Raw genomic sequence first — 72089 nt, 5'->3', positions numbered from 1 at the left:
GGCGTCTTACTCGTATAGAGGGTATGCGCGTGACATCATCATCAAACCAGGAAGTTATGCAGGAATGCCTACTGTGTGGGAAATAACTACTTCCTGGCCTCGACAGCCCATACATCCAAACCGAAAAGTCATATCCGATTGTATTAAACAACGTTAAACAATGTTAAACTCACTTTGCATGTTGCTTTGCCACTCGATTTGCCACTCGATGTGCCATTCACTTTAAGCATTCGCATATCCTCTATTGAATTGTACTATTGTATTTACAAAAAGGAAACACAGAGTTTGAATATTGATATACATTCCATTCAAGCATCGTTGCATGTATCCCTTGTATTATGAACTCATGGGAGTCGCTGAGCAAAGTCTCTTGTTTGTAGACCACACATAATTACAGTGTTTGGAACATAAATTTCACCGACATGACATTAGAAGCACTTATTTTCCGAACAAGTAAGAGAACAGAAGAAAACATACTCTCCCCCCTGGCCTTCGGCCTGGTGGAGACAATTAAAGCTCGCCGGGTTGTGTGATGTAACTCAGTATTTATTGGACCGATCCTTGAGTACACCAAAAGCTTTTTATTTGCACTCAGCCGTGAACAGTTCTAAAACAGAACATATTTCTTTCTAGACATGTTAAATGAGGTGGAACCCCATGTTGTTTCAACTCCACAATACTTCCCAAAGGCTTCCAAACATTCATGAATATGGGGCCTCTATCCAAACACCTGATGACAGATGGCACTGCATTTGTGAAGAAATTATCAGGAATTCAGTGCAAAGCACTTCCAATACAAACGTCTTCCTTTCAGCACTGATTATTTCCTACTCTCAAACTAAGTGCTAGTTCATGCGTTGTTTACTTCTTTGATTGAGGGTGAGCCTTTTATGTCTTATCTCTGCCAACTATCTCTGCGAACAATGCGCTTGTTCCAATTTGCCAGTGTGACCCGGGTTTCATCATAATAAAAAGGTTTATTGTCTTGCAAAGTGTAGTCAAACGGAACCGTAGAAATAAGACGAAACTTGGATATCCAAATCCACGAACTGCACAATATTATGGTGCAAAAAGTAGTGATGATAGAAAAGGCACGAGGAGGCTAGAGTATAATTCGTTGCCGTCGGTGTGTGTGTGTATGTGTGTGAGAGATAATCAAACTTGTGTGTGTGTGTGTGTGTGTGTGTGTGTGTGTGTGTGTGTGTGTGTGTCCGTACGTACATGTGAGTGAGCGAGAGAGAGAGACAGACAGACAGACAGATAGTAAAAGAGGGTGTGTGTGTGTGTGTGTGTGTGTGTGTGTGTGTGTGTGTGTGTGTGTGTGTGTGAGAGCAGAGATATACTATACACACCATAAACCCACTTATTTTTCAAAGGGCATTATATAAACTCACTTCTAGTGTGCACAGCAACAAATACAAAAGTGCATTCCTGGACTCCACCAGGTCGGGTTGCCTACCCAGGGCCTGCAAACGTTGGAAGGAACTTATAGACAATTGGAATGCATAGGCAATTGGAATTGTTTTGAGTATTTTGAAGAAAAAGGAAAATGGCAGACACCGGGAGAACATGCAGAATATAATTTACAATTCAAAAGGTTTGTGCCGAATCTGGGGGAAATGGAATGGCGTCATGGAAAGAGTGAGAAAGTGAGAAATAAACATTATTCAACAATATTCAACCATGTAATATGCCTATGGCACTCTAGTCCAACGCATGGCTCATAAACATTGCCCACATTGCGTACAGTATTTGTGTGTGTGTGTGTGTGTGTGTGTGTGTCAACTCATGTACTGTAAGGAATGTAAACCAAGTGTTCATCTCTTATCAGTCATCTGGGCGCTGCTTTGTGATAAGCTTTGGACCGTGTCAAGTAAACCCTGTTTGACTCTGAAGTATGCATGTATGAGAGACTCTGTGCGTGCGTGTGTGCGCATGTGTGCGCGTGCGTGTGTAAATGGTAAATGCCGCATTTATATAGCGCCTTTATCCAGGGCACTTTACATAGATTGTGCATTACATTCACCCATTCACACACACACATTCACACACACACATTCACACACCGACGCCGGAGGAAACCATGCATGCAAAGGCACCAACCTGCACATCTGGAGCAATTAGGGGTTCAGAGTCTTGCTCAAGGACACTTTGACACGAACTCAGCGGGAGCCCGGCAACTCTACACATGAGCCACCGCCGCCCGTGTGTGTTTGCGCGTGCATGCATGTACACTATGTTTAATGTAATCATTAACCACTTTTTCCCCTACTGTCTGTGTGTGTGCATGCATGCATGCGTGCGTGCGTGCGTGCCATGCCGAAAATAGGTATGCCAGCTTTAATTTCTCAGTGTCGTCTGTGTTTTTTGTAATTGTATTCCATGCACTCTCCAACCTCCCAATATGTAATTCTGGTTTCACATTTTGGCTGGTCTCCTTGTTGCTTTGATACAAGAATCCATATTCCGTCTGACTGTATACCTCCACAGGTCGCTACTCGCCTTGCTTCGTGGCGTCTGTGTGTGTGTTATCAACCTCCATCATCTTTTCCACTGCACCTAAACAGGATGTCCATGACTGACAAAGGAAGAAAGAAGAAGAATGCAACCACCCAAATCATACAGACTCTGTCATGCTTTAGCATGCCTATATTCAACCCACGAGCATTACTATTACTATTCATATTAAATAGGCATTCAGCGAATAATATTGCAACGTGTTGTTGTGAGCTTGTAGATCTGCTATTTGCGAAGAAGAGAGATGTAGTGGGGGAAAAGGGAGAAGGCCAAGTGTAGCCCCCTGAGGTCTCCCAGTCCCCACATATTTTTGGAGGGAGGGTCCCGAGATGCTTTGCCTATAATGTGCAACATTGTTTTCTCACTCAACAGTAAACAAACTAACATACATGTAGTATATAAGTGTAAACAGGGTATCTGCACACTTCTAAAGTTACAATTTAAACATGTAAAGAAATGGTCAAACATTGTCCAAATTATCAAATAAATATTATAATACAGAGGCAAACATTGTGAAAATAGTGGATTTTCACAATAATTATCTGTGGAACAGAGTCGGACAAAATCCTAAAAACCTGGGCTAGACGAGGACAAAACTTTAGGCCGGGAGTATATGCCCACATATTACATAACACACATGAAGACGCCCGCACTCACGCACGTGCCTTGCGTGTGCACTGCACACACACATGACAGCCTGACAGTGCTTCAGCTCAGTCCATAAAAATAGTAAATTACTAAATTTTGTCTGAGATGTTTCCTGTATAAAAAAAAACCCAGAAACAAACATAACACACCGCGTACAGTCGTAGTCAGTGGTCACTACGGCACTCACTTCTATATGATGTACTGTACTGTACTGTACAGTAGTATTCCATATGAATTCAACAGTTACAGCATTATTCCATTCCACTATATGGGCTAAGTAATTGACAAAAATCATGATTCCATAAATACCAACAGTAAATGTGATGAGAGACAGGCTACCACAAAAACCACATCTAATGGAACAAAGCTTTGATACGTAAGTAGTAGTAGCCTAATTCCGAGGTTACTTTTTTACAGGTAAACATTCAGCCATATAGAACAGCCTACCAACTTGGGTCATGTTACAGTAAGAGTTAAATGTTTACTGCTTGTTAGGCCAGTGCTGAGAATACACTGCTTAGAAACATACTGGAATATGCTACAAATAACTTAATTATTTAACCAGCTATGTGGATAATTGTTTGTTGTGGCATCTAGGTCTGTCATATTCTCAACTTAAATGTTAAAGACTCACAGCTGCAGTGTATTGATTAGACCACGGACCTGAGAGCTAAATGATTAACTGTTAATCATAGCTGGTCTAAAAGCATTCCTGGGAACCCCATGTTGAGAAGAATCATTGTTGTGTAACGTTACTTAAGAGAGTCATAGCTGCCAACTCTCACGCAATGACGGTGAAACATGCAACTTTGTATACCAGAATGCTCACCTCAAAACACAGTCACCCTGTTGGCGCAATTCTGGCGAACTCTGAATGGTCTACACCTGGTGGTATTTCCTAAACGTAACCTCAGTAATCTTCTATATGTCTAAACCCAGTGGTGTGTTCTAGCCTTTTCAGAAGCAGAAGGCATAGGACAATATATATATTTTGGTATTCAGACAGCCAGCAATGAGTAAAGAAAAATGTTGTCTCTGTGTGTCATCTGATTCAAAGATGTTCCTAGAAGCTTTGTCATTTGTCATGAAAAAGAAACCTGGTCGAAATTATTAACCAATTAGGAAGTAGACAGGCAAATCGACCAATGACAAAGCTTCTAGGAAAATCTTTGAATCCAGATTGCGGCCTCTAGATGTGTCACAGAGACTACATTTTTTGGGAGCGTTTTACCGATTGCTGGCTGAAAATAAAGAAAAAATAAAGAAAGTAATTAAAAAATGTGAGATATTATTGCTTATAGCAGCTTTAACCAGTATTAACTTGATTAGACCTAAGAATTAATTAGGGAAATGTGTGTGTGTGTGTGTGTGTGTGTGTGTGTGTGTGTGATTGAGGGACTTAAAAAGGGGAGGGGGATGGAATCAAAATAAACAGGACAGGCCACCGGGGACTGTCCCACTCCCACGCTTCTGTCCAGGCCTGCTGCAATTAAGTGTTCCATGTTTGTTTGTTTTGTTTTGTTTTGTTGTATTTTCATACCTCCTTATAAGTTATTTTAATATTAGAAGGGCAAGCATTATAAGCTGAGGCTTCTGCCTGCACTTATAAAAAAAAAACCACGTCAAACAACTGAAGAAATTGTATAAGGTGTGTTTATTTGAATGACCAATAAACTTGAACTCAAGTGCTTGTCAGGGTGTGTGTGTGTGTGTGTGTGTGTGTGTGTGTGTGTGTGTGTATGTGTGTGTGTGTGTGTGTGTGTGTGTGTGTGATCTCTATAGTTAAAATTATCTAGGGGCGTCCCCATTTCAGATAATTGCGATTAGTTTTGCGGCGTCCCCAGTTCAGATAATTGTGCAGGGTCCCCAGTAAAAATGTGATTATTTTGGGGTGCCTCCCAGTTCAAATTATGATTATTTTTGGGGAGTCGCGCTCTGGAAAGTTTGAGAGCAGAGTATTGTAAATATAGACCCAACAATAGAGCAACAGGAAGTGTGTTCACTGTTCAGTCACAGCCTATACCTAACGAGTATGACAAAGACATTAGCCCCAAGAAAGAGGAAGGAAACGACGTTAACAAAACATTTCAACGGAGGACTTCTAAAAAGAAGCCACCGATTTAAAAGAAAGCATATTCCGCTAGCCTTCATGGCTAGAGGAAACAATAACCCTGACTTCTGCTAATGTCACCGTTGTGAAAGAGTTTGACAAATGTGACACGGAGAGAGGGGAAATCATTTGAATAGAGGGAAATGCCTAGTTATCTGCCAGTGACCCGTGTCAGGGACTGTGTCAAAAAGTGACGCTTCTGGACCACTGGGCCATGGCTCAGCGGTCCAGGCACCTTGGCTGGTAATCCAGTCTGGCAGTGTGCCGCGGGTTCGACTCCCGATCCCGATGACCTTTACTGCATGTCTTCCCCCCCCCATCTCTCTCCCCATTTCCTGTCAGCCTACTGTCTGTCCCTCCATAAAATATATAAAATAAGGTGAAAGCCACAAAAAAACATTAAAAAGAAAAAAAGTGACACTTCTCACTCAGGGACTGTGTCAATAAGTGGCCCAAACATTAAGCTAATGAGAATGGTCAAATGGGGAATAATGAGAATTCTACCCTTTGGCGATATATTATGTTGGAATTTGCAACAAAATCTGATAATACTCTGCACCGCAAGTTTGAGCATGTATTTTGGTGTCCTCAGGAAACTACTACAGGAAACGTAATGTCGGGCAGCGAAAACTCTTATCTCCATATATGTTTTCATAAATTAAAGTCCTTCTTGATCATATTCATAGGTTCCTAGTACTACTGCGTTGCACAGGAAACTCAGTGCAGTTGTTCACATCCATTGGGCCGCCTCAGCTCCACGTTTAGTAACTCTAAAGGTCCTTTCAAAACGGGCAGCGATGGAACGCAGACGTTGTCGCCTGGATCAACGACAGTTGTTGCCCCTCGACTTCTCCGCTCGTACAGAAAAAAAACACAGGTCTCATTGAAAATGAACTATAGGCCTGACGTCGAAATAAATAAAAAGTCTTCTGAAAGAATATATATTCAAAGATTTGTGCCACATTTTCACGATTTTTCAAAAATAGCAGACCTACAAGCTCGTAGCACGCCACTCGGTGGCGCGCTATGAGCTTGTAGATCTGCTATTTTTCAATAGCTAAATAATGCTTAGTTTAAACACCAAAACGGGTTCCCGTCACAAACTCATAATTTAATTCTAAGACCGCTCTAGTTAAACTGGAGGTTGCACTACTCATACCACCAGTTGTTTTGGATCTTCTGTTCATGTACGGGGGATTCGGAGTCCCGATAGGATCCAATTCATTGCCAAACCATAATAAAATAAACTCATTCAATAAAAATATTTATCCCTGTTGCCCTGACTGAACTAATATGCTATTACCGTAATCACCATTCCAGTGCTATGCTGGCCAGCAATGACTGCATATTTAAAGATCTCTCTATGGACCGCATGCAAGAGAAGTGAGATCTTTCGGATTTAATTTCAGATCAAATCAAACCAAACGTTACTGTCACATCACACAGTCACATGCAGAGGTCAAAGAATGGGTGACATGCTTCTTTGCGCGAGCTCTCATGTTGCAGTTAAAGGAAGTTCAAGTTCAGTTCAAATCGGAACGGGAGGATAATGGAAATGCTTAGAAATAGCAGCAGCTATATATAAAATCACACAGTTGCATGAGCATGGTCAAAATGTCATGGATGAATATAAATAAAAAAGCATTGTATGTATACAAATCAGTTTTCATGAGTAGCCTATGGTTAAATGGCCTTTATTATTACATCAGAATCAGACTCAGAATCAAAAAAAGCCTTTTTGTGCCTTTATTGATAGATCACAGTATAAAGTAGACAGGAAACGGGAATTGAGATGGGGGAAAGACACACAATAAAGTTTGTCGGGATCGGGACTTGAACATGACACTGTCATGCTGGAATACCAGTCAAGGTGGCCAAAGGGTCCCGGAAAAAAATCCCGGAAAAAATAATCAAATTTACTGGAAGTATAGCAATCTTTTGTTACGTGCGGCCACTTATCTAGACAAATAAAAGTTACCTTGGTTACAATTGTCTCAGTTGAAGGTAGAGTTTAAGGAATGAACAAGTCCGGAAAAAAGCCTGTTGACTCCCGCTTTCCCTCCAGAGATAAAACATTGTTGTTGTTGAAAATGATGGTCTTATCGCTCTGCTATGAATTGAGCTAAGCTCCTGCAATGACATGCCAACTGCAAAGTCTAATCGTTCTATGAATTGAGCTAAGCTCCTGCAATGACACGCCAACTGCAAAGACTGCTTGCCACAAGTTGCCAGAAGTGGTGGAAAAAGTACTCATTTTAAATAGAGCTGAAGTATAGCGTTGTTTTGTAATAATAATCAAAATAATCAAATCATCTAAATAGATGTCAGTCGTAAGGTCAGTTAATAGGTTTTCAAAAACTTGTAGTGGAGTAAAAGTACAATATCTGCCTCATGAGATACGTGTAGTGGAATAGAAGTAAACGACAATACTCGGAAATACTTACTAAAGTAAAAGGTGCCAGAAAATTGTACTCAAGTACAGTACTTGAGTAAATCTACTTACTTTACACCACTGCTGAATGGACACCCAGACTACAACAAAGTCATCCTTTCGTGTGTCTTGCCAGATACGACCCGTGTTTCACAACATTTTGAGGATTGCCCTGGCAACGCCTCTATTTCAGTAGCACTTTGAAGAACAAACATGTTCCATGACACTTTTACGGGGCAGAAAATGCCTCCGACGGACGGTCAGTGGGGTTTATGATGAGGCCTAGTCTATAACACTTAAAGAGCGGTTCACCACAACCCATGTGACTCACATTTCACTCGTCGTTGAGTTTTCCTCACAGGGGAGAAAATGACTGAGAAGACGGGGAGAACGCAACGCTGAATCAAAATGTGGGACGTACTGTACTGTGGAGCCGCGCTGAATGCAGGTGGTGTTCAACTACTCATCTGGAAATGGAGATTAAAGCTGGCCGGGCTTTCTCATAAACATAAATACAACGTTTCGCCACTCCGGGCTTTCTTAAGTGGTGCTCGTTTGAATCACGGCTAGAAGGCTGTTTCAACCAATCAGATTGCTTCCTCGAAACGACCTGTAACCCGTTGTATAATTGTTATTATTTAACAGGCCGTTTCTGCATGATGTGCATGGTCGAGTCGAGGAATGAAGTTGGCCCATGTTATGTATTGTACAAACAGTCTCAGACGGAGGTTTTTTCCACCCCAAAACAAGATAAACAGAACCTTTAAAGTTTAAATGTCCCCACGCGGAGTTCTGAGAACTGGCCTTAATTTGGCCTGAAGAGGACAAGGCATGTCGCCTTGTCCTCTTCATCATCCATCAACAGAGCTCAATCACAAATGCCCCAACAAACAAACGTCATGAGACTTTTGAAATGCTATTTGATACTATGCCACATTCCAACATTCTTCAATCAAAACAACAGAAGACGTGCATTAGTTTGAGTATTAACCGGCATCAACAGCAGCTCTCCTTTCAAGATTCTGGCTCAAAGGTTGGATAAACTCAGACAAAAAGAATTCCGCCACACATAATCCACTTAAACCGGAACTGTACAGCGCGTATGCTAATTCGGGGCTCACTAGTGGCTTTGATTCTGAAGGAGGACTCACTGCCGGGAAATGCTGAATGCAAATCCAGTAGCAAGACAAATACGTTGCTGTGGGTGCTGGCGGCGTGTTTCCTCCTCCGCGTCATCAGTGCCCATACCCTAAGGTGGGGTTGGCGAAAGGGCCTTTCTGTGTGGAGTTTGCATGTTCTCCCTGTGTCCCCTAGGGTAGGTACCCTCTCAAAAAACATGCAGTAATCCTGGTCACTAAACTGCCTCCCCCTGGCCAGCCAGGGCGCCTGATGGAGGGGAAAGGAACTGGTTGGAATAACGTGTTCCTTCCACGCGCTACGTCCAACCAGGGAAACTCCCCCCTGTCAGATGTAAAGGAGCAACTTGGACACTCAGGCATGAAGGAAGCATGAGTTCAAGTCCGTTGCTCTCCCCTTGTCCCCAGGATCACATTAGATGATTGACACAGGGGTGAAAAATGGGTTACAAAATTGTGGGATGAAAAAATATATATTAAGACAAATACGTTCCATTGAGCTAAAAAATAATAATAATAAAGAATGAAAACCCATCTGAATAATAAAGAATGAAAACCCACGGAAGTGCTCGGAGACAGATCTGAATCTGTCTCCGAGCACACGGTTTTCATTCTGTATTATTATTATTTTTTTAGCTCAATGGAACGTATTTGTCTTGCTACTGGATTTGCATTCAGCATTTCCCGGCAGTGAGCATGAGTCCTCCTTCAGAATCAAAGCCACTAGTGAGCCCCCGAATTAGCATACGCGCTGTACGGGCCGGGGTGAGCGAGATAGAGAGATAGAGAGAGAGAGAGGCCTGGCCTCGGAGTGCATGCATGACAGCCTGCTGACTGAGACAAAGACGCCGGTATGCCAGCATGCTGCCATATATATAGGAATTTAGGAAACATGAGAGTCACTGTCTCTATGGAGGGATAGAGGTGTCATCCCATTCCCCAGGGAGTTAGCTACAAACACGTTGCCATGGAAATCCATATACACTCCGGATAATAATGTACCAAATGTTGTGTGTGTGTGTGTGTGTGTGTGTGCGTGTGCGTGTGCGTGTGTGTTTAAAAAGGACATAATTGCCACTATCATCCTTCTTTGGCAAAGGCTGTACAGACACCTCCACATTGCACGGCTTAAAGGACCACTTCACCACTTTTCAACCTATCTTCATATAATAGGTCCTCACTAATAATCATGATAAAATGGCACGATGTTTTTCTACTCGGATAGGAGGGCTGTGGGCAGTTTAGAAACCGTCCTCCAGTGACATCATCATTAGGCAGATTTTGTTTTAAACAAGATTTTTTTTTACAAAAATGTTTAGATTTTCATTATCGTGAGAACGATGGCTTCCATTTTCGCATTGCAGCTTTTCAGGACTAGAAAGCCTGCAGTTTCTATTAGCTTGTATTCCCCATCAATGAGGTCACTGGAGGACATTTTCTGAACTGCCCACAGCCCTCCTATGAGACACAGACCGAGTAGAAAATCGTGCCAATTTTTTCATGATTATTAGTGAGGACCTATTATATGAAGATAGGTTGAAAAGTGGTGAAGTGGTCCTTTAACTTATACGTCACACACAGTATAGTCATTGTATTCATGTGTATATATATATGTGGACACGCTGCTCGGATATAGAATGGCAGCCTATTTATAGACAGTTAGCTCATTCAATGTGTAGAAGTATGCACTTCAATGGCACGTACTGACTGAGACGCACACCACACACATCGGGGGGACTGACTGTCGGACTCCTAAATGAAGTTAGCAGAATGTGTGAGTCAGCTTCTCCAGATGTGTCGTTGGGGGGGGACGGACTATTACTACGAGGTATTTGCGAGCGGCAGCATTACATCACTCAGTCAGTTAGAAAGGCCTAAATGTGGTGTGTGTGTGCTGCTGTGGTCAGCCAATGCACCACATGCCATGCCAATGGAGCACGCTCACTCACTCACTCTCTCTACTATGACACCGTCATCTCAGATGTAGTGGAGTAGAACTTAATTAGGAGTAATTATTTGAAGGCTTTAGTTTACTAGTGACTCTGTAATATTCACAGATTTTGACCCCCTATGATGATATCCATCTTTCGTTTTATTTATTTTTAATTTTTTTTGTGAAAAGTCATGACAAAATATTAAAGAAGAGTAGCTCAAGTTGCCGTAAGTTGTATTGCTGTAAAAGATACCCGAGTTTAGAGACGGTGTGTGACTAAAAAAAAACAATGTTTAGTGTTCTAGGGTTAAGTAAAGAAATGTAGTACCTTTCCCCCCCAATGATGGTTGACATGCCAATGTATACAGTGCGCTGCTCACCCACTCACCATGGTGGCTGCCAAGTGTCTGAGCCAACAGGGCCGGCACGCGTAAATACTGTATTCTCTAGGGGAGACAATGGCATGTTATATCAAAACATTTTTCTTGGGAGAGGATAAGAGAAGAGTGTTGCTTTTGGAAAAGCTAGCTGAGGTATAGGTCAAGCATTATAGTAAAGTTCACATTTTCACTAACATTTTGAATCCTGCTATAGTAGATCTGCTATTTTTGAATAGCAATGCATATACTTAGCCACATTGGATAAAGAGGTTAAAAGTATTGTTATGTTACATTCACTGCTTTTGCCAGGGACCCCCTGGGAAGTGTTGGGGCAACTTAAGCATAATGTCAGCACAGCTATAGGTCTTTGTATAAAACTGAAACTTTAAACAATTCCGTTTTCAATTGACAATAATCTGGTGCAGAGAATTTGACTGTCCAAAGTTTATTTTTTTTGTCTCTCCAAGTCTTTAAAGTTATCTCCCCTGGATGAATAACAAAAGGAAGGGAAATAAATGAATCAATCAGTTCTATTAGAACAGAATCTAAAAGAAAAAGAAAATAATGAATAGACCATAATGGCATGTAAATTAATCACCATTAATAATCATAATTCAGTGATGTAAATACAATTTATGAGTCCTATTTCAATGACTTTAGAGTACAGTACCGAGTACAGTATTGCATCCCCCGCGGAGCGTGACATGATTGCGTCCTTTCTCAATGTAGTCTAAGGATGCAGGCTATTTGCATCACTAATTCAATGGAAGCCAAGGGGGTTATTTATTTTTACTACCGTATTAGTCATTTTACTGTAGTTGTGTAATGTTGGATAATTTGGCCCCTCTGTCTGTCTATCTGTCTATCTGTCTGTCTGCTACTGTACTGACCCTATTGTTTCCACTATCTGTCAACATACTGTCTCGTCATCTTCCGCCATGTCTCCCTTTCACAAGTATGCATGCAATCATGATACAAAAATAAGTAGGCAGTGGTGGAAATCGATGTGTTCTCACGGAACACAGCGATGCAGGCTGGAACCCAGGCTTGGGGAAAGTAACTAATAACTATATATATACTCAAGTACTGTACTTAAGTACATTTTTTTCCCCCGTTGCTGTCGGGAGGAAAACCACCTAACTCCATTTTTTTTTGTGTGTGGGGGTCCCTCTACTGTACTGTACTGTACTGGCACACCTGAAATCACCATATATACAGTTAATATGTGGGTGTGTTAGGTTGTGCACAGGTGGTGAAAAACAACCATGCTGTTTTCGTGATCATACCTATACCTACCCAGGCAGGCAGGCAGGCAGGCAGGCAGGCAGGCAGGCAGGCAGGCAGGCAGGCAGGCAGGCAGGCAGGCAGGCAGGCAGGCAGGCAGGCAGGCAGGCAGGCAGGCAGGCAGGCAGGCAGGCAGGCAGGCAGGCAGGCAGGCAGGCAGGCAGGCAGGCAGGCAGGCAGGCAGGCGCACACACACACACACACACACACACACACACACACACACACACACACACACACACACACACACACACACACTCACTTAAGGAAGTGGTTTGCACCACTTAAAAATATTGAACCAATGGAAAGTATTCAAAAGCGCTTTGGACAAAACCTCTTAACTCCATTTGACCCTCAAACTGTCTGCTAAAATTAACAGCTAACTCCGTCACCTCTCCCCCCTCTCATGGAAGTAATTGACAATATATCCAGTTTTCAGTAGCCTATTTCTACCCCACTACAGTAGTACATCTAAGGCAAATATTGTACTTTTTACTCCACTACAATAATATTACCATTTTGTAGAGTTGGATTTGAATTACTCACTTCAGCCCTATACTTAACTGTATACAATTAAGCCATTTAAAATTAGCAGGGCAAATTTCTGAAGATTTTTTTATCCATTCTAGACATTCTGCATAATGAGTAGGCTACTTTCTATAGGCTACCGTTTGTACATTTTATGCCAATAATATGTTAGTACTTTTACTCAAGTAGGCCTAGTCTACATTTAGAATAATTTCTAAAAGATCATTTCTAAATTGCAGTAGGCCTGTTGATACTTTTACTTGATGAAAAACCATTAGACTAGACTTTTTCCACCACTGGTTTTAGTAAGCTATAGTTATTGCAAAAAAAAAAAAAAAAAAGTCACCACGAATGATATTCAGGTGACGTATGTGAGACATGTAAATACAGTGGAACAGAATACTAGGCTACACATACCATAGTAGTAACAGTAGCTCTTTTTATGAGCTCATCACTTTTCTGTCTGGCCCGTCCCACTTTTAGAGGGCGGCCCCACCCCCAGACAGTCCTTATATGGATGCACACATCCTGTTATATGGCTGCAGTCGGTTCGCTTTTCACTCGCACTCACACGCTCAGAGCTCAGAGCATCAGAAAGGCTCAGTTCAGGCAACAGAAACAACTCAAATCACAGCCGAGCGTTCAATCTAGTCGAGGATCCGCTACAACGTGTATAGACTAGAATCCGCGGGGCATTAATTATTTTCTCCTGAACATCAGGAGCCATATAACGCGCTGTATTAATTTCACTGGTCATTTATATTCTGTCCAGTGCAACAGGAGCTGCTGCTGCGCGCTTGGGATATCGTGTCCAAACTATATACTACCTGCATCATTCCAGACGCGCCCAACACCTTGCAGGATTTCTTCCATTTCATAGAGAGAAAAAAAGGGAGATACCAAAGAAAAAGAAAATGCCGAAAAGTGGAGTATTAACGGTGGCCTTTCTGGCACTCTTTGTCGATGCATTTTTCTTCACAACTTTAGTTTCAGGTGAGTTGTTGATTTAAGGGACCCTTATGTAAAGTTTGTAAACAATGAAGTATTATAGGCCTATTTACCTGTAATAGTGCCTTTTCTGATTTTTCCCTCGTAGCATGTTTTTGTACCCATTCCGCAAACTGTTAATATTTTCTATCAATAATTGAGAAATAAGGTAGCCTATTATTTGTCTGCCTTTTAAAGGAAGGTCGTGTGCATTTTCCAGATAATGTTGGTACTACTGTAGGCCTACATAATCCTTGATTCAACGCGCCTGTGGCAAATATGCTTAATTAGATTTAGATCTGCAGTAGACCTATAGCTATTTCTTGATCTAATAGCTTCCCTCTCGTTGCATTTTTTTGTCTGACGTTTAATTCCATGTTTTTGCAGGTTCGTTTCCCAAGGCACAGAATGTCACTTGGCAATCGACCAACTTCAAAACGCGGCTAACGTGGGAACCCAAACCTTCCTCTGAATATTCCTACACGGTGGAATTCTCTGTGTGAGTTATTAAATCACCATTATCGATGTCATTTTAGATTGAATCAGCCGATTCAACTCATCCTAGGATGAGTAATTGTGAACAATCTACTTTTTTTTTAAGTCACCACCATATCGAATCAGCATGAGTAATTGTGAACAATCTACAATTTAATTTTGTTTGCCGTCTTAGATGAAATATTATGTGCACACATCAGCCAGACCATAGCTCAGCCCACCCAGGCAGTAGGCCTACTGTAGTGACCTTGTGAGGGACGATTCATCCTCAAGATGAGAGCAGAGGGAGACGAGATGAGATGAGAGACTCCCTTTATATTGATCATCCACTAAAACTAAAAGCTTTTACTGGCATGTCCAGTTTAGGTCATGGATTGTAGGTTACCATCAACTCCAATTATAGCCCTTAAACTTGAGACCAGATTCTACAAATAATCTTCTTTCTAAATCCTGAAAAATGTGCTATATAATCAGCGCTGCTCTGGGTGCAAAGATCTGGGTAATCTTTTTTACCCAAAAATAGCATATCTACAAGCTCATTTGCACGCAGTGACATGACATGAGCTTGTATACTGTAGGTATCTGCTATTTTTGAATAGGCAAAGTAATAAAATAATGGTTATAACTATAGTGGTGGTTAAAATCTAAAATGACACAAATATACATTCTGGGTTTTACTGGGTTTAAGCATGTCCATTATTACCATCCTGGCTAAATATTAACAGGAACCAAATCAACAGAGGAGGAATTATGGGCTTCACCTAACTTGAACAAAATTAAACATTAATAAGTTATACTGACTGGGAGCCAGTTACCGTACAGTACAGACTCCATTTATTTGTTCTCCGCCGTCATCAGTTTGTCTTAATTGCACTGTTTCATAGCTCTTTGTCCATTAACTTAAAGCGGCACTACCTAACCTTTTTTAATTAATAAAATGTAATTTTGTCCAATGTGTGTGTATGATCTCATGATCATTAGATCATACAATTATTGTGTATGTTAATGCACAATAATTCATACAATTGGCATGGTGATTATTATTATTATTATTTTCTCCCTGCTCTTCCATCGAGACATTTAGATTAGTGTCAAAGGTCACGTCTCACCTAGACACAGGCACTGACACACATTTTGACCCGACGGTCAAGATTAAATTTATCCCTTCGAAGGAAGCAGGGCAGGCTCTATTAGCTCAATGGTAAAAAAAAATTCTGGACCGGGTTCAAATCCGGGATAGAAGAGAAAAGTTAACATAGTGCAGATTTAATCTAACCCTAAGCATATTTTCATGAGTTTATGTGTTTTCGTTTTTTTGGATGTATAAGTAAGTAGCCTTGCCGAGCCATGAGGCCCATAGGGCAGGAGCCTATCTCCTGTTTCTGTAGCGTGAGGCAGCTTGATGTGCAAGTACACACCCTGGACATGACGCTAGTATGTCGCAGGGATTTACCCCCAATCCAACCCTTGATGCTGAGTGTCAAGCAGGGAGGCACTGGGTCCCATTTTTAGAGTCTTTGGTATGACCCGGCCGGGGATTGAACCCCGACCTCCCAGTCTCAGGGCGGACACTCTAACCACAAGGCCACTGAGCTGGTTTTTGCATGTATAGGCACGTAATAGCTTTTTACATTGTCCTCTTTGATCTTCGTTCCTTTCCAGGGCCGGCCAGAACCGCGAGAAGAACAAGTTCTGCATCCGCACGACGGAGACGGAGTGCGACCTGACCGGCGACCTGACCGACGTGAAGGCCTCTTATTCGGCCGACGTGCTGTCGGAGCCCCCGCTGGGCGTCACCTCCGACATCGTCGAGTTCCCGCACACCCGCTCGCCGCGCTTCTGCCCGTACAAAGACAGTGAGTGTCACTCTCTCTCTCACCCCCACAAAAATGTAGCCTCGGAAACCCAGACGTTTTTATTTCCAGGGAGAAGAAAAAAAAGGTCTGAGTCCACTTCAATTCGGCATAGAGTAGCGCAAACATTGCTCACTCTCTGCTGATTTTTGATTGTCTGCACCTTTGTAAAATTGACATACACAGGCACTAAGTAATTAGTCTCATGCTGCGCATAGTTTCTCCCCGGATCATGCCATAAAAAGCATAGGTGAGTTCCAGGCTAGCAAAAACATTGATACTGCACACTCGCACAGCCACATCTTGGGACCACGAAACGTGCCCGTACGACGTACGGCACAGCGCCATGCATTCTTCATTCTCTCTCTCACGCCTAAAAATACCCAGGCCAGGACACATTGACATTCCAGGGACATTGTTTCACAACCGCTCATTCGCTGCTGCGTGGAATTACAAGAGATTCAAAGCCAGATTGTGGATGAGCGCACAAACACAAAGCAAGCAGAAACAAACGCATGACAAGACAAGGCAACAAGATGTCCCCGTTGGAAGTGGAACAGCATAAGAGTGTAAAGTGGAAGTGTAAAGTTCATTCCATAGTCCTATATGACATGAACTTCCCATTGCAGTCAGAACTGCAGACTCGCTCCCAATCTTCCGCCATAGTCTGAAAACTCACCTCTTCAGACTCAACATTGGCCCACAGCACTTGCCCTAGCCTCGACAACCTCACAGGCGTATATGCAAAGGCTAAGCTTATGTAATTTAGATAGTATGCAATGTAGACATAGCATTCTATCGTGTATACTACTATATCATAGTTTCATTGTACAGATATTCTACTGTTAAGACTGATGTTAGGTTCTTCGCTTGCTTAGTTATTATGATCCTTGATGACTATTTCTATGTATTTGATGTATTACCATGTGTTGTTCTCGCTTACTGTAAATCGCTCTGGATTAAGAGCCTGCTAAATGCCTAGATTGTAAATGTAAAATTGTAGCGCAATATCAACCGAAGCATTCAAAAACACAAAAACAATTGATTCATTGAAAAATGAAATTAAAACTAAGCATTTTAGGCAGCATCACAGCAGCTTGTGCAACACCAGTATAGCAGCATCTTATACTCACAACCTCTTCCGTTAATTCCCCCTTTGTTTATACCCAGCTGACATCGGCGACGTGGGCGACTTCAAGATCGTGCAGGGTGACCGGCGGAACGTCACGCTGTACGTCAGCGACCCGCAGACGGCACTGTTCAGAGACGGCCGGCCGCTGACCATACGGGACGTCTTCGCAGACGACCTCCAGTACAAGGTCACCTACAGGAGAGCGCACAGCAGCGGCCAGGTGAGATTGGCGGGGTGACAGAGATCGTATAGCCCCCTCCGGTAGATAGATAGATACGTCACAAGGCGTTCTTTGTTGTACAGACATTTATGTAGCGTATGCCAAATGCCGTGAGAACTGAATAAACATAAAAGACAATATATACATTCAGTACAATATTCTCATAGAGAACAATAATCATGAACAACACAGGTTACAATAAACAAACACAAATGTAACAAATATACCTCATTGGCCGCATCCACTTTGGGGGGAATAAACGGGGGAAATCTTCTCAGTATCAGTACAATTGACTCTCATATCATGAACTCAAAACAGCAGATCTACATGTGGCAGCAGCAATGCACTTTAGCTGTTGCACGCTGAAGCTCTCTTCTCAGAATGAACTGGCTCTGCCCTGCTCTGCTAATTACCAGTGATCGAAACCACCCTTGCTCATCAGCAGCTCAGGCTTCAGCTGCTCAGAGGTTAAAGTGACCTTAGTCAATCAATCAAACATAAATCACCTCAATACACATTGAAACAAAGTAGAGAAACACATAGAAACATGAAATTGACATGAAACAAAAAATATTATGAACTTATTAACTTTATGTACTTTGCTTATTTATACAAATTAACTTTTAATTCTGTAGGCAGCTTTTAATCTTGATGACAGCTACAGAGATAATGAAAAAGAAAATCTTTACCACTTGGGCCGTCCTTGAATTTGAAAAGGTTGAGAATCATGACGGTTATGCGGTATGGATTAGAACATCGTTATATAACGAGACTTTGAGTACTTAGACATTTATTTATTTTATACTTACTTTATACTTACGTATCCCCCATTACGCTGACTGGCGCATAGGGCAGCAACAAAGAGTACTTACTTAGTTTATGTCTAAGTTAGTAGGATTATTATTATTGTTATTCAGAGAAAGGAGAGAGATGCTTCCTCTCGAGCAGGCAGAGATTCCTTTCTAGACACAGAGAAGGAAGGACATTTTGTAAACATTTAGACAGAGCTGTGCGGGGCGCAGCCACGTTTCTTTTCCTGTTCCTGGAGGGAAGGCTTTTGTTTTTCCCAACATGGAAGATGGAAATAGAACGCCGACATCTTGGGGCATCTTTTGATGTAGGACACTTTATACCCAAGTGAGGGGCGCTAATATATTAAAGTCTAACTCATGTCGCTATGATTAGGTGATGTAATGGTGATGTAAAACAAACGGTGACAACGCAAACATTAAATTCCCTTTATTGTTAATTTTCCATCGATAATGACATGAAATTCAATGACAAATTATGGACGCCATTGCAGGTTGAAGCCAAGTTGTTTTTTTAGTGTGTAACCGTTGTGTGTGGAAATGGACCTGAACAGCGGTTTTGCCAATGTGAGACTGGTATACAAATCGAACAGCACATACTGGTGTGTCCCCTCACACAAGATATCAGAGTGAAATATGGACATGAGGGTATTATTGATTTGAGCTCACTCTTTGTGGGCACTAACAGTGAGACTTTGCATATGCTACATGCCTGCCTGTCACTTGTGGAGCAATAGAAAGCTCCTGTTGTAAAGGGATTCTGTATTGTGTATTGTATATTTTAATGTATTGTACCCTTTAAAGTTTTTGATTCATGGGTTTTTTATTATCGTTTGGACCCAATGTTTTATACATTTGTGTCAATAAAGTAACTAACTAAATAAACTAACTAACTAACTAACTGTGTGTCCTCCTTTGGCAGAAAGTGAAGATCTCCAAGTCCAGCGAGATCGAGCTGACGGGTCTGGACCGGGGGGAGAGCTACTGCTTCCAGGTGCAGGCCTACATCCCCAGCCGCCGGGCCGACAAGCAGCTGGGAGCCGAGAGCCGGCCCCAGTGCACCCACAAGGACAACCCGTCCTTCCTGGAAAGTAAGACCATTTTCATTGTTTTTAGGGAAGCTTTTGGGAATTGTTCACCCGACATGACCACAAACACAGTAGCCTGGGGGGTCCACCTATGCTTTCTATGTCATAGGCAGCTCCCGGAAGGATCCGCCGGGAGAATCTAGACGCAGCTGCGCGACATGAGACTAATTCATTAGAGAGACAGAGAGAGAGAGAGGAGTGAGTGTGTACTCGTGTGCGTCAATTTAACAAAGGTGCAGACGATCAGGAATCAGCAGAGAGTGATCGACGTTTGCGCTATACTCTATGCCGAATTGAAGTGGACTCTGACCCGGACTTTTTTTAGTTCTCCCTGGAAATAAAAACGCCTGGGTTTCCGAGGCTACAAACACAGGGATTTCAGGTTTAAAGTAGTTTAGAACAGAACAATAATACAAATACAATAGTACAATAAATGAATAAACGATAACGAAAATAAAATACACTTACAGTACACAGTAATTCCCTCATGGATCACGCAGAGCTCATGGGTTTCCATTAAAGGGGAAGTGGACGCCGCGTTGCTCGTTTCGTCAGAGTCCATGTTGTGCTATTTAGAGGAAATGTATTTAGAGGGAAGAACAGAGGGATTCCCCCAGCATGGACGTTGCAACCGGTCAGCAAATATCTATTCACTGCATCAGCCCCCGAATGTATATAAGACGTCTTGTTTCTGTAAGAGGATACAGTCGTCTATATACGACATTCGACGTCCGACTGTCACAATCACCCATTTAGGCCTGACGTAAAAAGAAAGGAGAAAAAAAGTCATCTGAAAGAATATAATTCAAAGATTTGTGCCGCATTTTCACGATTTTTCAAAAAATAGCAGATCTACACGTTTGTAGCTTGTAGATCTGCTATTTTTCAATAGCTAAAGTATAACATCATTCTTAGTTAAAACAGGGTTCCCGCACAGAATGGGTTATGCAGGTTAATAAAAGGTGTTTTCTGAAAGTTCCACACAGTGTGTGTAGGACCTCTTCCGTTGACATTTGATATCAAAGATCCCTTTCTGAACATTACCGTACAATAGACCGCTCAAGATTACCATTATTACACTCTCCGAGGCGAGCAAAACGTGGTAGGATCTCTGCTTTAAATCAGAGCATCAGATGAAACATGAATTTTGAACGCCGTCCCTGCCTTTATATTTCATACAGCCTGTTCAGGACTTCAACCCATTCTGGACGAAATCCCCTTTTGGTGTTTTTAAACATCGTTATAATTTAGCCATTGAAAAATATCAGATCTACAAGCTCATAGCGCGCCACTCTGTGGCACGCTACGAGCTTGTAGGAAAAATCGTTAAAATGTGGTGCAAATCATTGAATATATATTTCAGAGCGAACATTTTTAACTAAAATATTTGCTCCTGGGGGGTCAATACATATTTTGAGATGGGGGTCCGTGGCTCAATAGAGATAATTCTGGGGGTCCTTGACATGAAAAAGGTTGAGCACCACTGACATAGAAACATAGGTTTTTCAGAAAGATGTTAGAATTTAGAAGCCTTTTTTTAATCAAACTCAGTCCAAAATGTGTTAAAATAAAATAAATAGTCTTTTACAAAAATAAAGTGGGGGCGGAGGGAGGGAAACCTGGAGCCTACTGTGTGTGTGTGTGTGTGTGCTGACGATAACCAGTGCTGGGTTTATGTGCGAGGAGGGAGAGAGAGGATGGAGAAATGAGGTTATAGGTTGCGACAGAGATACTTTCAGCACTTTTGTGATAAGCTCTGCATGGTGAAAAACGTTGCCTCGCCCCAAATATTTCGTCCCAGGACGGTGATAAGACATTGCCTCTCTGTCGAGTGCGGGAATACCTCATATAAAGTCCCAAACGGTTACTTTTCAGGATTTCAAAATTTAAAAAAGCAACAAAAAGGAGCAGATCTACAAGCTCGAAACGCAACGTGAAGTGATGAATTCCAAGCTTGCAAGGATCTGCTGTACTGTTGATGCTTTTGTGCGATACGTTGATAAGTATGGCATTCGTTTCCGAAAGAACACAAAAAGTTTAAATATGGAGATAAGAGGTTTCGGCCCCGACAGCAACGATATGATACTGTAGTTTTAATTGGGGCGGTTCTTTCACAGGCACGCACGTACAGTACAGTACAGTACAGTACAGTACAGTACCACACACACACACACACACACACACACACACACACACTCCCTCTCTCTCTCTCTCTCTCTCTCTCTCTCTCTCTCACACACACACACACACACACACAGGATCACAGTGAGGTCAGCAGTTCTTTCAATGGTCGACAGGAAGTTTAGCGGGGGCGTAGATGAGTGGCTCAACAGTTGTGTTTGGAATAAATGAATATAATTGCTACTCAGCAATAGTTCCTGAGCTTGTGCGCGGGCGGTTGGTGGATTGTGAACTCGTGTGTGTGTGAAGTTTATACTCGTCAGCAGCATGTGTGCAACCACATTCTTCAGTCTAATCCATACTTTCACACACACACACACACACACACACACACACACACACACACACACACACACACACACACACACACACACACACACACACACACACACACACACACACACACACACACGGCTTTCAATTTCCCACGAGTCTTAAAAACATCTACAAATGTAATACCTACAGTCAGATTTGGTCATAATTAAAGACAAATTAAGACCATATTTAAGACTTTAAGGATCCACACAAACCCTATTTTAGTTGAGCATTTAAAATCCTTAAGTTATTCATGTCCTCACTGTATCACATTACTGCTATTATTTTAATGTTGCTTTCCCCCCCTCTATTGCTCTGTAAAGCACTCTGAGCTGCATGTCATGTCATGAAAGGTGCTAAACAAATAAAAGTTTGATTATTATTATTATCTATCTTGCCTAGATAATAATAATAAAACTTTATTTACTGGGAAGTAATTAAAAACGATTTGAAAAAGCAGTTAAAAGACATCCGGTTTAAAAAACACGTTCTCCGCTGTCCGTCTCGTCTTGCAGAGTACTAGAACGTAATTTAAAAAAAGGACTAGACCTGTACGCGCCCCTCAGCCACCGGCCTACTTGAGAACGACGCAACTTGGGAACCTAATAATACCCTTGTCAACTTGTCATAGCACCCTTTTAACTATCTATCTGTGCCCATACTGTATATGGATATCTCTGTATCTGCCTGTGCTCCGAAGAGTGGAAACTTGACTGTGAAAAGTGGACTCGTTAAGTAATCAATCATTGGCAAGGTGTGGGGTTGCCATGGGCAATCAATTGGCTGAGGTAGCTAGAGGCTGGAAATGTCACAGGTGAGGGGATGTGGCCTTGTTATAGGTCCACTGACAGCCCTAGAGCCTGACCAGAAGAGCCTTTTTGTGGTGTGTCTGGACAACGGTATTAGGCCTTTCTGGTATTATGCCGTTAACGGTATTATGCCGAACGCGTGTGTCGAGGTTGAAGTCGGTGGGGCGAACGGTTCAAGTTACGTGCAACACACACACACAGAAGTGGCGCATTTATTTAGTAGGATTTGAAAATAACCCGCTCTCCGCTGTCTTCCAGAGTACTCTGTGGGCGCGATAGCCGGCGGCATCCTTCTCCTCCTGGCGCTGGTGGGCGTGGTGGTGGGCGTGGCCGTGTGCTGCATCAGGCGCCGGCGGAACGGAGAAAACCAGCGGGAGAAGGCTGAGGGGGCGGAGCCTCTGCGAGGAGGAGCCAACGTGTGATCCCATAATAAGAGCAGCGCTGCACGCATGTGTGTGTGTGTGTGTGTGTGTGTGTGTACGCCACGGCACGCAACATGCAACGGGGATATACGAGGTATATACAGCTGGACTGGAACCAAGCGTTGGGGAGAGGACGGGTCGACATTCCACTTTGTCAATCACACTGGAAGTGGAGTTTTGTTTTAAGGCCTATTCCCGGTTTTCCGTGTTTTACTGAGCGGCTGGTGAAGCGTTCTTCCCCCAACCCAGCCCTTCTCTCTCTCTCTCTGTTTTTACTCACCACCGGAACTCACAGCCAGAGACTCGCTCCGGGGGGCAGCCCAGACAGAGAGGGCCCTTAACCCATTCTGACCCGAGATCAGATTCATACGAGGTTTCCACTGGACACACACTGGTCTGATTAACCCATTCTGACCCGAGATCAGATTTGAAAAAAAAGTCAGTCGATTTTTCAAAAATAGCAAACCAACAAGCTCGTAGCGCGCCACTCGGTGGCGCGCTATGAGCTTGTAGATCTGCTAAAGCAAAAGATCTGCTAAAGCACGACATGATGCTAACACCAAAATGGGTTAAGATGAAACTGGAGTATGAATGGGCCAGTTTTTCTTTTGTTTCTGGGAAACAACCTTAATGAATTAGCCTATGTTAGACATTATGTAATGCTCATTTAATGCTTCAGATATATATTGTTGCTGTCGCGGCGAGAAACCTCTTATCTACATATTCAGACTTTTCCGTAAATGAACGCGCCTCCTACGGAAGCATCAAACGTAGCAGATCTACAATCTTGAAATGCTGCACGATGCGACGCAGTTTGAGCTTGTAGATCTGCTACTTTTGCCATTGAAAAAAAAAGAATCCTGAAAACAGACATATGAGGTTTCCATCCGACAGATGATTATATATATATGATTCAAACACTCCACAACTATTTATGAGATTCAAATATTGCACAGAACGCTGCTCGGGATGGGAACTATACTCTTTATTTTGTTTTTGGTGACCGGTACTACTTCTGCTGATTTTGACTTTTTGATAAACTATATCAACGGTATTTATTTATTACTTCCATTTGCCTAGTGGTTTGTATAACTTGAAATGAATGTTGGGAAAAAATTGTATGAAATAAGAGTATATGATTTATGGGAGACTGGTTCATGATTACACTTCAGTGCGAAATCAAAAGCTAGTATATTTTATTTTTTTATTGAGATTGCTAATTTATTGCCTTTTAACGGCCGTTTGTAAATTTTGCCTTTTTTTTATAGATATTTTTTATCCTTCAAAAGGAGCTTTTTTGGGGGGATCAGTTTGTTACTATGCTTAAAAAAAACACACGTTCAAAATATATCCACGAGTGTATTATTTAATTTTCCACTGAAATTAATCTGTTATGTACGTTATGTGAACACTGTAAAAAGGATTGTGTTTGATGTTTTATATCACTTTAAGTAGATGACAAAACTAGAGCATAATAAATCACTCAAAATGAAGAATCCTCTACTTTGCCTTTTTGTGTTCCAATTTAATCGGACATTCTTTCATCGCTGTGGAGTTTTCTTGGCTTCATCAAAAAGCCTACGCTCGTTACATAATGCAGGAGGAGTGTTTATCTCCAAGCTAAAACGTCCTTCCCAAACCGATTACAATCCGCATTCCCACCATTAAGAAAAACAAACAAAACAAATAGCTCAGTGTTGCCCTCTGCTGGTGAACCAGTGAGATGATTCACATAGTGGTGGAAAGTACATTTATTACATGGCTTGGCTGAATGCTTGGATAATGACCGCTCCGCTCTATAACAAACCAATGCCTATTAATCAAACCCTCGGAGCACCTGCTGTGCCCAGCTTTATTTACCACCGTTTCCAACATGACAGCCATGTAAACACAGTCATTTACAGCTAAACATTGCTCTCTTGTTTTTGAAAACATTTGAGCGAGGAATAGACGACAGCGCAGTACACGGAAATTGATTCTATTTGATCAATTCACTTCCCTGTTTTCCGACAGTGCTGCAACTGGGCAGACGCCCAATATACTTTAATTACCGCAAGCAAGGAAATATCTATATCCATTATTAATTGATGTATTAAGTAGCCATGTAATAAGCGGGATAATGTCTGCCTATAGGTGGTCATTGTCAGGGTATAATTCACCTTCAGGGGGGTTAAAACCCCGTCGGTGAATTATCTGCATAGTGAGCACTTTCTACTTTTGGTCATTCGAGTGCATTCCGATGCCAATTATTTTGTACTCTTAATGAAGTTCATTTTGCATTCCGGGACTTTTACTTGCAATGGAGTATATAATAGTTCTACATTGCAGTATTGCTATACTTTTACTTAAGTAAAACATTCGAGTACTTTTCCCACTACTGGTGACCAGTGAGATGATTCACATAATACGGTGTTCCCTGAGGAAAAAAAGTCTTTGATGTTTGGCGAGAATCCTCAGGGCTGCCAACGTTGGACTGTGAGAATCCAATTTCCCTTTTTCTTCCTCCTTTTTTTCAGGGGGACTTCCCAAGCGGTGTAGGTACTGTACTGTACTGTACTGTACTTGCACGGTGATATTGTAGACCTGAGAATACTTGTACTGCATGTGTGTGTTAGACTGAGAGACATACAGTACACACATGGCACCACTAAAGAAAATCAACATATCTTTGCTTCTACTTCTGAGGGGCCACTGGCACAAAATCCATTGCGTTCAGTGTTGTCCAACAATATCTCAGAGTCACTGGTGGACACTGGGGGGGTGCGTTATCTCTTCCCCCGTCATCAGTGCCCATATACCCGTGGCGGGGTTGTCGAAAGGGCCTTTCTGTGTGGAGTTTGCATGTTCTCCCCGTGTCCCCTACGGTAGGCATATACCCTCACAAAAAACATGCAGTAATCCTGGTCTCTAAACTGCCTCCCCCCCTGGCCAGTCGGGAGGCGCCTAATGGAGGGGAAAGGAACTGGTTGGAATAACGTGTTCCTTCCACAAGGCTACATCCAAACCGGGTGAAACTCCCCTCCGTCAGGTGAAAAAAGAAGTGGCTTGGACTCCTCATGCATTGAGTGAAGCATGAGGTCAGTCCGTTGCCGCCACCCAGGTTGGCATAGGGAGTGTAAGAGCCCAGAATTATTAGATAATTGACACGATTACGAAATTGTGGGATAAAAAAAAAGATTAACAAAATAACAATATCTCAGAAGAGGCTCCGCTTGGCCAGCTGTGCCTGGTAGACACACTTGCCGTCGGTCTGCAGGAAGCTGACGGTCATCTGCCGCTCCGTGACCTCGAAGTAGGCCAGTCCTCCGGACGCCGTGCGGTTGGCCGGGCTGGAGTAGCGCTGCCAGGAGCGCGGGACGGCGTCCGCGTGGCGGCTGGACGGGTCGCTGACCACGCCGCACCCGCTCACCACGTACGAGCTCCCATCGTCCTCCTGGATGAACTGTGGGGAGGGGGAGCGGTTATATTATACGGCAGGGGGTTTTAAACCAGTTTGGGCAGGCAGGAACCCCTTTTGGTGTTTTATTATAGCATTATATGTTATGCATTGAAAATGTGGCCCAAATGTTTGAGTATATTCTTTCAGAACTAACGTTTTTAACTCAAATATTTGCTTCTTTTATGTGAAGGAACCCCAAACTTAGATTTGGCCGCGACCCCAATCTGAAAAAAAAAAGATTTGAGTTAAAAAACATTCGCTCTGAAAGAATATATATTCAAAGATTTGCATTTTCAAGCTTTTTCAAATAATAGTGGATCTACAAGCTCGTGGCACGGTAGGCCACGGTGTGCAAGGCGCAAGTTTCTAGTTTCACTCTGTCGCTGTCAAAACAGAAGCCGAGTTCAACGCACGGAATGCAGCTACACTGAGATGATGAGATCTCAAGAGTTAAGGGGGTCCGTGCAAATATAACATTTGAGAACCACTAGTACTAGTCGGACTCCTAATAATTATGTCAGTGTCGTAATAAATAATTGCCGTACATATCTCCAAAACTGGTGGGTCAAACTGAACTACCAATACGTCAATTTGAAGCTATGAGTCCCTGCTTTCATATGACATGAAAAAAAGTCCAATGGCAGTCTCAGTCAACACACACACACACACACACACACACACACACCTGCAGGTCGTGGTCGTGGCCACTCAGGTAGACGGTGACGGCGTACTTCTTCAGCATTGGCCTGAGGCGCTCCACCAGGCAGCGGGTCGGACCGTGGTGACCGATGGACCACACGGGGTAGTGTCCGGCCACCACCACGTACTGGGACCTGTTGTTGAGCACATTGTTGTTGTCACCTTTTAGCCCATTCTGACCTGAGATAAGATTCTAAAAAAAATGTCTATTACATCCTGACAGTTTCATTATTAACCCATTCTGACCCGAGATCAGATTCTAAAAAATGTCTATTACATCCTGACAGTTTCATTATTAACCCATTCTGACCTGAGATCAGATTCTAAAAAATGTCTATTACATCCTGACAGTTTCATTATTAACCCATTCTGACCCGAGATCAGATTCTAAAAGTGTCTTCGATTTTTTCAAAAATAGCAGACCTACAAGCTCGTAGCGCGCTACGAGCTTGTAGATCTGCTATTTTTCAATAGCTAAATTAGAACATAAGGCCAACACAAAAAGGGGTTCCCGCCCAAAATGGGTTAATCCTGGTCTCTAAATTTCCTCCCCCTGGCCAGCCGGGGCGCCTGATGGAGGGGAAAGGAACTGGTCGGAATAACGTGTTCCTTCCACGCACTACGTCCGGCCAGGGAACCCCCCCCCCCCGCCAGGTGAAAATAAGTGGCTTGGACTCCTCATGCATACAAGGAAGCATGAGGCCAGTCATGCCCAGGATTACATTAGATGATTAGATAATTGACACTGGGTGATAAAATGGGTTGCAAAATCGTCGGATCAATTTATTTTAGGGGAAAAAAAAGAAAACCCAGCTCGATCACACCCAGCCCAAATTACAAGCTCACAACGTGTCGATGTAGATCGGCTAGTTGAACTTATTTAAAAGATTTTTAAAAGTTGTAAAAAATGGCAAATAAGTTTAGGAATACGGGGTAATTAGGGGCAAGATATAGCCCTCAGTCTTTTGAACAACACAGCATTTAGCTTTAGTCCCATTTAGTCATCTGAAGTCGTTTCTTGTTTCTTAAGTCAAGAAAATCAGCAACATAGTTGAAATACTTGATTATACCCGATTACCAATGTCATGATTACTGATAACAATTAGCCAACATATTATATGATTACAATTACAAAGGGTGTCAAGGGCACCCGCTGGCCTAGAGGTCCAGGCGCATGCCACATATAGGCTCTAGCCCAGCGGTGGGCAACTGGCAGCCCTGGGGCCACATGCGGCCCCCACCTTCACTTAATATCCCGCAGGTTAATATCAGAATACTGATATAGTATTGATCTCAGCTGTTGCAATTCCAAACATGCAAACATGACCTGCTTTAATTATACTTAACGACTAGTATTAGTAGTATTGTCTTTTTGTGTACAATTTGTATTTAGTTCATAAAGTTATCATAACTAAAACTATAAATCCATTTTAAAATCAATGAAAAGGTTACTTTTCAGGATTCTAATTTTGATCTACAAGCTCAAAGCGCATCGCGCTGCGACGCGTTTTGAGCTTGTAGATCGGCTATCTTTGCTACGACAGTAATATGCAATGCGGCCCTCTGGAGTGAGTGTGGAACTATAGTGGCCCTCTGGAGTGAGTGTGGAACTATAGTGGCCCTCTGGAGTGAGTGTGGAACTATAGTGGCTCTCTCCCATCGTCACAGTTGCCCACCCCTGCTCTAGCCTGACAGCGCGTCGCATGTTCGAGTCTCGCTCATGATGACCTTTGCAGACAGACATGCATGTATCTCCCCTTCTCTCTCTCCCTTGTCCATCTTCAATTGTAACTATCAAAAAGGCAAAGAGCCCAAAATAAATCTTAAAAAAAAACCCAAAGGGTGTCAAAGCCAGCCTTCAACCGGTTCTCAGGCTTATAATATGTCAGCAGTACAGATTTTGTTTTAGGCCATAAAACCGGTTCCATAATCCAGATAGATAACATTGTTACACACTCAGGTCCAACACAACACACCGCACTGGAGACGTGTTGTGTTACTGTTGGCACACACACACACACACACACACACACACACACACACACACACACACACACACACACACACACACACACACACACACACACACACACACACTCTCTCTCTGTGCCTCGTCCGTTTCACACAGCAGGCGGAAGAACACCGTGCGTTCTGCGTAAACGTTGTGCCTGTGTGGGTCCGTTTGTCCGTGACTCCAGTTTGGTGAAACCACAAACACAAGGATTACCGCTGTGCTAAATGACTAAGTACTGACCCCCGGATTACATTCTTTCACGCTCGAGAGGGAAAGAAAGCAAAGAACTGCTGGTTAGAATCTGCAACCAAGAACGCGATAGATTCTAGGTTATTTTTGAGTGGTGCAACCACTCAAAAAGCAATGTCCCTATATGTCCTAACCCAGGGCCCTATAATGTGGCCCTCAGGTTAATGTCAGAATACTGATATAATATTGGTTTCAGCTGTTTACAATTCCACAACATGCAAACATGACCCGCTTTAATTACTTCAGTCTAAATGAGTAGCTCAATGCTCAACACAAGTACAATTAAGGAGTTAACAGGCATTTGAAATTACATTAAAATGTTAGTTTTCAGGATTCCAATAAAAAAATTGCAAGATTTCAATTCGAATATAGCAAAGAATTGCTGATCTACAAGCTCAAAACGCATCGTTTTGAGCTTGTAGATCGGCTATTTTTGCTACGACAGTAATACAGTATATGGCCCTAGGCCTAGGGAGTGAGTGTGGAAATATAGTGGCCCTCTCCATCGTTAAAGTTGCCCACCTATGTCCTAACCTATGTGTCTATGTCCCGGTGTTTAGAGTATACCAATAGGGGGTGCTGTTGCTGTCGATTCAGGAAGTTTCTGAAACACTTGCATGTGACATTCCAATGATTCCTGTGAGCTGTGACGCTCTCATGATGAAGTATTGGGTGTGTAAAGAAGACCCTTGGCTTTACTGTGCAAACCACGAATCATGATCAGGTGTGACATTTAGCTAAAAGGTGTCGTATTAGATGGTGGAGGTGAACTACAGTATGTGAGCCAACACTTTTAACTACAATTTCAATGCATTGTTGATTGGGCATATTTCTTTAAAACATTTTTTTTTTATTACATTGTATTTGCTAAAATAGCAGCTCTACAAGCTCACACAATGTATCACAATGCATTGTGAGCTTGTCTATGCTCTGCCCGCATTCAGCTATGGCCGCTTGTGTGGGGGGGACAGGTTGAAATTAGGACAGGAATGAGAGCCAAGTGTGGCGCTGGGACAGCAAGCATTGTTCCTGCATGCTCCCTGTCTAACAGGGTGTGTTCTCCAATATCAGATTTCAGAAAAAAGAAGAATAAACATGCACACTCATCTGCTCCAATACCAGGAATACGTCATATTATACGTCATAAACATCCAATATCTCCAACTGATTTTGTTTTGTCCACATAAAACCCTTTATTTCCTTCTTCTGCATGGATGTGATGGCCATTAAGAGTCAATAACCCCAACTACAGTATCAGTTTGAGTGAATGTAGAATTATGTGCTGGATGTTATTTGTATGTGAGGGGGCTTCATTTAACGTACTTTTATATAAATATTTAATTTGAAAAGACACACTTATGCCAGTGTGCCAGTGACCACCCTCCCCTGTGCCAATGTTGGCACCGGTGCCTACGGTTGCCTAACCCCTGTCTTATAGACCACATTAGAGCTGGTGTGCTGACATGTCAGTGTTGTCAAGGTACCAACCACCACACGGAAAACAAAGCTCACATTGTTACCGACTCCTCCTCATTAAGTTTGGCTCCGATTCTAATCCCCCAAACGATGCGGCTTCTCATCGACAGATGACAGGTGAACATTCCAGATACTGGAATGCATGCATTGTTTATTCCACCAGCATCGCTCCCTGGTGAAGCACAACGTTACAGTTGACTCTAACTTCAGCAGAGGTGTAGATGACTGAAGAGTTATGAAATGCAATGTCCAATAATTGAACTACTTTGGCTTTTAACGACTTGAGCCCCATGTGTTTTGTGGTATATGATGAATAGCGGAAATAGCTCCCTGTGTGTAGATCTGCTATTCTTTCACATTTGAGTTTGTAAAATATATACAGTATAATATTTTCGATTATTGCACTATAAGGCAGGAAATGGGTCAGGTGTTGAGAGGAGGATGTGGATGAGTGGGTGTGAACTGTGAAGTTAATAACGGTGAAGTTGAGAAAGCGTGCTTGAGAGACACTCTCTCTACATACAACCACACGTTTAAACGAAGCGTAAGCTATAAATCATCACATATTGGCATGATGAAACCGTGTGCTGTAGATCAAAAACTTCAAAGAACACCAAAAAGGCTTGCTGGGAAGGAGGCCATATATTTAGGAGGGGGGGGGGGGGGGGGGGTATTTAGCATAGTTCTCATAGCTGTGTCTTGCATGGTAGTTCTCATAGCCTTTTTTTTAAAGGGTCACGCAATCATCCATAACTCTAACTAACTATAGCCCATTGCGTTAGGCCTAACCCTTATTTTTTTTCTTTTACGGCAGTAAACTTAATACAGGGACAATTACCATTAAGTATGAGTAAAGTAAATGGAACTTTAACAAGCACGACTTTAGTGCATTAGGCTATCTCCCTGGCTGGCACACTGCTGGCCTCAATTAACTCATCATCATTCTGTCCTGTAAAGGCTGCCATCTTCTGCTGACTCTGGGAACTGCAGCAAGTATGGGGTTCACACACTTTTCAGGTCGAGACCCAAAAAGAGAGAGGTTTGCCCGGGACTCAAACGAGTGAAAATAGCAGATCTACAAGCGCACAACGCATCGTGTCGCACCGCACTGTGCGCTTGTAGATCTGCTATTTCTTCTTAATTTGTTTTTTGTAAAATCATTAAAAGATATATATATATAAATATAAAAAAATATAGCCCGATATGGATAAAATAGATTTTTACTCGAGTCGTAAACCATAAAAACTGACCCACATTGACCCCCAGTCCCCCACAGACACTGTTATTGGTCCGTCAGTCATTAGACAACCTACCTCAAACCCTAAGCATAACCGCAAGCACAGGAGCAGCGCATGTTCGACCGCATGTCTGAGGCTTCGTACACACATGTCAGACGAACATGCTCTGTGCTGTCCGTGTTTCATGGCCGACCTCAATGCTTTTCCAATGGAAGTCACGTGGTTTGACCAAACAGTTATGTGTGATGGGGGGAAGGGGGGCAATCAAACACAAGTGTTCGGTCAATCCACGTTGACTTCCATTGGAAAAGCATTGGGGCGGCCATGAAACACAGGCAGAGCACAGCACAGTTGTTCTTTGTGTGTGTACGAAGCCGGACCGTTGTCGGACTATAATGCCCTGTCGGAATCACCACCGGATCCCCACTGTACGTGCGGTATAATTAAGCAGATGTGACTTCTATGCCTTGGAATGTAGTCACATCTGCTTTTGGCAAACAGTGGACTAAAACCATCCATCCAAGCCTGTCTCCATACATTACACAGCTACAGATAATGCCAGATAATGTCATTCCAAGATTAGATGTATATGCCTCTCTCCAAAAAGCATCGGTGTGTGTGTGTGTGTGTGTGTGTGTGTGTGCAGATAATGCGGGAGTTCAGCAGTCATTTCAAGATTAGATTTATATGCCTCTCTCCAAAAGGCATCTGTCAAATGAAAAGAAAACGTTGGCACACCTATATCTAACATAACATGTTTCCCTCCAAATTCAATTCAAATTCAAACTATTCAAACTAAATATTATATCAGTGCTTATGTGTTGGGCCTGGATAGTGTGTAGTGCTGCTAATTTAACGTCATAATGCACGCCTGCAGTGTATCAATGTTCTGATATTAACCTGAGGGCCACATTAAGTGAAGGTGGGGGCCGCCAGTTGCCCATGTGTGATCTAACCTGCTGTTTTCCAGTGTCTCTCCGATCCATCTCCACTGCCTCTCGGCTGCGTCAGCGTCCTGCGGTCCTTCAGGTTGAAGCTCATCGTAGGTGTTGCCGCACAGCGTCACGGTGTCAATCATCAGGACGGCCAGCGTCACGTTGGTGTGCGGAACGCTGAACAGCAGGTCGTAGTAGAGGGCTGGGTAGTTCCTATACCAAGCAGAACACATGTAGGTTTATCTACAGTAGAGGGCTGGGTAGTTCCTATACCAAGCAGAACACATGTAGGTTTATCTACAGTAGAGGGCTGGGTAGTTCCTATACCAAGCAGAACACATGTAGGTTTATCTACAGTAGAGGGCTGGGTAGTTCCTATACCAAGCAGAACACATGTAGGTTTATCTACAGTAGAGGGCTGGGTAGTTCCTATACCAAGCAGAACACATGTAGGTTTATCTACAGTAGAGGGCTGGGTAGTTCCTACCAAGCAGAACACATGTAGGTTTATTTACAGTAGAGGGCTGGGTAGTTCCTATACCAAGCAGAACACATGTAGGTTTATCTACAGTAGAGGGCTGGGTAGTTCCTATACCAAGCAGAACACATGTAGGTTTATCTACAGTAGAGGGCTGGGTAGTTCCTACCAAGCAGAACACATGTAGGTTTATTTACAGTAGAGGGCTGGGTAGTTCCTAAACCAAGCAGAACACATGTAGGTTTATCTACAGTAGAGGGCTGGGTAGTTCCTATACCAAGCAGAACACATGTAGGTTTATCTACAGTAGAGGGCTGGGTAGTTCCTACCAAGCAGAACACATGTAGGTTTATTTACAGTAGAGGGCTGGGTAGTTCCTATACCAAGCAGAACACATGTAGGTTTATCTACAGTAGAGGGCTGGGTAGTTCCTACCAAGCAGAACACATGTAGGTTTATTTACAGTAGAGGGCTGGGTAGTTCCTATACCAAGCAGAACACATGTAGGTTTATTTACAGTAGAGGGCTGGGTAGTTCCTATACCAAGCAGAACACATGTAGGTTTATCTACAGTAGAGGGCTGGGTAGTTCCTATACCAAGCAGAACACATGTAGGTTTATCTACAGTAGAGGGCTGGGTAGTTCCTATACCAAGCAGAACACATGTAGGTTTATCTACAGTAGAGGGCTGTGTAGTTCCTATACCAAGCAGAACACATGTAGGTTTATTTACAGTAGAGGGCTGGGTAGTTCCTACCAAGCAGAACACATGTAGGTTTATCTACAGTAGAGGGCTGTGTAGTTCCTAAACCAAGCAGAACACATGTAGGTTTATCTACAGTAGAGGGCTGGGTAGTTCCTACCAAGCAGAACACATGTAGGTTTATCTACAGTAGAGGGCTGTGTAGTTCCTAAACCAAGCAGAACACATGTAGGTTTATCTACAGTAGAGGGCTGGGTAGTTCCTAAACCAAGCAGAACACATGTAGGTTTATCTACAGTAGAGGGCTGGGTAGTTCCTACCAAGCAGAACACATGTAGGTTTATCTACAGTAGAGGGCTGGGTAGTTCCTATACCAAGCAGAACACATGTAGGTTTAGTTATAATAGTAAGAGGGCTGGGTAGTTCCTATACCAAGCAGAACACATGTAGGTTTATTTACAGTAGAGGGCTGGGTAGTTCCTACCAAGCAGAACACATGTAGGTTTATTTACAGTAGAGGGCTGGGTAGTTCCTACCAAGCAGAACACATGTAGGTTTATCTACAGTAGAGGGCTGGGTAGTTCCTATACCAAGCAGAACACATGTAGGTTTATCTACAGTAGAGGGCTGGGTAGTTCCTATACCAAGCAGAACACATGTAGGTTTATTTACAGTAGAGGGCTGGGTAGTTCCTATACCAAGCAGAACACATGTAGGTTTATTTACAGTAGAGGGCTGGGTAGTTCCTATACCAAGCAGAACACATGTAGGTTTATCTACAGTAGAGGGCTGGGTAGTTCCTATACCAAGCAGAACACATGTAGGTTTATCTACAGTAGAGGGCTGGGTAGTTCCTAAACCAAGCAGAACACATGTAGGTTTATCTACAGTAGAGGGCTGGGTAGTTCCTACCAAGCAGAACACATGTAGGTTTATCTACAGTAGAGGGCTGGGTAGTTCCTATACCAAGCAGAACACATGTAGGTTTATCTACAGTAGAGGGCTGGGTAGTTCCTATACCAAGCAGAACACATGTAGGTTTATCTACAGTAGAGGGCTGTGTAGTTCCTAAACCAAGCAGAACACATGTAGGTTTATCTACAGTAGAGGGCTGGGTAGTTCCTATACCAAGCAGAACACATGTAGGTTTATCTACAGTAGGGCTGGGTAGTTCCTACCAAGCAGAACACATGTAGGTTTATTTACAGTAGAGGGCTGGGTAGTTCCTACCGAGCAAAGCACATGTAGGTTTATTTACAGTAGAGGGCTGGGTAGTTCCTACCGAGCAAAGCACGTGTAGGTTTATTTACAGTAGAGGGCTAGGTAGTTCCTACAGTACCAAGCAAAACACATATAGGTTTATTTACAGCGCTGCGTTGTGAGCTTGTAGATCTGCTATTTTCACTGCTACTTAAACAATATTGTTTTCTAATTTACGGAATAATTTTTTCAAGAAATAACTTAACTTGGCATTAATTCATGAAAAAGTTCCTACCAAGCAAAACTTGTAGGTTTAGTTATAGTAGTAGAGCGCTGGGTAGTTCCTAGTAAGAAATCACATTAGTTACAAGGGTTCCCCAAACCAACTAATCATATTTTTTGAACTGGGGACCCTGACAAGCATTAGGCAGCATCGCATACACATTAGTTTGACTCCAGTTCCACGGATCACTATTGTGAAAATAGCCAAACCACAAGCTCAAAATGGTGTGAGCTTGTACATCTGCTATTTTTATTCATGCTTTTTTTAATATCATAAACTTTGGAACTTCGGAAAGTTTTGAATAATTTAGATTATTTTTTTACATAGCTTGACATAGCTTTTGGAACTTCGGAAAGTTTTGAATAATCTAGATTTTTTTTTTTTTTTACATAGCTTACACATACATCTTCTCTTCTGGGGGTCCCTGGCACAAAACCTTTTTCAGATGGGTGTGTCCTTGTCGGCACGGAAAAGTGTAAGAACTACTGGGTTTAAAGCACATACAGTTCAAATAGTGCCTAAGAGTTCAAATAGTGACAAATAAACAAAATAAACAAAATATGTACCATCTGTGCGATCTGTCGGAGTAGGCGATCTGTGCAGAGATGTTGCCTCGGTGGTCGTGGTTCCCTCCGACCAGGTGCCAGGGGACGTCGACCAGCGACGGGTGATAGAAAACGTCCTCAAATGTTTGCTGTTTTGGAGGAAACATGAGTTAACCCATTTAGGCCCGACGTCAAAATAAGAACAATCGTTCGTTCTGAAAGAATATATGTTGAAAAAGATTTGTGCTGCATTTTTGCGATTTTTCGAAAATAGCAGACCGACAAGCTCGTAGCACGCCACTCGGTGGCGCGCTACGAGCTTGTAGATCTGCAATTTTTACATAACATAATGCTTGTTTGATTGAGGCAAATACCTCATTATATTTGCACACAGACAAACCAGTAGCTTGACATGAACGCAGAATACACACATTTATCGATAGATAGAAGTGTAGCGATATTGAATGGGAAAAGTAATTAAACCCCTCTGTTGATTTTTTTTTCTTCTTGAAATTGCTAAATACAACGCAGAAGTACTTAGTACTATTGATACAATCAATGTTGCATTGCAAAACGATGCAAAATCGATACAAAATCGATACAGATTAGTTGCATTCGAAAACGATAAGATACGATACAAAGTCACTGTTGCCGTTTACATTGCGATGTACTTCTATTCTTGAAATAAAAAATCGATGCAGTTACTATAGAGTTACACCCCGGCCTATAATACACTAAAGGAGACTTATTTCTTGCAAATACTATAAACTACATTGTAATAGTAGAAAAAAAGGAGCAACTAAAACAAAAAGAGACATGCAACGACATAAGTAAAAGCAATGCAAAAAAGGTGTGTCTTAAGGTTTAGTTTAAAAAATGTCCACAGATTCTATATCACCAAAATGTGGAATGCCCTACCAACAGCAATCAAAAAGTGTGTGACCCTAACCTGTCTGCAATTTGCAAATGGAACTACAGTCTTCGAAATCAATCAATCAATCAATCAATCAATCAATCAATGAGACAGTGGTGGAAAGTAGCCAAGCACATTCACCTGATTGCCTTTCACAATTGTATTTTTTATATTGTGGTACTGCTATTTTTACTCAAACTAGCCTACTTTTAAGCTTCCATCATGGCTCAGAGGTCAGAACATGGACTCATGTCGACATAAAAGTGATTCTAGTTTCACAGTCACTTTTCCTGCCACCAGGGGGCGGTGGTTCCACTGGATTGGAAGGCTCTCTCTCTTCTCTCTGGCCTCAGGGTGAAATCAGTAGAATGACCAAACATGCCCCGATTGCCCTCTGTGAACTTGTTATCGACCTCTGTCTCAGCAACACAACTTGTCCAACTGCCACAAATGTTGCATCACGCACTATCCCAACAGACCACATTCTCTAGATAACATTATGCCAGGTATTTCATTTCTGCTTTGTACTATATAGTGCCGAGGGCTTTGGGAGTTCCAAATTGCTAATTCTCTTTTCACAACAGCTGCCAAGCGCTGACCACTGACGAGATACAAAGAGATAAGGTTGACGGCTTGATGACTCTCCAACTTGCAACCTCCTATACCTCCATTATTCTAGATACTGTTTGCACCACGTCTGTCAGTTACTGTTCCTTCTGTCTTGCTTAATTCTGCACCAGTCAGACCTCAACTCGCAGTTTCACTGTACAAGCTGTCTTTTAGACAAGCATACATTATACAATGTGACTTATTGCGCAAAAAGTGTCGGCATAATAGGCTACGCTACAGTAGTAGTGTCACACAACATGATCGGTCATATCTAGTTATCTGATGACTGGGGGGGGGGGGGGGGGGGGGGCGGTATGAATGAAATGGGTCTGAATGACTTTGATTGAAAAGCTTTTAATACAAATAGTTCCAAAAATAATCTAAATGTAAGGTTGCAAGTAGGCCTTTGTGTTTATCGGTGTTGCGATGATGAGGGGGTACTTGGAAATATTTATCCCCTCCAAGGGTATAGGTTACCTGGGACAAAACAGGTCTGAGAACCGCCAGTGCACAATACGCAGTGGTGGACAAGGTACTTCAAGTCAAAGTATAAATAGCCTACCCCTGGTCAAATAGGCTACTAGTCAAGTCAAAGTATAAATAGCCTACCCCTGGTCAAATAGGCTACTAGTCCACTAGTCAATAGTCAGCCCAGCTCCATATCCAGTCATCAGTGATATCAAAACGTTACTATTGTAACTCTCTCCTTACTAGCCTGCCCGCATGTGCACTTAAGCCTCTCCAATTGATCCAGAATGCCTCAAGCACGCTTGGTCTTCAACCAGCCAAAATTCTCACATGTCTACAAAACTCTGACGCTGGCCTTCAAAGTAACCAAAAAGGTATGGCACCCCCATATCTTCAAAGTCTGGTCAAACTCTTATCGCGGCACTATGAGCTTGTAGATCTGCTATTTTTCAATAGCTAAAGTATGACATGATGCTTAAAAACACCAAAGGGGCAGACCTTCTGGTGCGCTCATATGCTTTGCTCTGTCTCCAGTCATGTCTGTTTCTCAGTATTGTTCACTTCCCATTGTTGTCGACGCTCTGTTGTTTTTGTCTGTCTCTACTTGTATTTTATTTCCTTGTTTTATGGTGAATGATTGTAAATGCATGTGAAGTTGTTTGTGTGTATGAGTGTATAATAATATATATTCTGTGAAAGTATGAAACAGCTGAGGTTGAGGTAAAAAAGTAGTTGTAAGACATATGTATGCTTATAATTCTGTGAAGTTGCCTAAACTGAAATAAAAACGAAATTTAAAATAAAATAAAAACACCAAAAGGGGTTCCCGTCCTGAACGGGTCAGGGGTGTGTGTGTGTGTGTGTGAACTAGCCTTGAAGCGCGGGTCGTCCACGTCCTTCACCCCGTTGTAGTAGAAGTGGTCTCCCAGGCTCAGCACCAGGTCCAGGCCCGGGTTCTGGGCCAGCCACGCGGCCTCCGCCGCCACCGCCTTCTCTTGGGGCGTGTAGAAGGGAGGGAACGGAAAGCCGCCCCAGTCCCCCAGACCAATGAAACGCAGCGGTACTGGGAAAACAAAAAGAAATACACGTTTTTGTCGTTGTGGGGACATTAACCGGAAGTTTACAGAATGCATTGGGCTCGTGCGAGTACATGAACCATGTGACCCAGGCTGTTTTTTCTGCCCCCTCAATGTCGTAACTCTGTCTTACTCTATGGCTCTGGTGGTCTGGCAGACACCTCTTATCTCCATATTCAAACTTTTCTTTTTGAGTGGTTGCAACCGCTCCAAGGAACAGCAATGTCCGTGTTCACCTATGTGTTGGTTCACCTAAATACTTATCGTAGGTCAACTCTCATCATACATATAGGTATCCATTATGCAGAATGTCCCTTTTCAAGTTTTCAGACGTTATAAAAATCTTTTGAAAATAGCAGATGCACATTGTGAGCTTGTATGCAGATCGGCTATTCAGCTATAGGGCTGAAGTGGTTGGTTAATGTATGTTTTTTGTAATAATCTAAAGTAACTAGTAGGTCAAGTTTTCAAATAAATGCAGTGGAGTAAGTAGTGCAACATTTGCCTCTGAGATGTAGAGGAGTAGAAGTCTTTGTTGAGGTCCTTCAAACAACATATTTTCAAATGAGGGTAAAAGTACTAAACGCATTACATATATTTTCGGGGTCCTTGACATTAATTAGTCTCAGAACCACTGACATAGAAACGTATGTTTTTAAAGAAAACTGTCATGATTTAGATTAGAAGACATTTGTAGAATCTGCTCTATCAGTCCTATATGGGTTAAGTAAATGCAATTTAGTTACATTCCACCAAGTGTGTTCACAGCTCTTACCTTGTTCCAGGAAGTGGCCAAGATGCAGTGCGGCCTGGAAGCAGCACACAAACAGCACGGCGTTCATCCTGTCTCTCAATCTGTAATTTTCTTCACACCACAGTTCATGGCGCGTGCCATTAGGAGAGCAGAGAGAGAACACCAGACAGACACGCTCAACTTGGCCTATTTTCTATAGTTCCGTTATCATAAAGCCGTTGTTACTTTTTGTGGTTTGTAATTATATAGGCAGCTTCCCCATTTTGTTGCCTCATGTGTGAGGGCGACGACAGCTTCCCCATTTTGTTGCCTCATGTGTGAGGGCGACGACTGACGACGTCAGCTGATCAGCCGACGCTTGTTAACAGTATCTACGCTCAATAAACAAAGAGCGACGCTCAGACATGTTTTTAAGTCATGATAACAATAGGAGGTCCTTTGGCATGTTGTTCAGTGACATGACGGGTTACATTCCATTAGGTCTGCCTTTTCTCTTTTGACACACATTTTTTAAAGATACCCATGTTGACGAAAAACTGCCTGGTATCGCATAGTGTTTAAGTGAAATAATATATATGACATGCCATTTCCAAAGCACGATAGAGTTTTGGCATCGTGCCATTTTTTAACACAACAATCTACAATTTCAAGAGTATAAAGCCGACCGTTAACTTTACAGATTTGTAATTGCTGGAACCTCTCGTCTTTTACAGCAAACTTTCCGCCACCTCCTGAACACACGTCTCTCTCAACGTTTCTTTTAGCCACAGCATACAGACAGTAAAAACTCATTGGAGTTATTAGGGGTGGAAAGTTGTGAGCACATGAGGACCATATACAGTACATGTACTGTATGACCTTTGACCTGGCTGCGCTCGTGTGCTAATAACCAGGGCCGGGCCAGTCACCTGCTGGGGCAAAGGTAAACACTAAGTTACTCATCTAATTCTTAAGCCTGGTTTGTACTTATACGATGAACACTGTCAGTAAAGCTCAAGGAATCATTAAAGGACCACTTCACTTTTCAACCAATCTTCATAGAATTTGTCCTCAAGTAATGATCATGATAAAATGGCAAATTAAAAAAAGAATTAGACCCGTCTGAAGTGAGTGATGCTGTACTGCACTTGTGCTGTACTGTACAAGCCTGTGTGTGTTAGGCTGTGCAACAGTGACAATTGGTGGTGCACAAACGCCATGTTCATGCTCGGACACAGCCAGGGACAAGGGACACAAACACACAATCACACACATAGCTGTCTGTTCAGTATTTAAGTCAGACGTCATTTTGTAGTGCCAAGTTACGTCCGGGTCCAAGTGGCACCGGCTCCCGTCCGCATCTCATTGTAAATAGAATATCTAAACGCGTGAATCCTTTTAATAGTATTCCGTGTGGGGCAGACGGCCTGTCACAGCCAGATTTGGGAGAGCAGCAGCTTTGTTGTTGCATAGAAAGCGCTAAAATTTGACTTTCGTGGTTGTTTTCGTCTCAGATTTAGTCCGACGGAGCGTCACAGTATAACTCTATGGGGACACAAAGGTAGGACACGGAAGTATCTCAGGAGGGGGCGCTCACGTCACGGCTAAAATACTGAATAGGAGTGGTTGCACCACTCAAAAACCTATTTAAAAAAAAAAATTGCCTAACGCTGATGTCACTGGTGGACAGGTTTCTGAACTGCCAGGATCAATTATATGAACATAGGTTGAAAAGTGGTCCTTTACGGATTCAAGCCATCCCGACCGGGGACAGTTTGAGATGATGCCGCATTGGAAAACGGTTTTGCAGTCAAAGCCACTGGAAATAGACTGCAAAAAAAGCTTCTTTCCCCGAAACAAATCAGATAAATGAACTGATAAGAACCGGAGCGAAACAGGACAAAGGAAAATACCTTTTTCGGCACGCCACACTTGGCATACGATATAATAAATTAAACAAGGCTTAACAATCGGCCTGCTTCGTGGGCTCAGCGAGTCACAGATAGGCCAGACATATGGATGGACAATCCAGATGTCATCATCACTGCTCACACACAAGCTTGGAATTACAGGGTTTAACCCATTTTGGTGTTTTAAACATTGTTATAATTTAGCTATTGAAAAATAGCAGATCTACAAGCTTGTAGGTCTGCTATTTTTGAAAAATCAATTTGTTTGAAAAAACAAAATGTGACACAAATCATTGAATATATATTTCAGAGCGAACATTTTTTGAGTGAGTTTCCAAAATGGGTTAAAAGAGAGAATGAAAGGGAAGGTGTACAAGACTAGCCTGGCTAATAAGCCAGACTCAAATCACACTGTCGTGTGGTATTTGACTCTGGAGATGCTGTGTATGGATCTTGTTTCCCGGGGGGCGGGTTCAAACATTTTCTCTTTGAAGCAATTGGTCAGAGCTACCGTCAGTCAAAGGTCTCAAGTGTTGAACGTCACTGTACCAAAGCCCGCCCATATTGCATACCGTGTCCCGATTGGCCACACACAGTTCTCTGGTGTAGGAAATGGGCATACCATAATCCGCCGGCAGGCAATTTCTTTTTGCCAACGGCTGATTCGGTCTGGCTTATTAACCAGGCTATAGTACAAGACGGTGGTGAGACCAGCCATGTTGTATGGCTTTAGAGACAGTCGCACCGAGGAAAAGACAGAACGCAGAGCTGGAGGTAGCAGAGACTGAAATGTTGAGGTTCTCTCTGGGAGTAAACAAGGATGGATAGGATCAGGAAGTACAGTACATCAACGCATGTCAGATGTTTTGGAGATAAAGCCGGAGGCACCAGACTGAGATGGTTTGGACAAGTACAGAGGGATAATAGGGAGTATAATCGGTAGAGGGATGTCGAGAACGGAACTGCCAGGCAGGAGGAGGCCTTAAGAGGAAGACCCAAGAGAAGATGTTATGGATGTAGTGAAAGAAGACATGAAGTTAGTTGGTGTGAGAGATGAGGAGGCAGAGGAGACAGGGTGAGATGGAGGCAGATGATTCGCTGCGGTGGCCCCTGAAGGGAAAAGCCGAAAGGACAAAAAAAAAAGGAGAGAAATTAAGGTCAATGAATAAACTGAAAGTCAAACAACAAAGTGGCTTCAGGAGAAATAAAAACCCGTCTTTAACTCAATGAAAATGCACTGTCGAGTTTATTTGCAGGTCCATGCGCGAGTGCACGATCACATCATTAATAATAATTATACAAAAGAAGACAAAGAAAAAAAACAGGAGTTCTCTACAGAGCTTTGCTTTACATTTCAATAAAATAATAGTGTTATTTTACAGTGGCGTGGGGGGGGGGGGGGGGGGGGGGGTTTCGGCCACTAATGTGCCTCCGAGCAAGAACAGAACCATCCCACTTAAATTTCATCCAGTGACAACTTGGCATTCTCCTTCCCCACTCCCCCCCCCCCCCCCCCCCAAAAAAAATCCCAGAATAACCCGATGCCAATTATCCAGGGAAGCACACGCACGCACGCACACACACACACACGTACACACACCTCGTCCAAAACCGTGTTCTGCGCATATTATACAATGTAGTCATAGCAGACCTACAAGCTTCTGTGTGTGTATAAATAGTGTACGTGTGTGTGTGTGTGTGTGAGAGAGAATATACATATAGTGTGCATGTGTGATTCTAACCTGAGACAAAATCTCGTCACACACCGATCACCATCTTTCATGCAGATCAGAAGACTGCTCCGGTATAGAGTTGTTTTGAGTTGGCTGTGGACAGAGGGCCATTTTGGTACTGCCGCTATAGATGTAGCTATTTCCCCCGATTCGTGTTTTATTTATTCATTCGTGTTGTAAGATTTTTATGGAAGATGCTTCATCATATTGCTAGTTCGACCACAAAAAAAATGTATAACCGAAAATAGACTACAAGCTCTCGTTGTGCGACGACGCATTGAGAGCATGCTTTCGCCGTGCGACATGCCTCCAAAGACGACTTTCTATGGAATCAAAAAGACTGAGAACTTTAATCCACGGGATTACAACACAAATAAAGACAGCACGAACCAAGGAACAGCACCACCAGTGACGGTGTCGGGACTCACGGTGGCCTATGGGGCAGCGGTCACTCACACAGAACACACAGGGCAACGCTGGCTACGAGACGGCACTTTAAAAAAACGACCATTTCATCCCCCCTCGTGGAGGTATAGCCGGGGCAGAATAACTTGTGCAACTGGAGCAGCAAAAAACAAAAACAATAAAGCATTTCGTTTGAGTTTCTTTGCATAATATGCCTCTGTGCCGGTTTCTTTATCTCCCAAAAAACCGACAACTAAAACAAAACGCAACCATTCTGTTGGTGACCCGTTTGGCTTTGTGGAACGACGCCTATAGAGAGCATTGGTTCTCAACGTTCCGGGGACCCCCAGAGGATAGTTAACACGGCATCGCAAATCATTTCAACCACTTTGTTTGGCTATTCAAAAATACGTCAGACGCACAAGCTCAGAGCACGCATCACTTCGTGCCATGCTGCGCGCTTGTGCATCGGCTATTTCTTTTAAGTTTTTTGAAAGATCTTGTCAAAAACGTTTTAAAAGTGTTTTGAATCATTCAGGTTTTTAACAAATCTTCACTTCATGGCACAATATATTTGTGTGTGTGTGTGTTTGTGTGTGTGTGTGTGGGGGGGGGGGGCTGGGCTGGGGGGGTCCGCCGACAAAAGATACATTAATCAATTTGTGTTGACACGAAAATGTTTGAGAACCACTTGCCTAGCGTTACATCGAGTCCTCGGGTGTGGGATGCAATAAAACAAAACAAAAAATCTAGATTTAGCCCCCTTGTGTCTAGTAGTACAATCTCTACAAGTCTGGTCCTACTGCTGACTGACCACTAAATCAGGGCCATAACATTTACAAGTTAACATACTGTACAATCAACTTACATAGATTATCAATAATCTATTAATCACGGACTAAAGGACTCTTTTCTTTTAAATAACATCTCGTAAAACAGAGTTACAGTTGATTAAAAACGGCACCGTCTAAGGATTTTCTTTTTTTTATATTTCTTTAGTTTCCACCATTTCTTGTTTTTTGAGTGCAGGGAATTAGTGGACTCTGACTGGCTGTGTGAGAGCTGGGTGGTGGAGCGGAGCGCGGTGGGAGGCCGGCGGGAGGCGGTCCGTGGCACTTAGGATCCAAACTCCACCGTGTCCTCGGTGATGGGCTGGAACTCGTAGCTCCCTCGGCCGTCCATGTGCAGGTAGTACTGGGGAGGACGGAGAAAACGCACGCAACGCACAGTCAGTAACCAAGACAGTAGCCTAGTTCGATACCCAGGCTTTCATTTCGTCTGCGCGAAAAATGAAAGCCTGGATTTACGCATGGGCTGCACTGGTCTAAAAAGTCTGATCGCTCCAAATGATGTGACGTCAGGGCTCTGAGCGGTGGGCACACCTCAAAATAACACCGTGAGGAAATTATTACCAGTGGAATTCAAACGAGGCTATGTGAGGAAAATGAGGAGAATGGCTGAGGAACCCACCACACCGTCTAAGAAAAAACCCAACGTGTGCCGACTCTGTGGAAATAACTTTGACAGTCTGTTAGAATGGTATGGGAGGAGAGACCGGGGCTGACGGACAGATCAGTGAACCAATCAGGGTGCGCGTTTTTCTGAGCCGCGGCCCTCCCATCTAGGCCAGAAATGTCTAGCGTTAGCTCAGGCTACCAAGACAGTAACGAAAGTTCCATATATATACTGTATATGGAGACAACAGAGACGTCAGCAGACGGCAGTGTCGTAGAAATTAAACATTTAATAATAGGCCTTTATAAAGAGTATCTCCTCTAAGTTATACAGTCTGAGATGATCTCATCTGTCACACCCCGCTGTGGTGCTGTTTGTTTTACAATGTTACTGTCCCGTTTGTTGAACTGGCTCAAGTCTTGAGGCTAAGTATATGTTGGGGGTTGGCTGTTGTGGGAGTGAAAGCTATAAAGGCTGTGAGTGTGACCCTGTGTTACTCTGGGAGTCAGACTGGGGTTTCCATGCATAAACAGGTCATGTAAGTCTTGTCTCCTTACTCGAGTAAAATCCTCATACTTCCAAACTCTGAATTCTTGTGTTGCCTCATTATCATTATTATTAATCGTCCTTTTGAGCATGTGTCCTACAGACTGCCTTAAACTCTTTCAGCGCCACCTGGTGGTAACCAGAAAAGAAAGAAATAATTTGTAATTCTATTATGCATGTAATGTGCATGTCATCACCTGTACACCAGATTAGAGGAATTTTCAAAATATGGATGGAAAAAAAAGAATCCCATGGGTATCTGGTACTTAATTGGCAATTAGACGTCTTGAGGTTTATGGCTCTTAAACTGCTGGCATCATCATTGTGACAAGCATTCAGCCGATCCTATATAAAGAGTGGTTGGTGGTTGTTGTTGCCCTTGAGGGTAGAGATGCAAGAAGGATTTGCTACGCTCCTCGTAAGAGACTCCATCGCCTTTCCGTACGAGACAGCCATATTGGGGCTTTTACAACCAAGGTCTCGGTGTGTCAAGCGATTCAGACGTCCCCGGTTAAGTTCTCACCTGGCGGACACCCGAGGCATTCTGTGGCCACGTTTACACAGCAACGGTTCTGAACAGAAAACGACAAAGTGCCGCTGCGTATTCTACTCCTCACTATCGTGTACTCACCATCGTGTAACTCACTATTTTCAGCGGGATGATATTTTCAGCATGCAGCACAGTAATCGGGCATTACAACTCAAATCTATGCCCGCCGAAATATTTTTTCGACATTTAGTCGACTAAAATCTAAAACCATATAAAATAAAAAATGCTTACCTTGTGGTGTTTCCACAGAGACTTTCTGTGAGACACGGTGAACAACGTGATGCCAACCTGGGGGGGGGACCAGAGGACAAGTCAATTAGAGACCATTCTGACCTGAGATCAGATTCTGAAAATGTCTTGTACGTCCTGACAGTTTTCTGAAAAGCTATGTTTCTATGTCAGTCGTTCTTCGATTTTTCAAGAATAGCAGCGAATACAAGCTCGTAGCGCGCCACTCGGTGGCGCGCTATGAGCTTGTACATCTGCTATTTTTCAATAGCTAAAGCATAACATAATGCTGACACCAAAAGGGGTTCCCGCCCAGAATGTGTTAGACCAGTGGTTTTCAACCCTTTTCACATCAAAAGGTCCATTATTTATTTGGCATTTGAGCCACGGTTACACCATTTGATGACAAAACTTTGAATATTTTGTCGTCATTGGATAATTATGTCCACAATTTCATGCTGTAATGTTGTTGGTACTATAGGAGAAACAACAGGCAAACGATCAATATGACAATTATGTTTGTGTAAACTAAATTAACCCATTCAGATCAGATTCTAAAAATGGCTTCTACATCCTGACACTTTTCTGAAAAAGCTATGTTTCTATGTCAGTCCTTCGATTATTTTTTTTAGCAGATCTACAAGCTCATAGCGCGCCACCGAGTGGCACGCTATGAGCTTGTAGATCTGCTATTTTTCAATAGCTAAAGCATAACATAATGCCAACACCAAAAAGGGTTCCCGCCCCAAAATGGGTTGAGTAATACAGATGTTGAACAATAATGTAACTCTTGAGGGCGTAAAATGAAACCAAATGGACGTGCATGTGTAACCTTCAGGTTCGTGTGTGTGTGTACATGTAACCTGTGTGTGTGTGTGCGTGTAACCTGTGTGTGTGGGTGTGCGTGTAACCTGTGTGTGTGTGTAACCTGTGTGTGTGGGTGTGCGTGTAACCTGTGTGTGTGGGTGTAACCTGTGTGTGGGTGTAACCTGTGTGTGTGTGCACGTGCGTAACGTACGGTTTTGCAGTGGCTGTAGATGAAGTCTTCCACGTCGACACTCACGGCGCTGGTACATTCGTCCAGGATGGCAAACTGGGGCTTGTGGTAGAACAGCCTGGCCATCTGGAAAAGACACAGGAAAATTCGTTTTTTTTTTACACAAAACTATGCATGGATTAACCCATTTTGGGCAGGAACCTTTTGGTGTTTTAAACATTGCGTTATAATTTAGCTATTAAAAATTCGCAGACCTACAAGCTCGTAGCGTGCCACTCGGCGGTCTGCTATTTTTTTTTTTTATCGTGAAAATGTGGCGCACATTTGGAATATATATTCGAACGAACGTTTTTAACTCAAATCATTGATTCATAAAATGTTTGGGTTCCTTGACATGAAATATTTAGCACCACCGATATAGAAACATACGTCAGGCCTAAATGTGTTAAAGCAAACTAAAATGTCACGACATTTTCAAAATTCGCTATAGGGCGTCGCAGTCCCGACCCCTACCAGGGCCCAGGAAATGATTCTCCGTTCATTTTCCTCATAGACAATTCAAAAAGTATTTATTTAAAGACGTTTACGCCACAGACAAAGCCAACTCTTGTCGTGACAAATCATGACAACAAACACAATTATTTGGGCCGAACAAATAATTAGAAGAAAAAAACGGCAGGTTATAACACTTCTTTTGTTGTTTTTCTTCTTTGTAATTATTTGCTTGGTCCAAAATATTGTGTTTGTTGTCATGAGTTGTCACGACTCAAGTTGGCTTTGTCCGCGGCGTAACCGTCTTTAAATAAATACCTTTCGAAAAATAAATTGGGAATAATTTCCTGGGCCTGGCACAGTCATGAAAGGGGGTGGGACTGCGACACTCTATAGGCCTACGGTAATTAGTGAAACGGCGTGAAAGGAGCCACCACACACTAGCGCCTAGTGTCTCCTACACACTCAACACAATGATGTAAAATGACGACGTTTTGCAAAGATGAGTTAAAAACGTATGCTTTAGAACAGGGGTGTCCAAACTTTTTTCAAAGGGGGCCATATTAGAAAATATTAAAACACCCAAGGGCCAACCTTACTATATCTCCTGACATAATGTAGTGACATACCAGTCTATAACAAAGTCACATAATGTAGCGTCGGACTAGTCTATAACAAAGTCACATACATGTGCATTGCATTTAAACGATTCTATTGAACTCATATCGTCATCAATATTTCATATCAATGGTCTTTTGTCGGGTGTGTGCTGTGAACAAAAAGTGTCTCTCAGCCTTTTTTCAGCCATATGTCACATTGCCAAATGTAACCAGACGAGCAACGTAAAAATAATAATACAAGGAAGAAGGAACAAGGAACACTGACAAATTATATTCTGGGAAATGCCCAGGTTAAAAAGCTTGAATGCCTCCCCCTGGCCTGATGGAGGGGAAAGGAACTGGTTGGAATAACGTGTTCCTTACTTCCTTCCACGCCCCTGTCGGGTGTAAAGGAGCAACTTGGACACTCAGGCATGAAGGAAGCATGAGTTGAAGTCCGTTGCTCTCCACTTGTCCCCCATATATGGGGACTAGGTTGGTGGAGGGTGTGTAGAGCCCAGGATGACATTAGGTGATTGACACAGGGGTGAAAAATGGGTTACAAAATCGTCGGATAAAAAATATATATAAAAAAAAAAGTAAAAATGCGGCCCTGGGATAAATGTAATACATACATTTATCCCAGGGCCGCATTTGGCCCGTGGGCCACACTTTGGACACCCCTGCTTTAGAAAAATATGCACAAAATGTCACCCTTTATTAGCCAATTGATCACACCTGATTTTGAGTGGCGCTAGCCCCTCCAATATTCAGCTAATTTCGTCCTACACAAATTCCCATTGACAACGAATGGAGGATTTACATCATGAGATGATGTACGATGATAAGAGCGCCCCTCACTTCACACAGGTCTGTCGTTTTAACAGCCAAAGGAATCTTAAAATGACACAAAGCGATGCTTTGCCGGTTCAAAACGGGTGAAAATGAAGGAAGCACAGTCTTACGGCCATCCTCTGCTTCTCTCCTCCACTGAGCACGTCCATCCAGTCCTGGACGATGTCCCAGCTGCCCTCTCTGTCCAGGATGTGACCCAGCTGGACGTTGTCCAGATACTCCTTCAACACCTACACACACACACACACACACACACACACACACACACACACCAGGGATGGGTCAGATTAATCAAATAAAAAATCTGTTGGAAAGGCAATATTGTCATCCAAACAGGACAGGGCTATAGGACTACCAAAGTGTGCCTGGGATGTGTCTGTGTGGCTGCATGAGAGGAGTGTGAGTGACTGAGTGCGAGTGGAGATTGATTCCAATCAAGATACAGGTTTGGAGGATTTAGCAGGTGTAATCAGGCCTAGGCTGGGGCTGCTATTGTGATCAATTGGCTCAACACTGGTCGAGGGACCACCAGTGGTCCTCATTTAAAAGATGGAGTTAGTAACCAACTTTTTTTCCTTAGGTACCCCTTGGGGGGAAGAATTGTTTTATTCGTAGTGTTCATTAAAAACAATCTAAAAAAATAAAAATAAGCCCCCCCCCGATTAATCGTTAATATTGAATTATACATATCGATTTTCATTTTGGACACATTTACACATCCCTAACACACACAAGCACGCACATAAACCCGTGCACTTAAAGTCAGACTGCTATGGCTTTTTCGGTCATTATATTTTGAAGTTTCAGTCTGAAACCGAAGCCTGTTTGTTTCTGAACCAATCGGAGCGTCGCATCACTTCAGGCTATGGGACGTTAAGTAGCTCCGCTGCACACGGGTAGCTTGCTGCAACTGGCAGTTATGATTGAGTCGTTATTTTTTTATTGTTTTTTGCTTGTGCGTTGCTCACCTGATCAGAAATGCCCTTCCTCTTCTGTTCCTCAAAGGTGTCTGGGTAGATGACCTGGTCCCGAAGTGTGCCTATGGTCATGTAGGGCCTCTGCACACACACACACACACACACACACGTTCATGTCATCGACTAAAACTGACGAAAAATGTTCCTCGACTACTTTTTTCACAGATGAAAACGGGGGGAAAAAAACTAAGCCATATATACGAAATATTAACTAAATATATTGACAATATTGTCAGGTGCTATTTTTTTAGCACAGAGCCAAGTATATCAAGGCCTGCCAAAATACAATTACGTTGACTCAATAAACTGTAGATTTAGTTGAATAAAGTCTTCATATCAGATGACAAAAATATGGCTAAAACTAAATGAAAAATGTGCAGTCAAAATTAACACTGACAAACACCGCTGTGTGTTTGCAACCAAAGCTCATGTCATTGACAAACAAATAAGTGCTTTATTATGCATATTATCTGAACATCTGAAACTCAAAAAATGGCTAAATATAAAATAGTCATGTTTAGGACAGTGGTTTTCGACCCATTTCATATCAATATTTATTGGATATTTGAGCCACGGACCACCATTTGATGACATTTAGCCTCTCAGATCCAAAACTAACAAATATTGTCTTGTCGTTGGGACAAGATTTTGTCCACAATTCCACGCTGTATTGACGTCGGTACCATTAGGAGAGATAACAGGCAAATTATGAATTGTGGAGACTTCAGGCAAATTAAGTAATGCAGATGTTGAAACCAAATTGTTTCATTTGACGCTCTCAAGAGTTAAAGGGTCCATTTGATATTTTGGTTACCAACTCTCCATTTAGCTGGAGTGTTTAGCTGGGGACCACCTGGAACCCCAGGGCCTGACATCGAAAAAAAAAAAAAAAGTCTATACAAGCTCGTAGCGCGCCACTCGGTTACCGCGCTATGAGCTTGTAGATCTGCTATTTTTCAATAGCTAAATAATGCTTAGTTTAACACCAAAACTTGTTCCCCTCCAGGTTACACTCTTTCAGTGCCACCTGGTGGTGACCAGTTTTGGCTTTCATTGCCAATTAGCTCATTATAAAAAAAGAAAGAAAATGTAATTCTATTATGCATGTAATGTGCATGTCATCACCTGCACACCAGATTAGAGGAATTTTCAAAATATGGATTATTAAAATAAATAAAGAAAAGAAAAAAAACTCGTCTTATCGTCCATGGCAATCAGTGCATAATTGGATTCAACTCGTCTTAACGTCTCTGGCACTTAAAACTGATTTATTTAAGGACCACTGGCTGAAAACCACTGGTTTAGGACACAAAGAAGAGCTCTACCTACCTGGGGAACGTAGAAGAGCTTTCCTCGGTCAGGTTTAGTGAGCTCTCCTCCAAACAGTGGCCAGAGCTGGAAGAAACATTAGAAGGAAATCACACTATTTAGTGTACATTAACCCACTGAGGCCGATAAAAAAAAGAAAAGAAAAAAAAGAGTCTTCTAAACCCTACAAGTTTCTATGTCAGTGGTTCTCAGACTTCACTTGTTCATGTCAAGGACCCCCAGAATTATCTGTACATTTCTAAGGACCCCCAGAAGCAAAAATTTCAGTTAAAAACGTTAGCTCTGAAAGAATAATATATATTCAAAGATTTGCACCACATTTTCACGATAAAAAAAGAAATCAGCAGATCTCCTCTCCAAGCTCATAAAGCTAAAGTATAACATAATGCTTACAACACCAAAAAGGGTTCTGGTCCTGAATCGGAAATGGGGCATTGGGGTGTTGTGCTAATTCGCTTATTTCCATTGCTTTTTTTTTTACATCCTCTCTTCATAATGCAAATAGTATCCCAAGCGGCACACTTTACTACTTATTTCGAATTAGCACAAAAACCCAACCGCCATTGAGGGCTAATATTAGGGGAAATGGCAAACAATTAACTTTTGCACAAAATAACTCCTGGACCTCTTTGATGGTGACGTAAATACAAATAAAGGGTAAGAAAGCCTTCTAGCATGGAATTCTCCTTTAACGATTGAATTGTGGTTTTCCAGTCGTTATTCGATTTTTCAAAAATAGCAGATATACAAGATATAGTAGATCTGCTATTTTTCAATAGCTAAAGCTTAAAATAATGAAAAAAATGGGAATTGCGATCAGGCAATGACGTAATAATTGTGACAGGCCTGTATGTACGTATAGGACTATTGATTAGGGAATGGATGAAAACATGCTTCACACAGCTGAAGATATACTGACCTCCCCGAGGACTCTGAAGAGAGAGCTTTTGCCGCAGCCGTTGGGCCCACACACCAAGACGTTGTTGCCTGATGTCACCTGCGCACACACACACACACACACACACACGCTTGCGTAAAATGTCTGTGTTTGAGTGTGATAGGGTGAGTGTGAGTTTGAACGTGTGTGTGAGAGTGTGAGTGTGAGTGTGTGAGAGTGAGTGTGAGAGTGATAGTGAGTGTAAGAGTGAGTGTGAGAGTGCGAGTGTGTGAGAGTGTGAGAGTGAGTGAGCGAGCTAGTGTGAGAGTGAGTGCGAGAGCGTGTGTGTGTGTGTGTGTGAGAGAGTGAGTAAGAGAGTGAGTAAGAGAGAGTGAGAGGGGTCTCTTACCTCAAAGGACAGGTCTCTGATCAGGACGTCTCCGTTGGGTGTAGCCAGAGGGGTGTGGTCAAACCTGACAAAAAGGAACACAGTCAGATACAGCCAACTTAACACAGAAAACATGCAAAAGAAGGTTGAATATTATATTCGCAACATATGTACTGCATGCTATTTATTTAGCATGAGGCAAAATCGTCACAAAAAATTGAGATTAACGATTTCATTTCTATCGTTTCTGTTATTGGAACATTGGAAACATTATGAATAAAACATGACATTTATTTTTGGCTTGTAAGCTTATTTAACACCCTTATACTAATAGTGCGAATGGCTGATATACAAGCTCAAAGCGCCGGCTCGTTTTTGAGCTTGTACATCTGCTACTTTCCAAAACATTTGAACATTTTTCCACACGGAAATGACAGGCCCGATCAACACGTACTTGATGATGTTGTCCATGTTGATGACCCGGCCACTTCCTGGTACCAACGTCAATTTCTCCCCGGCGTCCGAATCTACGGCGAAAACAAATCGCAGAGGATTCGATGAATCGGTTCTGACCGATATATCAACACCAAGATACTCTCTCCTATACTGTATAGATGAAGATAACCTCACAGTAGCATTTCATATTCATATCACAAACACCATGTAGTGAAAACTCCTGTAACTGTAATAAAAAATAAAAAAAAACGGGAATCTCGATTCTAATTCGAATCGATAATGTTGACAACCCTATGTAGTTACCTCTCTCCTGGTGGGTGACCATGGTGCGTTCGTATCGGCCAGCGTTGAGATCCTTCAGCACCCTCATCAGCTCAGTGATGCGAGCGGTGAATCTGGTGGGGACAGTAGAGACATAAGTTTAAGTTCATTAAAACATACAGCTCTATACAGTGTCTGCCATTGGTGTCATGGTTGTAGAACGCATTACATAGACCATCATGCCAAGCAGCTTGATTACACGACCATAAAAACATTTGTTTTGGGTTTGTTTTTTTTTTATTGGAAAAGGCACCGAAAAACTGAATGTCCTCATGTCGATGAAGGCACTAGGACATAGAGCAGTGGCTTTCAACATTTTTGAGTGTTGCAACAACTCCAAGGAACAGCAATGTCCCTATGTTTAGAATACCAACAGGGGGGGGGGCGCTGTTGCACCACTCACTTCAGACTGGTCTGATTTTCATATCACGGGCCCATTATTTGAGCCAGGGACCACCAATTGATGAGATTTAGCATCTCAGAACCCAAAACTAAAGAATTGTTTTGTTTTTTTATATATTTTTTATCCCACGATTTTGTAACCCATTTTTCACCCCTGTGCCAATCATCTACTGTGATCCTGGGCTCTACACACCCTCCGCCAACCTGGGGAGAGCAACGGACTTAACTCATGCTCCCTTCATGCCTGAGTGTCCAAGTTGCTCCTTTACACCTGACAGGGGGGAGTTTCCCTGGTTGGACGTAGCGCGTGGAAGGAACACGTTATTCCAACCAGTTCCTTTCCCCTCCATCAGGCGCCCCGGCTGGCCAGGGGGAGGCAGTTTAGAGACCAGGATTACTGCATGTTTTTGTGGGGGTACCTACCCTAAGAATTGTTTTGTTATGGTTAGATAGGATTTTGTCCACAATTCCGTGCTGTATTGATGTGGTACCTTTAGGAGAGATACAGTGACAGGCAAGCTTTGCTCAAAACCCAGGACCTTCTAGCTGTGAGGCGACAGCATCACCGACTGTGCCACCTGTGCCGCATCACCTCGTTAGAAACTGAGCCACCTGTGCCGCATCACCTCGTTAGAAACTGAGCCACCTGTGCCTTGCCCTTTATGAAGTCACAGTGGATATAGAAGTGAGAGCTCACCCTGAGAGGCGGGTCATGTCCCTGCCAGCCAGTACGATCCTCCCCAGGGCCTGGGACATCCGTAGCAGCATCCTGCCACTCTGGTAGTAGTCCTACGAGCACCAGATATCAATGCATACAGTAGAAATGCATATTATTTATTATTTTTGGATCCTTTTTTTTTATTTTTTAATATTTTTTCTAACAAAACAAACATGTAAATCACCAATTGCACATAGGTGGCCTTACACAGGGACAGCTAAAAACTAATGAGTCAGCTAAATATAATAGAAAACAACAAACGGAAAAACAATATAACAAACACAAAACATACAGACACTACAGACCGGTACAAGACAAACACAGACAAGGACGAGACAAGACAAATAAGACATGTACAGTACAAGGGCTACAGATACAGACAAGGGAGCCAAAAGCAAACCGTTGGTCACAACGTCATATCAATTAAATAATTAATTTAACTGCGTCAAGAGCTGCATAGAAATGCATATTATGTACCGATATTCATCTCATAGCAAAACTACTGCACCGAAAACAGGCCTGTCGACGTGTACTGTAGATGGCCCATTTCCATTGCATGGTATGCTTCCATAGTAGAAGACAATGCCGGTGACTTCTATAGAGCGCCGCAGTCCCACCCCCCCTTTCGGAATGACGAGGGCACCAGGAAATAATTCCCCGTTCATTTTCACATAGACGTTTCAAAAAGTATTTATTTAAAGACATCTAAAGCCTCGGACGAAGCCAACTCGGCAGTTGACAAATCATGACAAACACATTTTTTGGGGGGCAAAAAAGAAAAAAAATCTTCCAATTATTTGTTCGGCCCCCCCAAAATAGCCCTGGTGTGTCACAAACCAGTTGTTAACGACTCCACAATAGGTCCAGGTTGGATTTGAGTATCAGCACTCGACATGTGATGGCCCGGGGGCGATGTGTGTGTGTGTGTGTGAAATGTGCTTATGTAACAAGAGAAAATGTAGTTCCACTTGCAGTACCTGTGTTTTGGTATTCCGCGGTGCGAAGTTCACACCGCTATACACTTACTCATCACCTCGTTAGAAACTGAGCAAACCGTCCCAGCTGACATGACGATTATTATTCACCAGAACCTGTTTTTCCTGTTTTGCCTACTGCCTTTTATTACCTCATGGAGGCCAAATATATCGAACTTTATGTCACGTCATGTTCATCCGTGTGTGTGTGTGTGTGTGTGTGTGTGTGTGTGTGTGTGTGCGTGCGTACCTCCAGCAGCTCAGAGTGTTTGCTGTGAAGGTGTCTGGGGTGGGACAGGTTGAGGAAGGGCCGGCTGACCACCAGATAGCCCACCACCGTGGCCAGGTCTGTGGGCAGGGGAGGGGGGGGGATGGGAACACATTTTGTACAAACAGGGCACGTTTCAATGGGATTCAAAATAAAAACCTAAATACAGGCATAGATCGAACATGACGAAACAAAGACGGGCAGATATAAGACAGGAACATATAAGATGCGTTACATATAAGATTGAAGGTTTCGCGGTTCGCTCTATCTGTATTCGTAGGATGAGTGGATAAGGTCGCGAATACAAGCGGCCGAAATTAGTTTTCTTCGACGGGTGGCTGGCGTCTCCCTTAGAGATAGGGTGAGAAGTTCAGTCACACGACATAGACTCCGAGTAGAGTCGCTGCTTCCTCGCCTGGAAAGGAGCCAGCTTAGGTGTTTCGGGCATCTGGTTAGGATGCCTCTCCCTATAGGGAGGTCCTCGAGGCACGTCCCACTGGGAGGAGACCCTGGGGCAGACCAAGGATCACGTACCACTGGCAGTCTCCAACTGCGTTTACTCCTCATTCACCCGCCACATATGCGGTTCTTTGTTGCCAGTCAGGATTCGAACCTGCCAAACGAAGCGCACTTTCGACAATACGCAGCAGGAGGATTCGTTTTAGTCGCAGTATGCCGGTGCGAATGAGACATCAGAAAGAACGGATGCAGAGCCACTTACACTTGGCAATGATGCTGTCCACGAAACCCATGGAGAAGCGGAAGAAGATGAAGTTGTGCAAGTGGTCGACCTGCAGGGACAGAATGAAACAGTTCAAGTGCCAGAGACGTTAAGACGAGCTGAATCCAATTATGCACCGATTGCCATGGACGATAAGACGAGTTTTTTGAAAATAATCTGGTGTACAGGTGATGACATGCGCATAATATATATTTTTTATAATGGGCTAATTGGCAACAGCCAAAACTGGTGACCACCAGGTGGCACTGAAAGAGTTTTAACACAGTGTTGATTTTGACATCAACACCGTGCCCAACACACTAAAAGCTGGACACGGGAGGCGCTCAAAAAGTAAAATGGACGACCTACCAGTTTCTTGAACGTGCCGTAGATGGTTTGTTTTTCTCTTTCGTTCCCGTTGTAGAAGGCGATCTCCTCACTGCGGCACACACGACACAGAACATCCACACACGATCAGATATTGCCTTGAATGAGTTTGCGTCAAACAGCGTTTCTGGAAGACGCTTCTAAACTTGTGTTCTAATTGCTATAGTTTGATCACTTCAAACAACACCCTTTCACCTTAACTAATGCCCGCAAATAAATTGCTATTTTCGGTGCGCCAGCATGCTTTCACAGAAGACCCGGTGGGTTCTATGGAATCCTAAAAGACTGAGTCGCGGCGACTGAGAACGTTTAAACCCATTCTGGGGCGGGAACCCCTTGGTGTTTTAAGCATTATGTTATAACTTAGCTATTGGAAAATAGCAGATCTACAAGCTCATAGCGCGCCACCGAGTGGCGCGCTACGAGCTTGTAGGTCTGCTTTTTAATCGTAAAAATGCGGCACAACGGTTTCAACGACAGGGCCTTAACCCATTCCGACCCGATTCTAAAAATGTCTTCTACGTCCTGACAGTTTTCTGAAAAAGATATGTTTCCATGTCAGTCGTTCTTCGATTTTTCAAAAAAATAGCAGACCTACAAGCTCGTAGCGCGCCACTCGGTGGCGCGCTACGAGCTTGTAGATCTGCTATTTTTCAATAGCTAAAGCATAACATAATGCTAACACCAAAATGGGTTAATCCATGCAGGTCGGCGGTTATACCTGTTGGTGATGAGGCGGGAGTTGACGTAGCGGTACTCGCCCTCGTAGCGTTGCTCGATGACCGTCATCTTACCGATGGGTCTCCTGACCCTGGTCAGGATCAGGCCCGAGATCAGCAGATAGGCCATCATGCTGGCTGGGCCCTGTGGAGGGAGAAAGGGGAGAGGGGACACAGTGCTGTGTTAGTGGAAGAGGGGGCCTTGGATGGATGGATGGCGCGTGGGTTTGTAAAGCTGTGATTGCATTTAACAGTATACCTGGGCACCGATGGCACTGGTCAGCTTGAAGATGTACAGTCCGATGTCCAACAGAGGCTGAGGTACAGAGAGAGAAGACATTGTTAAAAAAAAAGAAAAAAAGATCCGTAACCACCCTGTGTGTTGTCGTCGTACAACGAAAAACAAAGCATTATCATCATTTATTTTTAAAGATATTTTTGGGGGCTTTCTGTCGTTATTGGATAGGGTACATTAAGTTGAAAGGAAAGGGGGGGAGATATATGCGGGGGGTGGGGGGGGACATGTGGCAAAAGGCTGACGGGGCTCAGGACTTGAACCCACGGCACACCACCAGGTTGGATTTACCGGCCTGGGTGCCTGGACCGCTCAGGCCAAAAAGCAAAGCATTCTAACATGGCAGAAACTTTGGTGAATCCATTGAAAGCTCTCAGTATACCTTGATGAGGTTGGAGAGGGCGCTACTGTACCTCGCCGAGGTCGGAGAGGGCGCTACTACTGTAACTGTACCTTGCTGAGGTTGGAGTAGAGGTCCACCACGCTGTTGCAGAACTTCTCCACGTCCTGAGTGAGCAGCTGGTCGGGGTTGGCTATCCGGTTGTCCAGGTTGCCCATCTTGTAATACGTGTAGCCTCTGCACAGAACAACACACGGGCAGCACACGGTTCAGTTACTCGTACGAGAGAGAGAGAGAGAGAGAGAGAGTGCACAAGATAGCGTGCGATAGGGCATTCACATCTAGTCATTTTTACTAGTTTACTAGTCGACTAGTTGTTTATCTTGAGGCCTACAGAATCGTTTTTTCTCTTCTTATCAACTAGTCAACTAGTACCAACAAGGTCGACAAGTGGATATACTAGTCGCTTAATGCCCTAGCATGTAAGAGAGAGCGCGAGAGAGAGACAAGACAGCTCTTACGTGAGGTACTGGTCATAAAGGTGCTTCGTGAGCCTCTCGCGACACCGCAGTTTCAGCTCGTTCAGGCCCAGCTTGAGGAAGTTGTTCACCAAGGCAATCTGCAATAGGCCAACCAGACACACACACACACACACACACACACACACCTCACCACGTGCTCCGTCCTTCAGCACGGCACTCAGGCTATGCTTTGCAGTTATCCTCTTTTTCTTTTGCACTCATGCAGCTGAGGACACTTAGAATGAATTGCAATAAAACCAAGATTGTAAGGAAAAAAAAGTAGGAAAATAACACAGATGTGTTGACCGACATTGATTCGGTTGAGATTATGATTTGGTTGTGTCGCGATGAATATCCATGTGTTAGTCATGCAACACTAAACAGGGTTTCGATGAATGCATTAAGATCAGTAGGAAATTACTGGAGGGATTAGGGCTGCACAATAATGGCATGGAAATGTATTTTCCCCAATTACATAACATCGAGTGCTTTGGATTAATTGTGCAGCCCTAAATGAAATGTCATATTAATAACAGAAAGGTTATGTTAGTAATCATATTAGTGGGGTTTCTATTTAAAAAAGCAGGCCTCCTCTGAATTGTTCCACTGACAATTTACTATAATGCCAATTATAAGCATTATGAATGCAATTCAAAGAAACATGAACACATCACAGTCGGCACACTTTGACTAAAGAGTGCGACGGGAAAAAAGAAAAGAAAAAAGATGAGGGAACGGAAAAAAAATATGAACTTACAACTGGCATGAATTTCATAAAGCTGAACAAGAACCTCTTGAAATCTTTAGTCGATCGACCGATAATTGCACTGCAAACCACAACATGCACAAGAATGAGCCAACATTTCCCAGCATGGCAGGTGGAACAGATAACATGACGTTTATTTATGTTTAACTGTAAATATATATATATATATACACACACACACACACACACACGATGATTTCCTTCATTTTTTTCCTTCATAGAAGTGTATATTTGTACTTCTTTAAAGGACCACTTCACCACTTTTCAACCTATCTTCATGTAATAGGTCCTCACTAATAATCATGATAAAATGGCACGATCTTTTTCTACTCAGTCTGTGTCTCATAGGAGGGATGTGGGCAGTTTAGAAACCGTCCTCCAGTGACGAGTCTGCTATTTTTTTAAAACCGTGAAAATGTAGTGCAAAGCTTTGAAAATATATTCTTTCAGAGCAAACGTTTTTTAACTCAAATCTTTGCTTCTGGGGGGGGGGGGGGTTCACTGGAACAACATATTTTCAGATGGAGGTCGGCGGCATATTACGTATAATTGTTGGGGTCCTTGACATGAAATAGTGAGAACCACTGATATAAAAACATGAGGTTTTTCAGAAAAAAAAAAAAAAAATACATTTTAAAAAGTCATTTTTTTAATTTCGACTTCAGGCCATAGACTCAACTGCATGTAAGTAAGTAACGTTAAGGCTTGGCTATCGGTGCAGAAGAGCCCAGCACCATGTTAAAACAATGTCCAGTACAAACACACCACCAGATAATATGACATTCAACGGCTTAGTTCAGATTTGTGGAAACTGTAGGAAACACTTGCCATTAATATAACATTAATATACATTGATATAGAGGTCGCAAAAGGTATCAACTGATTGCCCGAGTCCTGTGGGTCTTGTATTTGGTTGATATGATGTAGTTCCGGTCATTTTGGTGGGGGTCTGGGGGCCACAAATGAATCTACAAAACTAGCGTCATTTGTAATGTTGACCTATTTCTACCATCTAGAGCAACTTTCGTTCAACTTTGACCCCCCCCCCCCCCCCCCTCTGTCACAGCTATTTTGTGTGTCGAGTATCACTACGCCAGCAGCAGCACAAAAACAGTTCCATGCGACAGAGGGGTCAAAGTTGAACGAATGTTGCTCTGTATGGTAGAAATAGGTCAACAATACAAATTACGCTAGTTTTGTGGATAATACATTTTTTGTATGCGTGGCCCCCAGACTCCCAACAAAATAATGGCAAGTATTACTTACAGCTTCAAGTCCCAAAAAAATCTGAACTAAGCCTTTAAAAGAAAGATGTTAACCACCACAATGTTACTGGTTAAAATGTTTTTTTTTGGGGGGGGGGGGGGGGGGTGCATTTATTGAATGCAATCACACGACGGACGGTCATATTACCACGGGTATGGCAGCAATGTAGGCATAAAAGTGTCTCTTGAACAGAGCCATATCTCTGCTTATGATCCCACTGTGGGGAATTAAGACAAATAGGCGATTAAGTGGGCCTGGCAAGGACAATATTATAACAGCAATGCAACCCCACCAGGTTTGAGTGACACTGGTCTAATATGAACTGCTATAGAGCGCCGCAGACGCCTTTCAGAACAACGAGGGCACCGGGAAATAATTCCCCCATTCGTTTTCCCCGGCATAGACGTTAGCATAATGTATTTAGAGGCATTTAAAGCCTTGGACAAAGCCAACAGCCGAGTTGACAAATCATGACGATAAAGTCATTTCTTTTGGGCCGAACAAATAATTAGAAAGAAGAAAAACTGAAAGAAAAGTGTTGTACCCTGCCCTTTTCTTCTAATTATTTCTTCGGCCCCCAACAATAACATGTTTATTGACATGATTTGTAAAAATCAGCTGTTGGCTTTAACGTCTATGGCTTTAACGTCTATTTGCCAACGTCTATGGGGAAAACGAATGGGGAATTATCTCCTGGATGCCCTCGTGGTTCTGAAAGGGTGGCGGGACTGCGATGCTCCATCATTACACGACTAAAGTGTCCCACAGGACGGATTGTATTCCTGACCTTTCAATCATGGTGCCGTTCTGGATCATCCACACGTCACAGTATGTTCTGGTCACGAGCATGGCAGCGATGAAGAGAAGGTAGCCCGTCTGTGGGAGAGAACAGCAGAAAGAAGACAAGAAGTAAGACGCGCGGACGCGGTGAAGCGAACGCAGCTCGTAAATACAATTCCGATTGTATACTTTTATGAATCTGTGCTCCAAACCATGTGATCATGGTCGTGAGTTAAATAAATGAAAAATGAGAGCCCAGGATCACATTAGATCAGGGGTTTTCAACTGAGTATGAACCAGGGACCACCACCCTGACTGAGAATCAACCTGGGGACCACCACCCTGACTGTGTTGGGAGGGGGGATATGGTCATGGTGTGGGGAAAGAAATTAACCTTCCATATTAAACTGTCATCAACCCGTTTCAAAGGAGTGTCAAGTGTTTTGATAACGTGGCAACTGGCAAAGCATTGTGGGTTTGTGCCCACGCTACAAAGCTGAAACCGCGCACTAGTGTAATTTCCATGCGCCCATCTATTTAAAAACCCGGAAGAGACGCCTGGACTAGGCGTTTTCTTGCCACGAAAGTGTGCCTGCACCCAAAGATGCAGCTCTTTGGCCAGTGTGTTCAGTGACCCTCTCGGGACTGATTGCACGCCAACGATAAGTCGAGGTGTGTAAAATGACGCAATGACACGTGCGCACGTGAACACGCCCGTATGCTCGCACAAACGCACACACACACACACACAAGCGTGCGTCCCCTTTCCTCTACTCTCGCAATCTCTCCAGAGATTTGTACAAGGCCGGTCAGAATGTATTATAGTATCAATTACTTAAAGTTCAACGTGATTAAAAAGGTGCAACGCCATAGGCTTGTTGTTCGTTTTCCACTTCAGGTAAAAGAATTACAGCACAGTGACCTTATAGGGTATCAGGCCATCCAGAATTACAGTGAATCGTGACCATTAAACCTTTGATACTGTGAGAAAATGAACTAAACAAAGAGTACCAGTATGTATTAAATGTAGATCCTGGGTGGCTTGATTCTAGGCTTAAAAATAATAGATTTTTGTAAATCCCTATGGGAAAAATGAATGGCCTATTTTTCAGTGGAACCAGAAACACAGCCACTGCTATGTCCCTATAGAGGGTATGCGCGTGACATCATCATACCCGGAGGTTATGCGGGAACGCCTACTGAGTGGCAAAAACCTACTTTCTGGCCTTGACAGCCCATACATCCAAACAGAAAAGTCCTATCTGATTGTATTAAACGATGTTAAAACGACATTAAATTCACTCGACTTGCCATTCACTTTATGCATGTGCATACCCGGGTGCAGTACTTAGTTTAGACAGTTTTTGGTTTAGTCTATAGTCATTTGGTTAGACCAGTCATTAGTCCTACAACTTCAACCAATCTCAAACACTCACCCTAACCTCTCACGGGGCAGCACACCTAAACCTAACCTTAACCCATGACTAGTCTAAACTAAGTATGCACCCTGCATGTTTACCCTCTACAGTACACGGTGAGACACAGCTGCAGCTAATCAAATTATTATTAATAATGGATGTGATTTCAGATGCATCCATACGGTGTATTCCTATGAAAATGTTGCTTGTCCAACAAGCGAACTTAGGGTGACAGGGCCTTTACTGTGGAACTCAATCCCAGCTGCTCACATCAGAGCGGCTCCCACCTTCGAAACGTTCAAAAGCACGCTCAGAACCCACCATTTCAGACTTGCTTTCGCTACACAAATCCCCACTTTGTTTGTCTACCTTAGAGTTTCTAGTTTAACCTTTTAAACTTTATCTTTCTAATAAAAACTGTTTTTATTTTGTTGTGTAAAGCGACCGAGTGCCCTGAAAAGCGCAATCTAAAATGCATTATTATTATTAAATCTAACAAACTCGTTATTTATTTGTTTGGTGCAGCCGTGTTGCTTACTAGACTCTGCCATGTTTTATAGCCCGCTGTAGTTTTGACCTTAAGTTGAAAAAGGTTAAAGTCCTACTATTTGTCACATACACTGCTGTAAATTTGTTCTCCGCACTTGGACCCATCTCTTGGAGCGGTGAGCTGCAGCCGAGGGGCTCATATTTACAGTCTTTAATTGGTACGACCCGGCCGGGGATCGGACCCCGACCTCCCAGTTTCCGGACGGACACAAACCACAAGGCCACTGAGCTGGTAATACAGACAAAACTTCCAAATCAGCTGCAGGCTGGGTCATGGTTCCCCTTTAAGCACGTCGCTGGGCGAGACCTGCTACTGGGACAGTGTACAATCAGATATACCAGAAACACCTGGAGGAATAAGGGTTACATTGATGCTACCGAGACACTGAGAGGGTACAAGCAGATATGGGTGTCAAGGCACGGCGAAAAGCCGCTCGCGGCTGGAGTCTATTCCTGGTTTTTTAGACAGCCGGTGGATGGAAACGAAGCTCCACTCACGCTGCAGCTTGCCGCGTTGGCCAGAACACCGGAAACGCTGTTTCCATTCACCAGCTGTAAAAAAGATTATAAAAAAAAAACAGGAACTCCTGCTGTGAGCGGCATTTTGGCATCTTCGTGACACGACTGTGTAGAAGCACCCGGACATCTGTTCAGCACTCTGAACAGATGTACCAGAAACACCTGCTCCGCACGAGGAAGGAAGGAGGTTACATCGATGCTTTGCAGATCTTGTGAAACCCCGATATGAAACCCGTGTTGCAATTGGTCAAAATAAAAAGACAGCTTCCGGGGCACTCACTGCATTACAACATATCTTTTATCACCTTGTCAAAGTTAAACATTGAAGTCGGTCTTCTGTCTGTCATTCTCTCCTTATTCTTTTCTCTAGTCTCTAGTCTGACAATTGGACTACTAGACTGTACTCTTGATCAGAATCATGAAGGGCAGGCTATACAGTGTGTGATGTTTATTTACATTGTTTCTCATCTGGGTGTCAGCATGTTGGCACAGGAAATACTATGTTCTTTAAATGGTGAATAATCCCATAAGTGAAGACAGCCAGACACGAAAATGAATCATTCATTCATTGATTCTTTCATTCACAACAAAAGTCCGGCCCCATGCACATGATGCTTTGCATTAGGTTGTGACTTGTCACCAAGCTTTTCTCCTCAAAAAAGGGTGAATGAGTGCATAACTAGATGATAATTAGAACGACTGCTACATGTCTCCAACACATGAGTTGTTACCGTCACAAAAATAATTAAGAAGACCCACCTCCATGCAGAGAAATCGGGGCACCATGACCCGCACGATTTGGCCGATTCGCAAGAAGAACGCTTTGTCCACGGCTGCCCGGTCCCTTTTGGCATCTTTCTGCAATGAACAGAGCCCACAAAGTGTCACACACACACACACACACATCTCTGGAACTAAGCCAAACTGCAGTTATTACAACTACTAAAACTAATAACCAGTAAGACACCCTGGGGGGCTAGAAACGACCTTGCGAGGTCGCGTGCACACAAATAACAAATGTTGACAATCAATTGCCAAAGTCTTTGTTAAGTCTGAGGTCGGATTCTTCATTCTACACATCTTTCAAAAATAGCAGATGTACAACTTGTAGCGTGCAGTGGGCTTGTATATCTGCTATTTTTCTTTATTGAATTTTAAACAAACAATACAGTACATGAAAAAGAACAGACATTGACCTTGAAATGGAAGGTAAACTTACGTCATTTTTAAGCACTACCTCCGAGCCCTTCGCTGTACTGCAATGGGGGGGGGGGGGGGGGGGAGGTAATTGTCAACATCAGTGATTACACTGCTGTACATTCGATACAACAGCAATATTTTCATGCACAACAGTGGATTAAATACTCATTCAACCATCTGAAGCAAGAAACGCACTTTGACCAATTGCAGACCAGTCCAGTGTAAATAAACACTGGACATTGGGACAAGTTCAATGACCCAATATTGCAATAATGCTGGGACAATTGAATGCGTGATTAACATACTGTACATGTAATGAGCTCTATGCATTGCACACACGCCATTTTGGAAAGACCTTGGGCCCCCTTCCCTACTTCCTTCACAGGTGTCACCGATGATGGTAACTATTGAAGGCCCCGTTCCATTCTGGTCAAACAGAGTCAGGGTGCCTGCTATTGTGCTTGTGCATGTTGTCTCACTGGAAACACTCTGCTACACCAGTGGGTCACACAGTGTGTTTGAGTGGGTCCCAAATGGCCTCGTGCGGGTGTGTAAGGGCCGATTCATACTCCTATTTTACCGCTGTTTCGGCGCTGTAGTGCCGAAATGATTTCGGCTCGTCAGAGCTCTTCGTAGCACCGAAGAGCCGACTTTAGGACGGTACCCGGCCCGCTCCCCCCCCCCCCTCCGAACCTCAAATGACGTCACATTGTAGGCTCTACAGCGCCGAACAGACTTTTATTCGGCTCTAAAATAGGAGTATGAATCTGCCCTAACTCTGAGGTCCCTTTTCCACCGTTTTTTCCAACCAGTTTTTTGTCCATGAGCCAGACCTCCAAAATTGGAACGTAAATTATGAATTGAGTGTGCAAAACTATACCAGAGATTAAAATAGGGTGCATTGTGCATCCCAAAATGCAGTTTATAGTTAAGGGACGGCCTCTGCATCCACGGGATGCACTACTGTACTGTTCTTTAATTCTAGTTTATTTTGCTAGCTTTAGTTATAATAATCATTTCTTCTTCCGTTTTCTACATGAATATAACCACATTATAACCATATAAAATGAAATGAGAGTTAAATGCTGCAATTTGTAAAAATGGCAAAATATGACTCCTAACGTTGTTAAAGTGGGACTCATAAAATGTCCCTGAGAATCATCTAAAAGACCATCCCTGCATCCCGGGACTCCTATTCACATCACTGCTATACCTATATTAAATTGTCAATATAAGTAAATTAATATATGATAACCCTTCCACAGGAGTAGCTTTTTTATATTCATCACACATTTTGTAATTTTCACCTACAGTAGGCCTATACGAGTATACGTGATTGGTGAATAGGTAATGCATAGTTCATCACCATGAAACTTCCCCAGTTGATTACTTACACGAAGACGATTCATTGTATTACACATTTTCTGAAATTGTACATTTAAAAATGCAAATTAGGCAGGTCCATTTGGTTCCATTTGTACGGGTCCATTTTGTTCCATTTGTACTGTACACTCTCAGAGTTATGGTGGTCCTTGAAATGAAAAGGTTCGAGAACCACTGCACACTAAATGGAACAGAGCCTGGATTAGTATCATTGGTAACACCTGTGAAGGAAGGAAGTATCTGTGGGCAATGTGCATAGAGCCCTTGATAGTACCACTGTGTACTACTGTGTCTAATGTGTGGCATAGGTGTATGTAATTAGTAGAGATGTCCCGATACTGTATCGGCCCTTTTTGGTCATATCGGTAAGGACGAATATGCCAGTCTAACCACCTATCCGACACAGGGGTAAGGGGTTGACGCTATGGCAGGTAAATACAATGTTGGGGCATGTGGAGTTTGCTTTCGAGTTTCCCAAAATGCAAGTGCACATTTGAGTGAGGAGTCTGCTATTAACATTATTAAAAATAATATTCTCTGGTATCGGTATTCGGTATCGGCTAAAATAGAAATTGTGGTATTGGGATCGGATCGGGACACCCCTAGTAATTAGCCATGTCGTACCAATTACTACTACTGTGTAATTAGAATATGTGTAATTAGTATTACGTGAAATTAACATAAGCCGGTGTGTGTAACCTGTAACGGATACACGATAGGTGGCATAATAGGGACATCTGCTACTGAAGAAATATTAGACCTCAATTTGTCGAATTCAATGTATAGGCATGTTCTAAAAAAATACATTTAAGGCCCCTGCACACTGGACACTTTTTAGCTGCGTTTTTCTGTCGGTTTTCCGTGGGCAACCATCTTACATGTATTATTTTTTTTCAGAACATGCCTAAACATTCGATTCGACATTCTAAAATGTTCAGGAAAAAAATTACAATTTAACACCAACGGTGCCCACTCTTCCTTGATGTGTAAGTAATTAAATTAAGGTAAGTGTATTAATACCATGCAATTCCTAGCTATGTGTAATGTAACATATACAGTATGTATAATAATTAGTAACAATTACAGTACTATACGTGCATTACAATCCCAGTCAGATCAGGGGCAACTCTTCACAAAGACCTCCATTGTCCTCAAAACTATGAGGCGATGTGGCAAGATTTAGTGAGCAAAACGTGGCTGGGGATGTGCAACCAAACACAAATAAAATACTTTAATCATTATATTAATATTACTCATTGTTATAACTCCAGTACAGTGAGTACACCTGTTCCTGTACTCACATCCGTCGCCACACACACACACACACACACACACACACACACACACACACACACACACACACACACACACACACACACACACACACAATCATGACGCGACTTCACCCGGCTGTACGCGCTTGTTCCATTATACAGCGCTAAAGTCTACATATAAACGATCGTGTTTCAAATATAAAGTTCCCACGGAGGCCACGGATGCTATAATCCACCTCGGGTGGGTAGAAGTACCCGTATGTTCCGTATTGTTCAATAAAACCCATTTTCAATCCGATCGGTGGCCCATTTGATCAAAAGGTTATACTGTAATCAGAGTGCAATGCACGTTCCCAGCCGACAGGGTCGGCGTAGTTGAAAGCATACATACGGATACGGAGAAAATGGCCACCGATCTGAATAAAATGATTTTTTAATGAACAACGCGGAAGATACTTGCACTCATACCCGGCCGAGGTGAATCGTGACATCCATGACCCTGGGGGCGAGCACAAATATTAGGAAACATGAACGTTTCTGTAGACGTAATAAGGGCTGTAAACTGAGCGAGTGCGTAAGCCCAGGTTGAGGTTCCTCCGCGACAGAACAGAAGACGTACGAGCGTCATTGCAGTTGATGAACCATGGCTGATAACCCGGGGCAGGAATCTGTCCTCTAAAAGAAGAGTTTCAAAGCAAAACCACCAATCAACGGACCACGCCGGTCATTTCTAAACGTTTCCAGAACGTACCCGTGCGAGCCGCCGAGCCTCCGTCGTCGTCGCTTCAGCAGGTAGAGGACGAGCAGGACGCCGCCGGCTATGGAGGAGTTCTTCGCTGTCAGATATTTACTGACGGCCGCCATGTTTCTGCTCCTCTGCTGCTCTGATGACAGACGAACTGCATTGTGGGACGGCAGGCAGGCAGGAAGAAAATGAACGATCAGATCAGATCCCATAGCCCAGCAGGTCAAGAGTGTGGTTTGGGTTGTCATGGCAACTTTAAATGATTTAATTTGATAAAACATTATTATTATTATTATTATTACAAACATTATAATAATAATAATTATTATTATTATTATTATTATTATTAATATTATTATTATTATTATTAATATTAATATTATTACATTTGCGATTTGTGGATATGTCACTTGGATATGACACTCAATCTGAACTCGGTCAAATCTGGCTCTGAATAAACCATTCTCTTCTTTGGGTCAAAAAAGACTCTTGATCAGTACCTTTATGATGCTCAGTGACATCATAGAAGTTAGGTTAATAGTTCCCTGCCCACATCCTCTACAGGCAGGTGTTTTGGTGAAAAGTCCTGATGAAATATTAAAGAAGAAGAGTAGGCCTATAGCGACCTCAAGTTGCCATGTATTGCTGTAATTCAATATATTTTTATGAGAAATATTGTTTATGGAATGTTTTACAATGGGTAAAATATAAACCATGAAACCAAACTGAAACCAAATGGACCGTACGTGGTCCATTTGGTTTTAGTTTATGCTCTCAAGAGTTTAATTATTGTTAAACAGCTGCACATTACTTCATTTACAAGAAGTCTACACAATTAGAGAATGTAGAATTGTTATTTTGGTCGACGTTTGCTATAAGCATGGAATTGTAGACAGAATCGTATTCAACGACAACAAAATATTCGTCAGTTTTGGGTCTGATAGGCTAAATCTCATGAAATGGTGGTACGTCTTAAAGGACAACTTTAGTTTTTTCAACCGTAGTGCCGAAATGATTTCGGCTCGTCAGAACTTTTCCCCCGAACCTGTTACATTGTAGGCTCTATCTAATCTCTATGGGAGAGTTCCCCACTGTATTACACTGTATCATGGCTCCCCCTAGTGGCCGTTTATGGTACGTGCACAGTGCACGTTCCAGGCTCCAGCAGGGCTAGTGCGCATGCGCACAACCCTTATATACACACAAACAAACACACACACACACACACACAGCTAGCTGTTTGCACTTGTTTGAAAACACTTTAATAATCAAAGTAAAACGTTTGAAAACAGTGTCGTCGTTAAGCATCTCAACCCTGAAACACAGCAGGTAAGATATGAACTGATTCACAGCTTGTTCTTACTACATAGTTACAATAATATAACTGCGGTTAGTATTAACTACTAGTTCTCTAATAACAAGTAATAACAAGTATAAACTACTAGTTCTCTAATAACAAGTATTAACTACTAGTTAATACTAACCGCAGTAATATTATTGTAACTATCGCTCCTCTAAGAGAGCTATAGCTCCCTTTGGAGGATGCACGTAGCAAAGAGAGCCTCTCTTTGCTACGTGCATGGCTTTGTTGCCTGCCTGCCCTGCTGATTTGGAGGAGAGAGAGATCAGATTGATTGATTCAACTGTTGGAACATTGTATTCTCAGTATGTAGTTGTTTCAAACGAATGCACAGGTCAATAATACAAAAACTGCTTATTTGAGGACGAAACCACAACAAGCACTAAGACTTGTTTATATCAGGGTCCACCATTTTCAATTCATCAGAACATTTGTACAGAAAAAGGAAAAACAAAAAAGGCAAAAACGTTTTTTTATTTTAATTTATACGGAGGCCAGTTTCAAATTGAAGACCCCGTAGGTGCTCTTTAGAGTGGTTTTGACCTATTGTGTTGTGCACCTGCACACACCATTGAAATGTAACCCAAACCCTAAACACCTATTGTAACAAATCTTAACACGGAATTAGTTTGTTGTTGCAGACTCCTTGAAACCAAAGTGTTTCCAAATAGATTAATTGGTTGTAGTTTTCTTGTTGACCAAAGGGTGTTTTTCTTTCACTCATCTGGGCTAAATCTGAAATAAACATCTCACTGAGCTTTTAGGGAGCGGCAAAAGAGGCACACTATGATGCTGAATTCTTCGTTCATTGTCAATGGGGATTTAATGTCCTCCAGGGGGAGGTAGTTTATAGACCAGGATTACTGCCCTCCACAGGCTTTTCTGTGTGGAGTTTGCATGTTCTCCCCGTGTCCCCTAGGGTAGGTAGGCTACCCTCACAAAAAACATGCAGTAATCCTCTTCTCTAAACTACCTCCCCCCGGCCAGCCTGACGGAGGGGAAAGGAACTGGTTGGAATAACGTGTTCCTT

General features: G+C 42.8%; 3 protein-coding genes across 4 annotated transcripts; 1 reads left to right on the top strand and 2 right to left on the bottom strand.

Moving 5' to 3' along the window:
* Nucleotides 1-13550: 13550 nt before the first annotated feature.
* Nucleotides 13551-23490, top strand: f3a (coagulation factor III, tissue factor a). The gene is made up of 6 exons (XM_080794246.1): nucleotides 13551-13960; nucleotides 14342-14453; nucleotides 16112-16305; nucleotides 17473-17654; nucleotides 19386-19554; nucleotides 23115-23490. Exons 1-6 carry the CDS (start codon nucleotides 13882-13884, stop codon nucleotides 23276-23278), a joined length of 900 nt encoding a protein of 299 aa, XP_080650372.1. The 5' UTR covers nucleotides 13551-13881; the 3' UTR covers nucleotides 23279-23490.
* Nucleotides 23491-26387: 2897 nt separating this feature from the next.
* Nucleotides 26388-40519, bottom strand: LOC308336270 (tartrate-resistant acid phosphatase type 5-like). Its single transcript, XM_080793581.1, has 6 exons — nucleotides 40379-40519; nucleotides 39400-39590; nucleotides 36559-36686; nucleotides 33350-33541; nucleotides 27403-27550; nucleotides 26388-26720 (listed from the first exon to the last, which is right to left on the bottom strand). Exons 1-6 carry the CDS (start codon nucleotides 40443-40445, stop codon nucleotides 26475-26477), a joined length of 972 nt encoding a protein of 323 aa, XP_080649707.1. The 5' UTR covers nucleotides 40446-40519; the 3' UTR covers nucleotides 26388-26474.
* A 2954-nt stretch (nucleotides 40520-43473) lies between these two features.
* abcd3a (ATP-binding cassette, sub-family D (ALD), member 3a) lies at nucleotides 43474-69853 on the bottom strand. 2 transcript variants are annotated; one of them, XM_080793923.1, is made up of 23 exons: nucleotides 69706-69853; nucleotides 66317-66353; nucleotides 65857-65955; nucleotides 62619-62707; nucleotides 61979-62048; nucleotides 59800-59897; nucleotides 59392-59515; nucleotides 58903-58959; nucleotides 58646-58788; nucleotides 57907-57976; nucleotides 57538-57607; nucleotides 56799-56896; nucleotides 55554-55645; nucleotides 54437-54528; nucleotides 54132-54204; nucleotides 53699-53762; nucleotides 53332-53409; nucleotides 52413-52478; nucleotides 51075-51164; nucleotides 50217-50336; nucleotides 48182-48286; nucleotides 47167-47223; nucleotides 43474-45578 (listed from the first exon to the last, which is right to left on the bottom strand). In XM_080793923.1, exons 1-23 carry the CDS (start codon nucleotides 69816-69818, stop codon nucleotides 45501-45503), a joined length of 1983 nt encoding a protein of 660 aa, XP_080650049.1. In that variant the 5' UTR covers nucleotides 69819-69853; the 3' UTR covers nucleotides 43474-45500. The 2 variants fall into 2 exon arrangements, with proteins under 2 accessions (XP_080650049.1, XP_080650048.1); XM_080793922.1 differs by lacking the exon at nucleotides 61979-62048 and adding an exon at nucleotides 60557-60626.
* Between the last annotated feature and the right edge of the window lie 2236 nt (nucleotides 69854-72089).

The sequence above is a fragment of the Protomyctophum bolini genome (genome assembly GCF_963924005.1).
Source record: "Protomyctophum bolini genome assembly, chromosome: 21".
Lineage (NCBI taxonomy): Eukaryota > Metazoa > Chordata > Actinopteri > Myctophiformes > Myctophidae > Protomyctophum > Protomyctophum bolini.
Note: the sequence above shows the minus strand (reverse complement) of the source record. Positions and strands in the feature narration are given on the sequence as shown.

Coding starts and splice junctions, on each gene's coding strand:
- abcd3a (XM_080793923.1), bottom strand. CDS start 69,818: ATGGCGGCCGTCAGTAAATATCTGACAGCGAAGAACTCCTCCATAGCC. Junction 54,205..54,436: donor GGTCACCCACCAGGAGAGAG/GTAACTACATAG, acceptor TTTTCGCCGTAG/ATTCGGACGCCGGGGAGAAA. Junction 48,287..50,216: donor GAGAGAAGCAGAGGATGGCC/GTAAGACTGTGC, acceptor TGTCTTTTCCAG/ATGGCCAGGCTGTTCTACCA.
- LOC308336270 (XM_080793581.1), bottom strand. CDS start 40,445: ATGAACGCCGTGCTGTTTGTGTGCTGCTTCCAGGCCGCACTGCATCTT. Junction 36,687..39,399: donor TGGACGACCCGCGCTTCAAG/GCTAGTTCACAC, acceptor CCTCCAAAACAG/CAAACATTTGAGGACGTTTT. Junction 33,542..36,558: donor TCCGACAGATCGCACAGATG/GTACATATTTTG, acceptor TGCTTGGTATAG/GAACTACCCAGCCCTCTACT.
- f3a (XM_080794246.1), top strand. CDS start 13,882: ATGCCGAAAAGTGGAGTATTAACGGTGGCCTTTCTGGCACTCTTTGTC. Junction 13,961..14,341: donor CTTCACAACTTTAGTTTCAG/GTGAGTTGTTGA, acceptor ATGTTTTTGCAG/GTTCGTTTCCCAAGGCACAG. Junction 14,454..16,111: donor TACACGGTGGAATTCTCTGT/GTGAGTTATTAA, acceptor GTTCCTTTCCAG/GGCCGGCCAGAACCGCGAGA.